This window comes from Telopea speciosissima, chromosome 3, assembly GCF_018873765.1.
Source record: "Telopea speciosissima isolate NSW1024214 ecotype Mountain lineage chromosome 3, Tspe_v1, whole genome shotgun sequence".
Taxonomy (NCBI): domain Eukaryota; kingdom Viridiplantae; phylum Streptophyta; class Magnoliopsida; order Proteales; family Proteaceae; genus Telopea; species Telopea speciosissima.
The window spans coordinates 67,660,179-67,732,267 of NC_057918.1; the positions used below are offsets into that span (position 1 = coordinate 67,660,179).

At 39.0% G+C, this 72,089-nt stretch overlaps 6 protein-coding genes across 7 annotated transcripts; 5 read left to right on the forward strand and 1 right to left on the reverse strand.

Annotated features, from left to right (window-relative positions):
• Positions 1-16,872: 16,872 nt before the first annotated feature.
• LOC122655451 (MDIS1-interacting receptor like kinase 2-like) lies at positions 16,873-19,266 on the forward strand. Its single transcript, XM_043849648.1, has 3 exons — positions 16,873-16,877; positions 17,009-17,703; positions 18,842-19,266. Exons 1-3 carry the CDS (start codon positions 16,873-16,875, stop codon positions 19,183-19,185), a joined length of 1,044 nt encoding a protein of 347 aa, XP_043705583.1. The 3' UTR covers positions 19,186-19,266.
• Positions 19,267-26,773: 7,507 nt separating this feature from the next.
• LOC122655452 (MDIS1-interacting receptor like kinase 2-like) lies at positions 26,774-27,517 on the forward strand. Its single transcript, XM_043849649.1, has one exon. It carries the CDS (start codon positions 26,774-26,776, stop codon positions 27,515-27,517), a length of 744 nt encoding a protein of 247 aa, XP_043705584.1.
• A 216-nt stretch (positions 27,518-27,733) lies between these two features.
• On the forward strand, positions 27,734-31,083 carry LOC122655454 (MDIS1-interacting receptor like kinase 2-like). Its single transcript, XM_043849650.1, has 2 exons — positions 27,734-28,817; positions 30,665-31,083. Exons 1-2 carry the CDS (start codon positions 27,734-27,736, stop codon positions 31,000-31,002), a joined length of 1,422 nt encoding a protein of 473 aa, XP_043705585.1. The 3' UTR covers positions 31,003-31,083.
• Positions 31,084-32,308: 1,225 nt separating this feature from the next.
• On the forward strand, positions 32,309-34,039 carry LOC122655455 (probable leucine-rich repeat receptor-like protein kinase At1g35710). Its single transcript, XM_043849651.1, has one exon. It carries the CDS (start codon positions 32,309-32,311, stop codon positions 34,037-34,039), a length of 1,731 nt encoding a protein of 576 aa, XP_043705586.1.
• On the reverse strand, positions 32,428-52,481 carry LOC122653486 (zinc finger CCCH domain-containing protein 1-like). Of its 2 annotated transcripts, none has more exons than XM_043847335.1 (3): positions 51,558-52,481; positions 43,067-43,174; positions 32,428-32,438 (listed from the first exon to the last, which is right to left on the reverse strand). In XM_043847335.1, exons 1-2 carry the CDS (start codon positions 52,437-52,439, stop codon positions 43,070-43,072), a joined length of 987 nt encoding a protein of 328 aa, XP_043703270.1. In that variant the 5' UTR covers positions 52,440-52,481; the 3' UTR covers positions 32,428-32,438; positions 43,067-43,069. The 2 variants fall into 2 exon arrangements, with proteins under 2 accessions (XP_043703270.1, XP_043703269.1); XM_043847334.1 differs by lacking the exon at positions 32,428-32,438 and adding an exon at positions 37,095-37,167.
• A 12,583-nt stretch (positions 52,482-65,064) lies between these two features.
• Positions 65,065-69,539, forward strand: LOC122656843. Its single transcript, XM_043851508.1, has 2 exons — positions 65,065-65,427; positions 69,410-69,539. Exons 1-2 carry the CDS (start codon positions 65,106-65,108, stop codon positions 69,430-69,432), a joined length of 345 nt encoding a protein of 114 aa, XP_043707443.1. The 5' UTR covers positions 65,065-65,105; the 3' UTR covers positions 69,433-69,539.
• Positions 69,540-72,089: the final 2,550 nt, after the last annotated feature.

Here is a 72,089-nt window from a genome sequence, read left to right on the forward strand (position 1 = left end):
GCCGCACCCACGGCAGATGATGTTTTAGTCACACCTATAACTCAGGACATCCGACCTGCTTCTATCCCTAAGTATAGAGACAAGGGTGTTACCCCCAATGGTTTTTCCAGCACCCACTGGTAATCAGCAGTATGTCCAGATGGAACTGCACAACTCAATAAAAACAATTGGGCTTATACAAATGCCCTACAATGAAATCCACATAGCATAGGTCTATGGCAGTGTAACCTAGCTAGCATATGCAATGAAAATACAGTATATCAAACACAACAAGCAATAAAGTGTAGAAAATCTCACAACCATGCACTGTCTCTGATCACTGATGTCCGGTGATGGAGTCTAGCAACTCTGGTGGCTCACAGGAATTTTCAATTTCTCCCAATTTGATGGAGAATTGGAATCTTCAAGTGTGCTCTGTCACTGGAGTCCTGGAGTGGTTACTGGCAGTGTGGGAAACCACTGTTTTCTTCCTTTTCTTTCTTTTCCTTTCTTTTCCTTTCTTTTCTTTTCTCTTATTTTCCTTTCCTTTTTCTCTTTCTTTTCTTTTCTTTTCCCCTTTCCTTTCTTCTTTGTTTCCTCCACCAAATCTGAGATGGGGCTTGAGATGAGGCTTCAAACTTCTTTTTCTTCTCTTCTTCTTTCTTTCTTTCTTCCTTCCTTCATTCTTCTTCCTTTCTCCTTCTTGTTTCTTCTTCCTTTTCTCTTTTCCCTCTTCCTTCTTGGCTGCAACCACCTAAAGAAGTTTTGGTTCTATGATTTTAGAATATCAATGGCATCAAAGAAGGGCTGGAGACATGAGATAGAGAGGGAGACTCAAATCATAGATGCATACAACACCTCTTAGGGCTTAGGGCTGCAATCCCTTTTTTTTCTTCTTCCTTCTTTCTTTTTTCCTCTTCTTTTCCTTCTCCCTTTTTCTTCTATATTTCTCTCCACCGTTCTGTAGCTTCTTTTTCACTTAGAGAAGAAGAAGAACCATTTGTCTCTTCTTTGTACAAAAGATCAAGTAAAAGACTAAATAACCCTTTTTAGATGGGCCAATGGAATTTACATAAAAAGAATCTTCAATCAAGCATTGATTAAAATACTTCTCTTAAGGTAGAGAGAGATTGGCACAGTTTCCAAAGTGCTTTTAGAAGAACCAATCAAAAGCTTTTAAATGGAATCAAAGATTTTTTGAAAAGCTTTTTAACTCATCCATTCACAACCTTCACGTGGGAGAGTAATGATTTCCTTTTTTTTAAAATCTCTTCAACTTTGATAATTTCAAAAAGAGCCTCTCTAACCTCACTTATTTATGTCATCATAGACATTAATTAAATTTATTTGCATTTAAACCTCTGTGACCAAAAAGTGATCTTAAGCTGCTGGCCGAGAGCAAAATTTGAAATCCAACTTTTCAGATTTGCTTCTAATTTGCGCATCCAAACGGAAAAAATCATAACTCCCTCATTTGAAGTCGGATTGATGAACCGTTTAAACCGATGGAAAGAGAACTCGACAAACTAAAATATTCATGTAGAATACTCCACCCATTTCTGTCAATATACCCTCCAAAAATACCGACGAACACGCTGCTAGTGCGGAAACCTATAAAATCAACATTCTTAATGCACCTAGCCTTCACCCAAGGCTGTATAAGGCATCCAAACACTGCAATGAACAATCTCATGCTGCCACATAATCCCCGGATGTTCCAATATCATTGCCAACATGCCACGACACTATCAAATGACCAAAATACCCTTGGATGACTCCCAAACACTATGGGACCTCTATATACACTACCATACCCTTGTAATGATATCACTGCCGTAGTGAACACTGTAAGAACTACTAGGGATGGTGAGGACACAATCCAGTCACTGCCTGCACTGCCATAAGCATGTCTACTCAACTAGAATGCTGCTTGACTGGCCTGAGCGTTGTAACTGCACCAAGATGCATTGTGTTGACCACAACAACACACATGCACTGTGTTGACAACAATGACAACTAACACACAGTCACTGCCATCTGCACTGTGTGTTCAACAATCATATGGTCTTTACACAAGCGTCTAGGCCAATGGGACCATGGGGGAGCACGCTTGGGTATCTACCTGAGGTAGAGGTGTCAACTCAAGGTGCATTGTGAGAGGGGAGTGGGAAACACCACCAAGTAGAGATCTTTTTCCCTTAATTAAATTATGCAAAAAAAAAAAAAAAAAATAGCTATCTTGGTCGTGTGGCCTACACTCCCAAACACAATCCCCTGAAATGACCGCTTCACCTGCCTGTAAAATGAAAAATCCCCGTCAAGGACCCTGCGCATCCCCTCATTGGCCCTGTGCTGGTGCAGGGGCCACGTGACTGGGCAGCATTCCCTTATAAGGCTCTGTTTGCTTCCAAGGGAAATTAAAAAGGAGAGTGAAAATTTTCAAACTTAAAAATGAAATGTAACTTTAATTGATAAGCATAATGATGATGCTTTTCAATGTAATTCTTATTTTATTTTTCAAATCCAAGCAAAGTCAAGTGAATATTGCTAATTAAATATGAAATAATTTGAAGTTATTAATATAATTATGTGGGATAAAATTGGGCCAGTTTAGGTTTAGATTTGAACCAATTGTGGATCAATTCAATTTAAAACAAAAAAAAAAAAAACAGATTTTCTATTTGTGAAATGATTCGTTTTGCATCTGTATAACCCCTCTTTGTTCATCTTGTCACTTGGGGTGAGGGCCAAAAATACCTTATTTCCCAAGGGCAATGAGACAATGTGATACAAATGGAAGACCACTCTATTGAGATTAATCTAAGACATGGCAGTTGATGGACCACTTGCCCCTACGCAACAAATGGATGAGGTTAAGTGTAGACTAGTAGTAGTAGTAGTAGTACTAGTAGTAGTAGTAGGAGAATTTTGTATTATTTCTAGACATACCTAGTGTTGGATTTTATTTTATTTATTTATGATCCTTTATTATGGATTGGGAGAAAAAGAATATTATGACAACCCTTTTTAATCTAGAAAAGACTTGGTTGAGTTGAATGAACTCTAAAATTTCCAAGAGCATGGACACGCGCAAAGCCTCGACTTGATGACCCAAGAATTTGATAAGTGGAACTTTATTGATGGCTGAATGGATAGAAGAAAGACTCAAAGCTCTGAGTCTTAAAAAAGAAAGAGGACCCACAAAGGGGAAAACAGAAAAGCTGATTCTTATCTCAAGTTTGGTTTTATAAGGGAAGGTGGGTGGGTGGCAAGAGCTTTGGTGATTTTAAACTGGAATCACAAAACAGAGTGAATCACGTTGGGGACACACAAAAATAGGACCCTGATCTTCTACGGCCTTTGCCTGGAGCAGCTTTGTCTGGCGCAGATAGTGTCGCGCACAAAATAACCATCTTACCCCGCTTGGGCAAGGCACCAGGCAGGGGTAAGCGGCCATTTCGTGTGCGACATTGTTCAGCGTCAGACAGGCCGCTCCAGCAAGCAGCCGTAGAAGATCTCGATTGACAAAAATAATTGGATAAAGAAATTTGTGTGGGAAGACCTTGTTGACTCTTGTCTCAATTTGCCTTGTAGGAGGGGTAAGAGACCTTGTAGGAGGTGTGCCCACTCCCACACCCAAGCTGAGTGGTGTGAGGGTGGTGAGTGTAGCTGCACACACCTCAGTGTGCCTCTCTTTCCAAACTCTCTGACCAACTGCCTTGGTTTTCTGTCTGGGCTTCTTCTCAGAAGCTCTCCTGCTCTGCTACCTATCTCTCTGTTCAGTCACTACTCTGTATCTCTGTCTGTGCCTCTGTCTCTGTTCAACCGAACCAACTGACCTCTCTGTTGCCTGCCCAACTGATGGTCTACTCTCTCTGAAGCCTGCCTGAACAACTGCTGAACTAACATCTGTCTTCTGTCTCCAGACTCTGTCCACAACTGTCCTGGCCCTCTGTCTGGTCTGTCTAGTTGATGCCTATGTCCTCGGTGTGCCTCTGACTCTCCATATACTACACAAGGCCATCTGAGACTGGTCACTAGACTGTGATCGATCTTTGTCTCTTTCTCTCTCTTCTTTGTCTACTCATCTCTTTGCCTCCTAGAACCTCTTCTAGGTTTCACTGGTTCTGGAGTATAAATAATCTCTCTGCTGCTGAGCAAGATGAGGGGAGAGAACTGTCCTACAGTGCTTGCCCCAATGTCCAAGCTGGTGACATCTGAGACACTCCACTGACTGTCTGCCTAGTGGTGCTATGGGAGTCCTCCCTCCATAGCTAGTGGATCCTACTCTCTGAGTGCACTCTGCACTCCTGTGTCCATACCCACTGCACCTGTGACAATACCCATGAAAATGTGACTGTCTCACTAGGGGCTGCACAGGCCAGCTGGGTGGTACTCTATGCCAACTGTAGGAACCATCTGCCTACGATAAGAAAATCTCTTGAACTGCCCTTGACTAATCTCTAATATAGTCTGCTATATCTCCATGTGCCACCATGTCCGCCTGCCTCTGTGGCCTCTACCTCCGAACTCTGTACCTCTCTCTCTGTGTCTACTTTGGGTGGTACCTCGATCTGCCTACGTTAAGGACTACCTCCACCATTGTGCCTGGTGTCTTTGGAGGTCTCATCTGCACGTGCCTCGATCTCTCTGTCTCTGTCTCCTCTGAGCTCTCTGTTGTGTCCTCCTACAGGCTGTGCTAGTGCTCAGTCTCTGTGGCCTGCTCAAGTCTGTCTCTGTAGCTCTCCTAGATGACTCACCTTGCTCTGTAATAGAATCAGAACTAATGATGGGTGGTCTCTGACAATCTACAGACTGAGCTAGCTATCTATCAATATCTACAACCACAGATGGGATGGATGTCTGACTTCTATGAAGCTCATGCAACTGTGTCTGCAATGCTATGACCTCTGCCTGAAGTCCTCTACATCTCTCCTCAAGCTAACTATCACACAACTCAACTCTGTATCTTTGCTTCATCTCATTAATGATCTCGGATGGCTGTCTTTGTCGGACTACACGGTGTCATGTAGTACACACATCTACTACTCTCAAGCTTTGCCAACTGTGACCTCACAGCTGTAGTCTCCACCTGCAAACTGTTGTACATATCATCCCTCCTGATGACCTGAGCCTCTAGCTCCTTAACTATAACTGAGGACTCTCTCAGCTGTGCTCTCAAGACTAGATGGTCTCTCTGGCATCTGTGAGATCTCTGGAGATCTCCTGGTGTCTATCCCTCTCCAGTCTCAACTCACTGAGATCAGATGTTAGCTCTCCTCTCCAGTCAATCTCTGCATCATCTACCTCATCATCAGACTCCTCATGTGAACTCTGAACCGCCATGTGAACTCTCTCATCAGAAACCATACATACTGGCCTATCCACCTCTGCCTCCGAATGAAGAGAAGAACACTCTCCTGATGATCTACTACTTGCCTCTGATGCTGACTCATCTCCATATAAACTCTGTAATCTCTCCCACATGGCTTTGGCTGACCTACAAGCACTGACTCTAGCTCTGATGTTGTCACTCAATCCATCTACTATAAGAGCTTTGGCTTTGGAATCAAATTTCATTTGTTTCTTTGACTTTCCACAGCCATTCTTGACAACCTGATGCACATCATAACCTCCTTCAGCTCCAATATATGAGTCCATCCTACATCTCCAGAAAATATAATCTACACCATAGAAGATAGGTGCTCCAGAATCAGAAAATCTGGGATGTCCAAGGCTATCAACTCCTGCCATCACAACCAAGATCACCCTAAGTTGCTGAAGCTAACTGCAGGGACCTTGCTTTGATACCAATTGTTGAACAGTGATGGCCACTGAGAGGGGGGGTGAATCAGTGGACTCTAAAAATCTTTTCCCTCAACAGTTTCACTCCTAGTTCACCTGTTGAGATCTTTAACACTTACCACAACCACCCACACAGTCTTCTCAAAAGACACACAGGCACATAATCACACTCTAAAAGCAATCTTGACTCAGTCTCATACAACCACAGCCATCGATACATGCTGCCAAGAGCTAAACAAAGTGTCGCTAAGAGCTGCTATGTCAACGTTGGAGATCCCTTACTCAAGCACATTGACTCAATCACAACTGGAGGATCTGAATACAAGCCACAAAATCATAAACACACCCCAGCCAGACTCAAAGGCTCTACCAGGTGTGTACACCCATCCTACAAAAATGCACTTCTAACCAAAGCAAGCAAGCATCCACAACACAGAGAAATACGTGCTTCGGCAAGTTGCCTACATGCACGGAGTAATGGTCACTTGGACCTCAGCATCTACTCATCACTAATTTTCCCAACATAAAACTGAGAGGCCGCACCCACGGCAGATGATGTTTTAGTCACACCTATGACTCAGGACATCCGACCTGCTTCTATCCCTAAGTATAGAGACAAGGGTGTTATCCCCAATAGTTTTTCCAAAGACCCACCGGTAATCAAGATCGTGTCCGGATGCAATCGCACAACTCAATAAAAACAATTGGGCTTATACAAATGCCCTACAATGAAATCCACATAGCATAGGTCTATGGCAGTGTAACCTAGCTAGCATATGCAATGAAAATACAGTATATCAAACACAACAAGCAATAAAGTGTAGAAAATCTCATAACCATGCACTGTCTCTGATCACTGATGTCCGGTGATGGAGTCTGGCAACTCTGGTGGCTCACAGAAATTTTCAATTTCTCCTAATTTGATGGAGAACTGGAATCTTCAAGTGTGCTCTGTCACTGGAGTCCTGGAGTGGTTACTGGCAGTGTGGGAAACCACTGTTTTCTTCCTTTTCTTTCTTTTCCTTTCTTTTCCTTTCCTTTCTTTTCTCTTATTTTCCTTTCCTTTTTCTCTTTCTTTTCTTTTCTTTTCCCCTTTCCTTTCTTCTTTGTTTCCTCCACCAAATCTGAGATGGGGCTTGAGATGAGGCTTCAAACTTCTTTTTCTTCTCTGCTTCTTTCTTTCTTTCTTCCTTCCTTCATTCTTCTTCCTTTCTCCTTCTTGTTTCTTCTTCCTTTTCTCTTTTCCCTCTTCCTTCTTGGCTGCAACCACCTAAAGAAGTTTTGGTTCTATGATTTTAGAATATCAATGGCATCAAGGAAGGGCTGGAGACATGAGATAGAGAGGGAGACTCAAATCATAGATGCATACAACACCTCTTAGGGCTTAGGGCTGCAATCCCTTTTTTTTTCTTCTACCTTCTTTCTTTTTTCCTCTTCTTTTCCTTCTCCCTTTTTCTTCTATATTTCTCTCCACCGTTCTGTAGCTTCTTTTTCACTTAGAGAAGAAGAAGAACCATTTCTCTCTTCTTTGTACAAAAGATCAAATAAAAGACTAAATAACCCTTTTTAGATGGGCCAATGGAATTTACATAAAAAGAATCTTCAATCAAGCATTGATTAAAATACTTCTCTTAAGGTAGAGAGAGATTGGCACAGTTTCCAAAGTGCTTTTAGAAGAACCAATCAAAAGCTTTTAAATGGAATCAAAGATTTTTTGAAAAGCTTTTTAACTCATCCATTCACAACCTTCACGTGGGAGAGTAATGATTTCCTTTTTTTTTAAATCTCTGCAACTTTGATAATTTCAAAAAGAGCCTCTCTAACCTCACTTATTTATGTCATCATAGACATTAATTAAATTTATTTGCATTTAAACCTCTGTGACCAAAAAGTGATCTTAAGCTGCTGGCCGAGAGCAAAATTTGAAATCCAACTTTTTAGATTTGCTTCTAATTTGCGCATCCAAACGGAAAAAATCATAACTCCCTCATTTGAAGTCGGATTGATGAACCGTTTAAACCGATAGAAAGACGACTCGACAAAATAAAATATTCATGTAGAATACTCCACCCATTTCTGTCAATATACCCTCCAAAAATACTGACAAACATGCTGCTAGTGCGGAAACCTATAAAATCAACATTCTTAATGCACCTAGCCTTCACCCAAGGCTGTATAAGGCATCCAAACACTGCAATGAACAATCTCATGCTGCCACATAATCCCCGGATGTTCCAATATCATTGCCAACATGCCACGACACTATCAAATGACCAAAATACCCTTGGATGACTCCCAAACACTATGGGACCTCTTATACACTACCATACCCTTGTAATGATATCACGCCGTAGTGAACCTGTAAGAACTACTAGGGATGGTGATGACACAATCCATCCTTTGCCGCACCGCCATAAGCATGTCTACTCAACTAGAATCTTTGCTTGGCGCCTCGAGCGTTGTAAGCGCACCAAGATGCATTGTGTTGACCACAACAACACACATGCACCGTGTGTTGACAACAATGACAACCAACACACGATCACGCCATCTGCGCTTTGTGTGTTCAACAATCACATGGTCTTTACACAAGCGTCTAGGCCAATGGGGCCATGGGGGAGCACGCTTGGGTATCTACCTGGGGTAGAGGTGTCAACTCAAGGTGCCTTGTGAGAGGGGAGTGGGAAACACCACCAAGTAGAGATCTTTTTCCCTTAATTAAATTATGCAAAAAAAAAAAAAAAATAGCTATCTTGGTCGTGTGGCCTACACTCCCAAACACAATCCCCTGAAATGACCGCTTCACCTGCCTGTAAAATGAAAAATCCCCGTCAAGGACCCTGCGCATCCCCTCATTGGCCCTGTGCTGGTGCAGGGGCCACGTGACTGGGCAGCATTCCCTTATAAGGCTCTGTTTGCTTCCAAGGGAAATCAAAAAGGAGAGTGAAAATTTTCAAACTTAAAAATGAAATGTAACTTTAATTGATAAGCATAATGATGATGCTTTTCAATGTAATTCTTATTTTATTTTTCAAATCCAAGCAAAGTCAAGTGAATATTGCTAATTAAATATGAAATAATTTGAAGTTATTAATATAATTATGTGGGATAAAATTGGGCCAGTTTAGGTTTAGATTTGATCCAATTGTGGATCAATTCAATTTAAAACAAAAAAAAAAAAAAAAAAAAAAAAAAAAAAAAAACAGATTTTCTATTTGTGAAATGATTCGTTTTGCATCTGTATAACCCCTCTTTGTTCATCTTGTCACTTGGGGTGAGGGCCAAAAATACCTTATTTCCCAAGGGCAATGAGACAATGTGATACAAATGGAAGACCACCCTATTGAGATTAATCTAAGACATGGCAGTTGAAGGACCACTTGCCCCTACGCAACAAATGGATGAGGTTAAGTGTAGATTAGTAGTAGTAGTAGTAGTAGGAGAATTTTGTATTATTACTAGACATACCTAGTGTTAGATTTTATTTTATTTATTTATGATCCTTTATTATGGATTGGGAGAAAAAGAATATTATGACAACCCTTTTTAATCTAGAAAAGACTTGGTTGAGTTGAATGAACTCTAAAATTTCCAAGAGCATGGACACGCGCAAAGCCTCGACTTGATGACCCAAGAATTTGATAAGTGGAACTTTATTGATGGCTGAATGGATAGAAGAAAGACTCAAAGCTCTCAGTCTTAAAAAAGAAAGAGGACCCACAAAGGGGAAAACAGAAAAGCTGATTCTTATCTCAAGTTTGGTTTTATAAGGGAAGGTGGGTGGGTGGCAAGAGCTTTGGTGATTTTAAACTGGAATCACAAAACAGAGTGAATCACGTTGGGGACACACAAAAATAGGACCCTGATCTTCTACGGCCTGCTGCCTGGAGCAGCTTGTCTGGCGCAGATAGTGTCGCGCACAAAATAACCATCTTACCCCGCTTGGGCAAGGCACCAGGCAGGGGGTAAGCGGCCATTTCGTGTGCGACATTGTCTGCGTCAGACAGGCCGCTCCAGGCAGCAGGCCGTAGAAGATCTCGATTGACAAAAATAATTGGATAAAGAAATTTGTGTGGGAAGACCTTGTTGACTCTTGTCTCAATTTGCCTTGTAGGAGGGGTAAGAGAGCTTGATGACTTTGACTCAGAGTGACTGAGTTTTTAGATCAGGAATTAATTAAAAACATGGAATTAGAATTTGGATTGGACTCGGCCATTTTGATCTGGGAGTGGATCGATATCAGTTTGGATCAATTATAAAATCGATGTTTTAATGTTTTAACCTTAGTTTCATTTGAAAATCTGGGGATAACATGTAATATATCACAAATTTCTAATCATTAAAAATATAATTGTAGTATACTGTCATAACATAATCGGTTCGAAATTACTGGTTTACCTATTTATTTAAAACCAGATCGAATCAACCTTTTTTTTAACAATATTCAAAATCAAAATTAAGACGATTATTTATGATCCGATTTGGTTCAGTTTAAAGTTTCTACACAAAATGATTGAATAGAAAAATAAAAAATATATATGAAGTCTTATCTCAAATTGCCTTGTGGGAAGGACAAGAGACTTCGATGACTTTGACTCAAAGAATAACTGAGCTTTGAGACCATGGTTTAAAAAGCGAATCATGGAATTAGAAATTCGGATCGAACTCAACCGTTTTGATCAAGAATCAAACAAGTTAAATCAGCTGAAATCAAAATTGAACGATTCAATCCGGATTCTTGAAAGTGGAAAATCAAACCAAACTTTGGGAGAGGTGAACAGAGAGGGACTAATTAATAGATCGATCAAACGCGTGGTCAGGAAATTAAGGAAAATCAATTATCTCTTTTTTTTTTTTTTGGTAGGAAGGAAAATCAATTATCAAAACAGCAGTTCCGTGTGGGCGGGCTCATATCTGGTATGTGGAAACTTTATAGCTTAATTTCTTCATTTCGTAATAAAAGGTGACACCCATGCATGAATCATGATATTGAATTAACAAAGTAATCAGAATCCAAAGCTTTTTGATAATATTTATTTATTTATTTATAGGAGCAATGGAAGGGAATTTAATATTAAGGATAGAATTTATTTAGAAACCAGCCAAATAATCAGAATCCAATTCTTCTCTTCTCCGATCCCATGGCGTCGTCGTCCTTCATTAAGTTTGTATTGAAAATAGTTGTTGTCTGGGTTTTTTTGATCACCATTAATGTAAGCCCTGCTATTACAATAGCAGGAAGAGCATCAGAGTCAACAGAAGAAGCTAAGGCTCTACTCAACTGGAAAGCCATTGGTTTCAACTTTCCTGATTCCTGGAATGCAAATGATACAAGCCCCTGTAAGTGGAAGGGAATAACTTGCAACACAGCGAGAAGAGTAATATATAGCTTTAGACCCATCAGAATCCTTGGTAGATGCTAAGCTCGACAGATTGAATTTCTCCTCTTTTCAATATCTACTTCGTCTCGAACTCAGTTGGAATGCTGGACACAACGCTGGTACGCATTCCAAAGGAATTTGGGGAACTATTCCAGTCGACATCGGTATGCTTTCCAAACTTACCCATCTCTTCCTTTCTTACAATACTATCAATGGCTCAATACCTCGAGAAATAGGAAACCTCAAAAATCTCAATCACTTGGACCTCTTTGGCAATATAATCACCGGCTCGATACCTCGAGAGATAGGAAACCTCAAAAATCTCAATCAGTTGGACCTCTCTTACAATAGGATCAATGTCTCGATTCCTCGAGAGATGGGAAACCTCAAAAATCTCAATCACTTGGACCTAGGAGGTAACAAGTTTTATGGTTCAATACCTACACAGATATTGAATTTGGAAAATCTAAAAGGGTTGCTACTGGGAAGTAACGTGCTTTCTGGTTCAATACCCACACAGATTGGGAATTTGAGAAATCTAACTGTGTTAGACCTAAGTAACAATGAGTTTACCGGTTCAATCCCAATGGAAATTGGAGATTTGGGTCAGCTAACGGTACTTGATCTTTCTCACAACAAGCTAAATGGTCCAATACCTACACAGATGAGGAAACTCAATTTGAACATCATGGCTTTGGACTTACGCTACAATGAATTGGAGGGTCTTATTCCGGATGAAATAGCTTTGAAAACTAAACCAGGTTCATGGAATCATAATAATAAAGGTTTGTGTAGTCATTATTGGAATCTCCCATGCAGAGGTAGCAAGAAAAGGCTTAAGATTCTCATTATTATATCTCTTTCTGACATCATCATACTTGTTGCATTTGTAATTGTTACTGTCCGGTTCCTCTTTAGACAAAAGTTAATCAATTCCATCATTGAGACAATAAGATATTGAATGCTGTTGGTTGGGATATATCCGTTGGAATATATCCGTTGAGGTTTATTCTTTAAGAAGGAATATGACCGTTGTGAAGTGTTTTTGTATTTAAGAGTTTGGGTGTATGAGTTTTGTGGTATGAATGAAACTTCAGTGTTCTGTCCGTGGATGTAGGTGTTTCACTGAACCACGTTAAATCGTCCGTGTCTCCTCGCATTGCTATATCGATCCAATTCTACATGGTATCAGAGCAGTATCTATAAATCACTGGAATTTCCTCCTGCAACTGAGTCACTTCTGCTGAAGAATTATTTATTCATTTGTGCTTCTAACTGCAAAACGTTGAAGGAGGTATTCAGAATTTTTCAAATTCAAAAATCAGGTTCTTACGTTGAAGGAGCTATTCAGAATTTTTTTTTTTCAAATTCAAAGGTCAAGTTCTTTGTTAATGACCTGGGAACTCACTTCCCATTTATTAATTTATTGGAACTCACCTCTAACGTGTCTTGACTTTCTTGACAGCTGCACTCTTGAGCTCCTTCTTTCTTTTACTTCTTTATGTTTGGAACTAACACTATAATAGAGAACTCTCCTTTGGTGCAAGAGACAAAGATTGTCCTTCCACCAAGTTGTTTTTCTGGAACGAGTTCAAGAGCGTGGAACTGGGACGAGCTCTTTTTCAATTTTGCCTCAGTTTTTTCTTTCAAATGGCCGATTCTTCCGGACATGAAACCAATACAGGTATCAAGCTCACCTCTATTCTTTTGAATGGCTTGAATTATCTACCATGGTCACGGGCAGCTTCCTTGGCCTTATGTGGTCGAGGTAAAATTGGTTATGTTAATGGAAAAATAGCTCCTGTTGCTACCAACGATCCCAAGTTTGATGATTGGCAAGCAAATGATCAAATGATCATGTCTTGGATTCTAAATTCCATGGAACCTACTGTGTCTGAAATCTTCATATGTGCTGACAATGCTAAAGTTTTATGGGATTCAATAAAATCCATGTATGGTCAGCAAAATAATGCCTCTAGGATTTTTCAAATAAAACAAGAAATATCCCTGATTACACAAGGTGATATGTCCTTTATTGATCTCTTTGGCCTGTTAAAACGAAAATGGGAAGAACTGCGTATTTATCGCCCTCCCACAACAGATTTAAAGGTTTTACAGACTCAAGAAGAGCATGATAAAATCTTTCAACTGCTTGCATGTCTTAAACTAGAGTATGAACAACTTCGCAGTCAGATTCTTATGAGTACTGAGTTTCCCACTCTTGAAAATGTCTGTGCTATTATTCAACAAGAAGAAATCCGGAAACAAGTTATGAATCTCCCTTCTCGTATCTCCGATAGTGCTCATGAAAACAGTGCTTTAATTGCCAATACTGGGGTAACCGAACACAAACAAGGAAATGAAAGGAGAAATTTCAATAGTTCAAGAGGCCGAGGAAGAGGTCGTGGGAACCGACCCCTCTTCAAATGTGATCATTGCAAAGGAACGGGGCATACCAAAGACAGATGTTGGGTCTTGCATCTGCATCTTTGACCTGTACGGATCAATGAAGAAAAAAATATGACTCAAACTGCAGCATGTAACACCACAAGTTCGGTTGAGCTTCTGACTCAACTTCTGCAACGGCTTACCCAGCAGCCATCGGCTAGCAATCCCACCAGTGTTCCTTCCATAGCCTCTCATTCCTCATTAGCTAGTGAAAATGGTACACCTTATGCTCATTTTACTTCAAATAATTCTAATTCATGGGTTGTCGATTCAGGAGCCACAGACCACATGACAGGCAATAGTAATTGCATTTCACAACTTGAGAAAATTCCCTCAAAACAATTTGTGACTGTGGCTAATGGATCTATTATCCCTATTCAAGGAAAAGGGTACACTAAAATTTTTTCTTCTGACACAGAAGCATTATTTCTACCATCCTTTCCTTCAAATTTGTTATCTGTTAGTAAGCTTACTAACTCCTTGAATTGCAATGTTATTTTCTCTCCAAATAAGGTCATTTTTCAGGACCGGATCACGGGGAGGAAGATTGGTGACGGATACCTTCAACATGGCCTATACCTCTTGGAACAACCCACTCATGCTCTTCAGGCTAGACCAAAAGAGCAAAAAGATTGCAAGCTTTGGCATCTTCAAACTAGACATCCTTCAGATAAAATCTTGAACCTTTTATTTCCTTTAAATGGTTTTAATTCTCATAGTTGTGACATTTGCCGTTTTGCTAAACAAACTAAACTTCCCTTTACTCAATCTTTTCATAAATCGGATGCCTTGTTTGACCTAGTACATTCTGACTTATGGGGACTCGCCCCGGTAGAATCACGAGATGGGTTTAAATACTTTATTACCTTCATTGATGATAAATCTCGTGCTACCTGGATTTATTTGCTAAAACATAAATCTGAAGCCTTGATCATTTTCAAGGAATTTACTTGTATGATCCTTAACCAATTTAGTGCTCACATAAAGGTTCTTCGAACTGATAATGGTACTGAATATATCAATCATCTTTTTAGTGACTACACAAAAGAAAAATGAATTATACATCAAACCACTTGTGTTGGGACTCCCCAGCAAAATGGTATTGCAGAAAGAAAAAATCGTCATTTGCTTGAAGTCACCCGATCCCTCCTATTTCAAAGAAATATGCCAAAAGAATATTGGTCTGATGCTGTGTTAACTGCATGCCATTTAATCAATAGGATACCCAGTCATGTTCTAACTTACAAATCTCCAATGGAGATCTTGGGAAAAACATGTAATTTAGAACATCTTCGTGTTTTTGGGTGTTGATACAAGTGCTATGACCCTCTTCGTCATACGTTATATATTTCTCATCATGTTCATTTTGTGGAAAATGACTCCTACTTTAAGGATCCTTACAGTAGGAGTCAGGGGGAGAATCTAAATGACCTTAACTATGATCTTACTCCTTTGCCTATTGTTGCACAAGAGCATATACAAGAGCATAGTCATCTTGACACCATTGAGGTCAATCCTCCTCAAGAAACCCAGGAGAACTCCGAAACTCAAGAAGTTCGTCGGTCAACCCGTATTTCTAGACCTCTCTCTAGACTTCAAGATTTCTACACGTATCACACAGTCTCCTTTCCCATTCAAGACTATGTTGGGTACAACCAAATTTCCTCTGATCATGTTGCTTTCCTTACCACCATTGAGAGTAATAAGGAGCCTACTAAGTTTTCTGAGGCCAATTCTCATCCCAAGTGGAGGACAGCAATGCAAGAAGAGCTTCAAGCTTTAGATAAAAATAAAACATGGAAAATTGTAAAAATTCCCAAAGGAAAGAAGACTGTGGGATGCAAGTGGGTCTATAAAATTAAATATAACAGTGATGGTACCATAGAAAGGTACAAGGCTAGGCTTGTTGCTAAAGGCTTCACTCAAACATATGGAGTGGATTACAAGGAAACCTTCGCTCCAGTAGCGAAAATGAATACTATTAGGGTCCTAATGTCCATAGCTGTGAACAATGGATGGCCCTTAATGCAAATGGATGTGAAAAATGCCTTTTTACATGGGGACCTAGAGGAAGAGGTCTATATGGAGCTTCCTCCAGGACACCCCCAAGAGCTCAGATCGGATATTGTTTGTAAATTGAAAAAGGCTATATATGGGCTTAAACAATCGCCTAGAGCCTGGTATGCTAAATTAAGCTTGGCCCTAACAAGTAATGGATTTAAAAGAAGTGCTGCTGATTCATCCATGTTTTCAAAAAGAAGTTCTTCAGGAATCACAGTTGTCCTAATCTATGTTGACGACATTGTTGTCACTGGAAATGATGAAAATAGCATTTCAAATCTAAAAATGTACTTGAGAAAGAAGTTCGATATCAAAGATCTTGGAAAAATGAAGTATTTCCTTGGAATTGAAGTTGCTTATTCCAAAAAGGGTCTCTTCATTTCTCAAAGAAAATATGTTCTTGACTTATTAAAAGAAACAGGAAAATTAGGAGTTAAACCTATTTGTACTCCTATTGATCACCAATCCAAAAATAGAATGAATGATGGTGATCCCCTTGAAGATATTGGTCAGTTTCAAAGGTTAGTTGGAAGATTAATTTACCTTACAATCACTAGACCTGATATTGCCTATGCGGTTGGTCTTGTAAGTCAATACATGCATACTCCAAAAAAGGGTCACATGGAAGCTGTAAACAGAATTTTGAGTTTCCTAAAATCCTCTCCTGGAAGGGGGATTTGGATGAAGAAAAACAATCATAACAATATCCTTGGATACTCAGATGCTGACTGGGCCGGAAATCCAACTGATAGAAAGTCTACTACAGGATTTTGTACTTTCGTAGGAGGAAATCTTGTCACCTGGAAAAGCAAAAAACAAAACGTGATGGCTCGATCTAGTGCAGAAGCCGAATACCGTTCAATGGCATCTACAACCAGTGAATTGATATGGCTAAAATATCTCCTTCAAGATCTCGGCATGGAGCCAAAGACTCCGATTAAATTATTTTGTGATAACCAAGCTGCAATGCACATCGCCTCAAATCCTGTCTTCCATGAACGAACCAAGCACATAGAAGTCGACTGTCATTTCATCCGGGAAAAAGTTCAGAACAAGATTATTGAAACTTCCTATGTTCTAAGTGCAACTCAGCTGGCGGACATATTTACCAAAGCTACATCAAAAGATCACTTTTATTCCATTTTAGCCAAGTTGGGCTCTATTGATATCTTCGCCCCAACTTGAGGGGGAGTATTAAATGCTGTTGGTTGGGATATATCCGTTGGGATATATCCGTTGAGGTTTATTCCTTAAGAAGGAATATGACCGTTGTGAAGTGTTTTTGTATTTAAGAGTTTGGGTGTATGAGTTTTGTGGTATGAATGAAACTTCAGTGTTCTGTCCGTGGATGTAGGTGTTTCACCGAACCACGTTAAATCGTCCGTGTCTCCTCGCATTGCTATATCGATCCAATTCTACATAAGAGCACAACAAAATGGAGATATATTTTTCATATGGAACTACGACGGGACAATTGCATATAATGACATCATGGAAGCTACAGAAGAATTTGACATCAAATATTGCATTGGCACTGGAGGTTATGGGAGCGTTTACATAGCAAAGCTACCTACAGGGAACGTAGTAGCTGTGAAAAAACTTCATCGCCAAGAAGCTGAGGAGAAAGCCTTTGAGAAGAACTTCACTAATGAGATACATGTATTAACAAGAATAAGGCAACGGAACATTGTGAAACTGTATGGGTTTTGCTCCCATCCAAGGTGTAATTTCTTAATTTATGAATACATAGATATGGGAAGCTTAGCTTATGTTCTTGGAAATGAAGCAGAAACCGTAGAATTGGATTGGAAGAAATGTATAAATGTCATCAAAGGGGTTGCTCATGCTTTGTCTTACATGCATCATGATTGCACACCACCATTAATTCATCGGGACATATCGAGCAACAATATCTTGTTGGATGCAGATCTCGAGCCTCATGTCACTGATTTTGGAACTTCTAGATTTCAAAATCCTGATTCATCCAATCGCACTATAATTGCAGGCACATATGGATATATTGCTCCAGGTAAGTTACCAATTATTCCTCCTTTATCCATGCTTATAATTCTAAGCACATTGATAACATTTGAACCATTCAATCGTTTTTACCCCAAAAAATTCAATTATTTACCAGATGAAGCCTAGAATTAATTCTTTAATAGCTGCAACCTAACTTTAGTTTCATAGAGTTATGGGCCAAAAAATTCAATTATTTTCAATGGTTACCCACTTTACCCCAAGCCTTAAATTCAATATCGTATAATGTGCTCAAGCACATACTAGCTGCTCTACCTTGGTAAACTCTCATTCCTCATTCCAATAATATAGCGGTCTTGGTAAGTAGGATGGTTCGCAAGTCACCAACAAAAAGAATAAGTGATCCCTTTAGAAATTAACAATATACTTTTTACAAAAAGATTTTAACAGTGGAAACCCTTGTAATAGCATAAGTCTTTAGCAATAAACAGGTCAATCAACCTTCCCGGCCCCATAAAGAAATACTACAGAATATAAAAACAAAAAGGTAAATTACACTTCACCCCTCTTGTTTTTAAACGAAACTTAGATCACCCCCTGATTTTTGAAAAAAAAACTCAAATCACCCCTTCTACTATAATGGTGTTAGTCTGTTGTTAGTAATTGATGTGAAAGGATTATTTTACCTTGTACTAAAACATTAGAATTAAATTAAATTTACAATACTACCCTTCCATCATCTTCAATATTGGTCAAGGGTAGTTTAGGGATTTAAATTTAGTTGGCTGACATCATCACTTAACAGCATAAAATAACTAACGGTAGGGACTAATTTGACATATTGGAGTCTAAATCAGGAGGTGATTTGAGTTTTTTCAAAAAACAGGGGGTGATCTGAGTTTCGTTTGAAAATCAGGGGGTGACATGTAATTTACTCAAAACAAAAAGAAATCTACAATCAACCAAACAAGATTACCAAGAAATTGCTCTAGTATTTTCATTTCTTTACTAAAAATACTTGCTATTGTTGTCAAATATTACCTATTTCTTGAATTAGTAATCTGAATGTTGCCATAAGATTATATGAAGACTCTAAATTCATTTTTTTTTCTTACTTTTTCGCCCCCCCCCCCATTTTCAGAGCTTGCTTATACAATGGTTGTGCCCCCCCCCCCCCCCACTTTCAGAGCTTGCTTATACAATGGTTGTGACGGAAAAATGCGATGTTTATAGCTTTGGGGTAGGGGTATTGGCAATAGAGATAATTATGGGAAACCATCCGGGTGAACTCATCTCTTCATTATCCTTTCCAAATGCAAAAGACATTATACTAAAGGATGTGTTAGACTCGCGTCTTCCACCACCAACACAATTGGTAGCAGAAAATCTGAGTTTCTCAATGATGCTTGGAATTGCATGCTTGCACACCAATCCAAAATCTCGTCCAACTATGCAATACGTGTCTCAGGAACTAGGAAGTCCTACGAACCCTGATGGCATCCCTTTTGCACAAATTCATTGTGGCAATTAGGCACATCAAAATAAATTCAAATCCATAAAGTTTCTTGTAAGTGGATCATAGATTGCTAAGGTGTTTTCATGATGTATTTAAAGTATTGTTGTTTTTGTCTTAAATTGAATAATTTTTTTTTGGTACTCCTATGTTGAACTTTTAAGCACGTTGTTTCTAGAATTTAAAAAAAAAAAAAACAAAAACAAAAAATAAAGCATGAAACTTGTTCTTTAGAATGAATTATGGTTTACTATAAATATTATGTTATCATAAAATCTGGTTAGCAAATAGTTATTTTATCCCTTGCCAAAAAACATGATCATTCTCGAATCGCAAATATTTGGTTAAACAAATTCTACACAGAAATATTCTCAGTCTGTCCCTTAAAGAAAGTAAACTCTTTCTTTCTCTTTATCTTCCCCCATATTGGTTGGATTATGAATTAACTAATTAAGTTGTCTCTTATTTGTTTAGGTCGATGGTTAATTCGGATAATCTCTTTCTGACTTTACCCTTTCCCTTCTGGTTTTTGCTCAATTTTTTTTTTATTTTTTTATTTTTTTATTTTGTAAATATCTGAAACAAAAAGTGAATCATAGAGCCTAAGGGAGGATGATTCCGGCCATTTGGAGTTTCAAATGGTCAGTGTTTTCTGATGCAGTCGAACTTAATGACCGGCACATTTCTTGGAAAGGCAGAAATTATCAGGGGTGTGCCACAATGTGCAACCGGGTGACGTTCCTTTTCTCTTATTTTATTTATTAAATTTTTTCAGGGGGATTGGGAGAAAGAGAATATTATGATTTATGAACTAAAACATTATCCAATTTTGAAAAGGCTTGATTCCAAGACCCTGGGCACAAGCAAAGGTCTTGACTTTGATGATTCAAGAATTTGCAAATTGAAACTTAATTGATGGCATGAGCAAAAAGACCCAAAGTTGTTGGTAGAAGTGTTGGACAAGTGTGTGTCCATCAAATTCGGTTCGGTCCGGTTCAACCGGGTGCACCTTTGTATTGAACATTTATACATTTTAGTTTAATATTATCACATGCGATATAAACTTTTTGAGCATTATGTGTCCGTAAGTTTTATTTAAAATGGTAGTCACAACTAGGGTTTGGGGTGGGCACCCTTATCATATGGTCGTCGCATTGGGTATGCCTAGACATGTGATGTTAGGGTACGAATGCGAGTGCTCACATGTTTGATGTGTGTATTGGTGAAGAATCTACTTTGTCGATTCCCTCATGTATTACTGCCAGATGTAGGAAGGGATAAACATATGTCACCGATACCCTATGCCTGAGGGAACCCTATCATTGCAAAGTGTGATCGCATTCTTTGGTTCATCAATGACTGAGACTCAAACGAGTCAAAGCTGATGTTCTGGGAATGCGTGAACACTTTGTGAGTGAAGGAGTTATCCAACATGGTCACCACTGCCCAATTGGGGAACACCAAGATTGAGACTGTCTGTGTATGGTCGAATCGGAATCTGGATCCAGTGTCGTTTTGAAAATGGTTTTGCAAAAATTTATTTTACATAAAATGATACATTATTTATATATATTTGAACAAAGTGTTTAATCGAATTTCGCGGGACCCGATCAGATGCACAGACTTTCTTATATGGATATGTACTATGGATTGGGGTTTGGTAGTACATGTGTACATGCCCTAGATTTCATAATGATGGTGTTGATTAGTGGGGGGGTTGTATATGATAAATAGTTATCATATAGGGAATTATTTGAAATTTGCTAATTTAATTGACTCTTTATTTAATTAATGATTTTGGTGCTAATTGTAATTATCCATTAATAATTAAATAAAGTAGTTAATTAGCACATTCCCTATTAGATTCTGCTTCTTCACCTAGTAAAGGATTTTGAGATAGACAGAAAGAGCCAATCAAGAGAAATATCAGGAGAGAGAGAGTCAGACTCTCACTGGGATTATATTAAATCCTATTAGGATTTAATTTAATATTTATTTTTTTTATTTAAAAGGAGACCAAAACGTGGGAGAGACTAGGCTTCCATGTTTTTCAAAGCCACCCCCTCTCCACGTTTTTGGCTTTCTCTTCTCTCTCTCTTGTGTTTCTTCTTCTTGCTCTCTAGTTCTTGAGCGCTAGGGTTTTAGAAACCCAGATCTAGTTCGAGATACGTTGGGATTGGCTTGGAGAACCTTGGTAGCACCAGTTAAGGTTCAGATATGTCTGCTCGAAGTGCTTCTTGGAGGAAGAACCACTATCTATTGGAGGAGTAACACTTGAGGCTCACCAGGTTAGCAGTTCTTGAATAATTTCTTTTTGTTTTAATTATTTAATGTTCATGGGATGCGAAAGAAACTCGAATCGACCATTTCCACTGCGCATTCGAGTTAGGGATGGATCCCCCTTGCCATGTGATGGACTAGGGATGAGTTTCTTCGTCCCTACTGTGATAATAAATTTTATGGGACACATGAAGGAAGGAGAAACCCTAACAGGAATACACCAGGGTTCCCATGGGCAACCATGGGAAGCCCTAAAAATTAAATTGGTCATCCATGGGACACCATGGACTAACCCAGGGCGTGCAAAACCCAGAGGATAAATATCTTGGCCTCCCTAGGGAACCATGGTTTGATCCCTGGACCGTTGTTTGACCAACAAAATCAGTTTGGATCAACTACAAAATAGGTGTGTTAATGTTCTAATTAGGGATGTAAACGGATCGGATTCAGTACGGATAGTGCTATATTTGCATCTGCATCCGATCAGCTTTCGGACAGATTCGAATAGTGCAAAATGGATACGAACAAGGATACAGATAATGCTAAACGGATACGGACACGAATACGGGCATGGATACATATCAGATATTTTATCCGTTTACATGTAAATATAGATTTTCGGATACCGATAGCTTATCCGTATCCATATCCGTTTAGCTTTCGGATGGATTCAGATAGTGCTACACAGATACGGACACAGATACAAAAACGGATTTTGACTATTCATTTACATCTTGTTGTAGCCGGGTAGGTTATAAACAAATTAACTCTTAATGAAAAATGGCTTTTTCATCTTGAATCGTTCCGATATGGCCCGAGCTCAGTCCAAGAATATGAGGGTTGGTGTTAACCATATAAAACCCATAGGGTCTAACCCGGACCAGACCAAAGGGGCCAGGTAGGCTAGCCCATTGCTCAGTACTTGCGCAATTAAGGCCAACCTTTTCCTTAGGTGGTGCACCCTACCTTTCATTGTTTTTTTTTTTTGTTTTTTTTGAACCGAAGACGAATTTTGTTAAAAGAAATCAAAGTAGGAGAAATTCCCACCTCGAGTCAAAGGAGAAACAAGAAAACGAGGGGGAGAACCCCAGCAAACCTTTGTAAGAGTGAAAAATAGATTTTTAATATGAATATTAAATGTTAATTTCATGGACCTATTAGTAAATTGCTTTCTATTAATGTATGTAATTAAATTAAGTGCAAGAGATTTTTATCAAAAAAAAATTAAGGGCAAGAGATTGATGTCTAGTTATGTGACGCATGCACTAGCATGTAGGCCAATGAAAACATACGTAGGGACATCAGCAAAGATGTCATTTTTTATTTCCATACGTGGTAGGATGGTACTTTCATGAGCCCTTGTGTCTATGTCCAAAGCCACGCGACTAAGATGGACTTAATGATCGAGGTGGCTAAATGGTCTTCAAATTTTGTCGCCACATCATACCACACATGGGCTTATTGGAATGTTTTGATATCGTCCAAGCTTGATTCTAATCTTCCAACTTGTGAACCTTGCTTGACGATTTCATTGACTTGCCTAGGCTTACCTTCCATGCAATTTCTAATTGACCATTCAAATTTAGACTGTTTCATCATCAAGCACAAGTTTCTAATCACTAACAATATAATCGTAATATAGGATTTGGGGCTGAACAGGGTCGGGTTGGGCCGGGCTTTGTAGAACCCTAGCCCAACCCCAAGTCCCCTTAGCTGGGCCCAAGCCTGACCCAACCCTGACTCAGGGCCAGAAAAATCCAACCCGGGCCCGCCCTCAGGGTCGGGCCGGGCCGACCCTAATTGGCCCTGATCATGGGGAGGGGGAAAGAAAAGCATGGGTTGAAATGAGCTGGGAAGAACTTATTAATTTTACATAAAATAACAATATAATAAATTATATTATAACACTTATTGTCTTCATATATAGTATATTATATAAAAAAATGTGGGTGAAATTTAAAGTTCATAATGTATAAATTATATCAATATATATTTTATAGTATAACTTAAATCAGGGTCGGGCCGGGCCAGGCCAAGCTTAGCTCGAGGCCTCAACCCTAACCCGACCCGACCCTAACTCAGGGCCAGAAGTTTCCAGCCCTGACCCGCCCTCAGGGCCAAATATCTCAGCCCAGACCCTGTTCGGGCTCAGGGTGGGTTCGGGCCGGCAGGGCCATACTTGCACCCCTAATAGGATTTCAACATATTCGGTTTGAAATTAATGGTTTACGGGTTTAAAATCAAATCGAATCAACCAATTTTTTTTATAAATATTCAAAACCAAACCAAGACAATTGATCCGGTTTGGGTTGGATTTTATCATTTTCAATTCGAATTACTAGTCAGTTCAAAGTTGATACCTTCTTGTTGTCTTCAGATCCTGGGATGGATCCGTAGGACCTAAACTTGGGCCCGATTGTTGAAGGTGATTCTTTTTTTTCGGTAGAAATGTTGAAGGTGATTCCACTAGTGTTGAATTGTTGTTTGTTAAAGTGGGTTTGGGCCATATAAAAAAGCTTTAATTAAAGGGTAAGAGATCTCTACTTGGTCGCATGGGCTTTACACAAGTGTCTAGGCCAATGGGGGAGCACGCTTGGGTATCTACCCAGGGATAGAGGCGTCATCTCAAGGTGCCTTATGAGAGGGTAGTGGGAAACACCACTAAGTAGAGATTTTTTTTCCTTATTTAAATTATGGGGGAAAAAAACCTATCTTGGTCGCGTGGCCTACACTCCCAAACACAATCCCCTGAAATGACTGCTTCACCTCCCTATAAAATGTAAAATCCCCATCAAGGCCCCCACACATACCTTCATTTGCCCCATGCTAGTGCAGGGGCCACGTGACTGGGCATCATTCCCTTATAAGGCTCTGTTTGCTTCCAAGGGAAATTAAAAAGAAGGAAAGTGAAAATTTTCATTGCTAATTAAATACGAAATGATTTGGAGTTATTAATATAATTATGTGGAATAATGATTACATAAGTTTCTTTTTTAGGTTTACCCTTCCCTTTAATTTCCCTAATCAATCAAACAAAGTCTAAATCATTGTGGAATCCTCAGCCAATGATATGAAAGGGATTAGATGTTATGATTCAGAACCATGATATTAATAAGATCAGATTAAATATAACGCTGGCAGAGATTTGAATAATAAACAACCGGTTTAGTAACCTAGAAATAGGGAATCTCGAAGAATTAGTGTAACTCATATCTCAGTAAAAACACTTTCAATGACTAAAAATATATACATGGGAGAAAGATAGAATGTCACTTGATCGTGCATTGTGGTGTGTCCATATGCTAGCTTAGACACAAGGGGTATACGAAATGATCGACACACTCCCCGAAAAGGCAAAAATTATTAGGGGTACGGTGTGCCACAATATGCAACGGGGTGGCGATCCTTTTCTCTTATTTTATTTATTAAACATTTTTGAGGGGATTGGGAGAAAGAGAAAATTATGATTCATGAACCAAAACCTTATTCAATTTTGAAAAGGCTTGATTCCAAGACCCTGGGCACGTTCAAAGGTCTTGAATTTGATGATCCAAGAATTTGAAAATTAAAACTTTATCGATGGCATGAGCAGAAAGACCCAAAGTTATTTTAAAAAGATTTTCTATTTGTGAAATGATTCGTTTGGAATTTGTATAACCCCTCTTTGTTCATCTTGTCACTTGGGGTGGGGGCCAAAAAGACCTTTTCTCCCAATGGTAATGAGACAATGTGATACAAATGGAAGGCCACCCTATTGAGATTAATCTAAGAAGTAGTTGTTGATGGATCATTTGTCCCTAGGCAACAAATGGATGAGGTTTAGTGTAGAGTAGTAGTAATAGTAGTAGGAGAATTTTGTAATTTTTCTAGACATATCTAGTGTTAGATTTTCCTCAGCTAAAAGTGGGCCAAGGGCCTTGATTTTATTTTATGGGTATTTTATTATATTTTATTTATGATCCCTTATTATGGATTGGGAGAAAGAGAATATTATGATAACCCTTTTTAATCTAGAAAAGGCGTGGTTGAGTTGAATGAACTCTAAAATTTCCAAAAGCATGGACAACGGGCATGATCCAAGAATTTGATAATTGAAACTTTATTGATGGAATGGATAGAAGAAAGACTCAAAGCTCTCAATATTAAACTGAAAAAAGACCCACAAAGTGGAAATTAAAAATAATTGGATAAAGAAATATGTGTAGGAATACCTTGTTGATTCTTGTCTCAATTTGCCTCATGGGAGGGGCAAGAGAGCTTGATGACTTTAACTCAAAGAGTGATTAAGTTCTTAGATCTAGGTTTCAAAACATGGAATTAGAATTTGGATCGGACTCGGCCATTTTGATCTGGGATTGGATCAAAATAAGTTTGGATCAATTACAAAATCGATGTTTTAATGTTTTACCTTTAGTTTTGTTTTAAAATCAGGGGGTAACGTGTAATGTATCCTAAATTTTTTCATCAATAAACGTAAGTTTCTAATCATTAAAAATATAATTGTAATGTACTATTGTAACATAATCGGTTCGAAATTAATGGTTTACCTATTTAAAACCAAATCGAATCAACCACTTTTTTTACAATATTCAATATCAAAATTAAGACGATTATTTATGATTTCCGATTTGCTTAAGTTCAAAGTTTCTACACAAAATGATTGAATAGAAAAATAAAAAATATATGTGGAAAGACCTTGTTGATTATGAAGTCTTATCTCAACTTGCCTTGTAGGAAGGGTAAGAGATTTTGATGACTTTAACTCAAAGAGTGATTGAGCTTTGAGAACGCGGTTTAGTCTCACAACGGGTGCGTGGGTGTGGTGTGTATTGTGTATATCCGTCATTTCATGACCTTAAAAGTTAATTAACCTTTTGAGATTGATGAATAACTTGTGTGATTACCCTTTCATAAAATAAAAATGGTTTAAAAAAATTCTTGAAATTATAAATTCGGATCGAACTCGACCGTTTTGATCGAGGATATTTTTTTTTGGATAAGAAGTAATTAATAGATCGATCAAACGCGTGGTCAGGAAATTAAGGAAAATCATCAAACCAACAAAAATCTCTATCAATTATCAAGACAGTAGTTCCGTGTGGGCTCCATCGGTCGGTGGAAAGTTTTTAGCTTTCTTTCTTCATTTCGTAATCAAAGGTGACACATGCACGATGTTGATTTGACAAATAATCAGAATCCAATTAAAGCTTTTTGATATTATTTATTTATTTATAAGATGAGCAATGGAAAGGAATGGAATTAAGCATAGAATTTATTTAGAAACCAGCCAAATAATCAGAATCCAATTCTTCTCTTCTCCAATCCCATGGCGTCGTCCTTCATTACATTTGTATTGAAAATAGTTGTTGTCTGGGTTTCTTTGATCACCATTAATGTAAGCCCTGCTATTACATTAACAGAAGAAGCCAAGGCTCTTCTCGACTGGAAGGCTAGTGGTCTCTACTTTCCTGAATCTTGGAATGCAAATGATACAAGCCCTAGTAAGTGGAAGGGGATAACTTGCAACACAGCGGGAAGACTAACAATGTTAGATTTGTCACATTCCGTCATATATGCTGAGCTCAACAGATTGAATTTCTCCTCTTTCCAATTTCTAGTTCGTCTTGATCTCAGTTGGAATGATGGAGACTACTATGGAATTTGGGGAACCATACCAGACAACATCGGTATGCTTTCCAAACTTACCCATCTCTACTTATCTTACAATAGAATCACTGGATCAATACCTCGAGAGATAGGAAACCTCAAAAATCTCAATCACTTGGACCTCTTTCACAATATGATCAATGGCTCAATACCTCGAGAGATAGAAAACCTCAAAAATCTCAATCAATTGGACTTCTTTCACAATAACCTCACTGGCTCAATACCTCAAGAGATAGTAAACCTAAAATATCTCAATCAGTTGGACCTCTCTCACAATATGATCAATGGCTCAATACCTCCAGAAATAGGAAACCTCAAAAATCTCAATCAATTGGACCTCTCTCACAATAGGATCAATGGCTCAATACCTCCAGAGATAGGGAAACCTCAAAAATCTCAATAAGTTGGACCTCTCTCAAAATAGTATCAATGGCCCGATACCTCCAGAGATAGAAAACCTCAAAAGTCTCAATTGGTTGTACCTCTTTAGCAATATGATCAATGTGGCTCAATTCCTCCAGAGATAGGAAAGCTTAAAAATCTCAATGAACTGGACTTAAGAGGTAACAAGCTTTCTAGTTCAATACCTACATAGATATTGAATCTGGAAAATCTAAAAATGTTGCAACTGGGAAGTAACATGTTTTCTGGACCAATACCTACACAGATTGGGAATTTGAGAAATCTAAATGAGTTAGATCTAAGTCACAATAAGTTTACTAGTTCAATCCCTACGGAAATTGGAGATTTGGGTCAGCTAACGGTACTTGATCTTTCGCACAAGAAGCTAAATGGTCCAATACCTACACAAATGAGTAAACTCAATTTAACCTTCATGGATTTGGATTTGCGCTACAATGAGTTGGAGGGTCTTATTCCGGATGAAATAGCTTTGAAAACTCGACCAGATTCATGGAATAATAATGAAGGTTTGTGTAGTCATTATTGGAACCTCCCATGCAGAGGTAGCAAGAAAAGGCTTAAGATTCTCATTATTATATCTCTTTCTGGCATCATCATACTTGTTGCATTTGTAATTGTTACTGTCCGGTTCCTCTTTAGACAAAAGTTAATTAATTCCATCATTGAGACAACAAGAGCCCAACAAAATGGAGATATATTTTCCATATGGAACTACAACGGGACAATTGCATATAATGATATCATGGAAGCTACGGAAGAATTTGACATTAGATATTGCATTGGCACCGGAGGCTATGGGAGTGTTTACATAGCAAAGCTACCTACAGGGAAAGTAGTAGCTGTGAAAAAGCTTCATCGACTAGAAGCTGAAGAGAAAGTCTTTGAGAAAAGCTTCACCAATGAGATACATGTATTAACAAGAATAAGGCATCGGAACATTGTGAAACTGTATGGGTTTTGCTCCCATCCAAGGTGTAATTTCTTAGTTTACGAATACATAGAAAGGGGAAGCTTAGCTTATGTTCTTGGAAATGAAGCAGAAGCCGTGGAATTGGATTGGAAGAAACGTATAAATGTCATCAAAGGGGTCGCTCATGCTTTGTCTTACATGCATCATGATTGCACACCACCATTAATTCATCGGGACATATCGAACAACAATGTCCTGTTGGATGCAGATCTCGAGCCTCATGTCACTGACTTTGGAACTTCTAGATTTCAAAATCCTGATTCATCCAACCATACTATACTTGCAGGCACATATGGATATATTGCTCCAGGTAAGGTACCATATATTCTTCCTTTATCCATGCTTATTACTCTAAGAATATTGATAAAATTTGAACCATTCAATCGTTTTTACCCCCAAAAAATTCAATTATTTACCAGATGAATTAATTGTTTAATAACTACAACCTAACTTTAGTTTCATAGAGTTATGGGCCAAGAAATCTTGTTGGGCTTTAGGAATCATTTCAGTCAGGTTTAAGTGTCCACAATGGCTTTAAACTTTATAACATATACAGGCCGATAGTAGTAATGTAATGAGAGAAAAGTCTTCTTTTGGGTATTGGATGTATCGTTAGGTTGAAAAATGCTCCTTATCCGCGCTTAATGCGCCAAATTAATTCGATAAATCCCAGTTTTGTTTTTTTCTCTAGAGTTCCGCAGCCCAATAGGCGTTACGGCCGTGTGCCTCAAAATCTGAAAGAATATCCCGGAGTTTCATCTGTTTTTTTTATTTTATTTTATCTACCTGATTTTCATTACTTTTCTAGTATTTTTATTTTTAAGTAAATTATTTATAATGTCATGGTTCGATTGGTAACCTGACCCCTACCGAGATTTTCGGGACGAGAGTTGGGCCGGGTTTTAGACCACTAGAGCATATCATGGTCTCAACTCAAATTCAAGCTTAGGCCCATCTGAAATAATTCAACTTCCCAGCCCAAATATCCACTTATCTTCAAGTAATTTTTTTTTTTTTAACTAAAGATCAACGAAGTGTGTATTAAAATATAGGAATAATTACAAGATCAGAAGTCCCCAAAACAAAAAATCCATAGAAAAACCAAAACAAATCCTCTTCGCCAGGTAAACTTAGAGGAGCAAAAGAGATTAAATTAGTTTTATGATTTTCAAAGGTTACCCACTTACCCCAAGCCTTAAATTCAATATCTTATGATGTGCTCAAGCACATACTGGCTGCTCTACCTTGGTAAATTCTCATTCCAGCCTCATTTACATTCCAATAACATAGCAGTCTTGGTAGATAGGATGGTTCACAAGTCACCAACAAATAGAAGAAGTGATCCCTTTAGAAATTAACACTATACTTTTTACAAAAAGATTTGAACAGTGGAAACCCTTGTAATAGTGTAAGTCTTTAGTAATAAACAGGTTAATCAACCTTCCCCGCCCCATATAAAGAAATACAACAGAAAATAAAAATAAAAACAAAAGGCTAAGTTACACTTCATCCCCCTCGTTTTTAAACGAAACTCAGATCACCCCCTGATTTTTGAAAAAAACTCAAATCACCCCTTCTACAGTAATGGTGTTAGTCTGCTGTTAGTTATTTGGTGTGAAAGGACTATTTTACCCTGGTACTAAAACATTAGAATTAAATTTACAATACTACCCTTCATCTTCAATATTGGTCAAGAGTAGTTTAGGGATTTAAATTTATGTAACTGGTTGACATCATCACTTAATTGCATAAAAAAACTAACAGTAGGGACTAATTTGTCATATTGAGGTCTAAACTAGGAGGTGATTTGAGTTTCTTCAAAAAACTAGGGTTGATCTGAGTTTCGTTTGAAAATCAGGGGGTGACATGTAATTTATCCAAAACAAAAAGAAATCTACAAACAACCAAACAAGATTACCAAGAAATTGCTCCCCCTTCCCCCCTCTTGAATTTCTTATCCCTCTAGTTGATTGATGTTGGCTCTAGTCTCCTTTCATGTTAGAATTTTCATTTCTCTACTAAAAAAACTTGCTATTGTTGTCATATATTACCTATTTCTTGAATTAGTAATCTGAATGTTGTTATAAGATTATATGAAGATTCTAAATTCTTTTTTTTTTTCTTACTTTTCGCCTCCCCTCCCCCCCCAACTTTCAGAGCTTGCTTATACAATGGTTGTGACAGAAAAATGCGATGTTTATAGCTTTGGGGTATTGGCAATAGAGATAATTATGGGAAAGCATCCAGGCGAACTCATCTCTTCATTATCCTTTCCAAATGCAAAAGACATTATACTAAAGGAAGTGTTAGACTCGCGTCTTCCACCACTAACACAATTGGTAGCACAAGATCTGACTTTCTCAATGATGCTTGGAATTGCATGCTTGCACACCAATTCAAAATCTCGTCCAACTATGCAATACGTATCTCAGGAACTAGGAAGTCCTATGAACCCTGATGGCATCCCTTTTGCACAAATTCATTGTGGCAATTAGGCATCTCGAAATAAAATCAAATCCAAAAAGTTTCTTGGAAGTGGATGGTAGATTGCTAAGGTGTTTTCATGATGTATTTAAAGTATTGTTGTTTCTATCTTAAATTGAACTTTTAAGCACGTTGTTTCTAGAATTTTTTTAAAAAAAAATGCATGGAACTTGTACTTTAGAATGGATTATGGTTTACTATAAATATTATGTTATCATAAAATCTGGTTAACAAATAGTTATTTTATCCCTTGCCAACAAACAAGATCATTCTTGAATCCGAAATATTTGATTAAACAAATTCTAGACGTACAGAAATATTCTTAGTCTGTCCCTTAAGCTCTATGCAATTGCCTCATGCCCCTCAGCACATAATATTTTTCTAATTATAACCATTACCTTGGATCAAAACTTCAATAAATGTAAGTTTTACCATCATATTGGTTTTGCTTGGATTTGGCTGAACTGTACATGTGAGTATAGGACATTGGGATCAATCTATCCACAATTTCTGTTCCATTCCATGTATTAGAATTCCCACATTTTTGGTAAAGGAATTCCCACATTACAATTATATAAAGGCATGCAGATCTATTATCGGGTTCGGGTTAATCAAACATTAAATTAACTAATAAAATACTTATAATACCTCTAAAAATCTCTATACCTCTCTGCTGTTAAAATGCTTGATGTTAAAACAGCAGTTCCGTGTAGGCTCCATCTGGCACGTGAAAACTTTATAGCTTTCTTCATTTCGTAATAAAAGGTGACACTTGACAAATAATCAGAATCCAATTAAAACTTTTTGATATTATTTATTTATTTATAGCAGCAATGGAAGGGAATTAATTAAGGATAGAATTTATTTAGAAGCCAAATAATCATAATCCAATTCTTCTCTTCTCCGATCCCATGTCGTCGTCCTTCATTACATTTGTATTGAAAATAGTTGTTGTCTGGGTGTCTTTCTTCACCATTAATGTAAACCCTGCAACAACAATAGCATCTGAATCATCATCATCATCATCATCATCATCATCATCATCACCAGAAGAAGAAGTGAAGGCTCTATTCATCTGGAAGGTTAGTGGTGACTACTTTCCTGAATCCTGGAATGGAAATGATAGAAGCCAATGTGAGTGGAAGGGGATAACTTGCAACACACCGGGAAGAGTAACAGTGTTAGACCTAACACATTTGCTAAGCTCGACAAATTGAATTTATCCTCTTTCCAATTTCTAGTTCGTCTAGATCTCAGTTGGAATGATAGAGACTACTATGGAATTTGGGGTGGGGAACCATCCCAGACCACATCGGTATGCTTTCCAAACTTACACATCTCTCTCTCACACACAATAAACTCACTGGCTCAATACCTCGAGAGATAGCAAACCTCAAAAATCTCAATCAGTTGGACCTCTCTCACAATAAGATCATTGGCTCATTACCTCGAGAGATAGCAAACCTCAAAAATCTCAATCAGTTGGACCTCTCTTACAATTTGATCACTGGCTCAATACCTCGAGAGATAGGAAACCTCAAAAATCTCAATCAGTTGGACCTCTCTGAGAATAGTGTTGATGGCTCGATACCTCCAGAGATAGGAAACCTCAAAAATCTCAATGGGTTGTACCTCTTTAACAATATGATCAATGGCGCAATTCCTCCAGAGATAGGAAACCTCAAAAATCTCAATCAGTTGGACCTCTCTCACAATAAGATCATTGGCTCAATACCTCGAGAGATAGGAAACCTCAAAAATCTCAATCCGTTGGACCTCTCTTACAATTTGACCACTGGCTCAATACCTCGAGAGATAGGAAACCTAAAAAATCTCAATCAGTTGGACCTCTCTGAGAATAGTGTTGATGGCTCGATACCTCTAGGAAACCTCAAAAATCTCAATGAGTTAGATCTAAGTGACAATAAGTTTACTGGTTCAATCCCTACGGAAATTGGAGATTTGGGTCACCTAACGGTACTTGATCTTTCGCACAACAAGCTAAATGGTCCAATACCTACACAGATGAGGAAACTCAATTTAACCTTCATGGATTTGGACTTGTGCTACAATGAATTGAAGGGTCTTCTTCCAGATGAAATAGCTTTGAAAACTCGACCAGATTCATGGAATAATAATGAAGGTTTGTGTAGTCATTATTGGAATCCCCCATGCAAAGGTAGCAAGAACAGGCTTAAAGTCAAGGTTCCCATTATTTTATCTATTTCTGGTATCATCATACTTGTTGCATTTGTAATTGTTATTGTCTGGTTCGTCTTCAGACAAAAGTCGATGAATTTTATTATTAATACAACAAGAGCCCAACAAAATGGAGATATATTTTCCATATGGAACTATGACGGGACAATTGCATATAATGATATCATGGAAGCTACGGAAGAATTTGACATTAGATATTGCATTGGCACCGGAGGCTATGGGAGCGTTTACATAGTAAAGCTACCTACAGGGAAAGTAGTAGCTGTGAAAAAGCTTCATCGCCTAGAAGCTGAAGAGAAAGTCTTTGAGAAGAGCTTCACCAATGAGATACATGTATTAACAAGAATAAGGCATCAGAACATCGTGAAACTTTATGGATTTTGCTCCCATCCAAGGTGTAATTTCTTAGTTTACGAATACATAGAAAGGGGAAGCTTAGCTTTTGTTCTTGGAAATGAAGCAGAAGCCGTGGAATTGGATTGGAAGAAACGAATAAATGTCATCAAAGGGATTGCTCATGTTTTGTCTTACATGCAGCATGATTGCACACCACCATTAATTCATCGGGACATATCGAGCAACAATGTCCTATTGGATGCAGATCTCGAGCCTCATGTCGCTGACTTTGGAACTTCTAGATTTCAAAATCCTAATTCATCCAACCGCACTATACTTGCAGGCACATATGGATATATTGCTCCAAGTAAATTACCATATATTCCTCCTTTATCCATGCTTATAATTCTAAGAACATTGATAACATTTGAACCATTCAATCGTTTTTATCCCAAAAAATTCAAATATTTACCAGATGAAGCCTGGAATTAATTCTTTAATACCTGCAACCTAACTTTAGTTTCATAGAGTTATGGGCCAAGAAATCTTGTACGAGCGTACTTGGTATATTAGTTTAAACAAAATTATGGTTGATTAAAGTCCCAACTCAAATTCAAGGTTAGGCCCATCTGAAATAATTCAACTTCTCAGTCCAAATATCTACTTAGGCTCTGTTTGGTTGCAAGGGGAATTAAAGGGAAGGGAAGGGAAATTTTTCAAACTTAAAAAAAAAACTTTTGTAATCATTACCACATGTGATTGTATAAACTACTTAAATTTCTTATCATATCTAGTAAAGATACATTTTACATGTAATATTTATTTCACATTTTAAACCAAAACGAAATAGATACAAAGTAAAGTGAAATTTAATAACCAAATATGGAATGATTTGGAGTTAGATATATTGTCACAAGGTGTCACATGGGATAATAATTAAAAAAGTTCCTTTTTTAAATATGAAAATTTCACTTCCCTTCCCTCTATTTTCCCTTGCAACCAAACGGAGCCTTAGCTTCAAGTATGCCCATCTGAAATTTAGTTTTATGATTTTCAATGGTTATCCACTTTACCCCAAGCCTTAAATTCAATATCTTATGATGTGCTCAAGCACATACTAGCTGCTCTACCTTGGTAAACTCTCATTCCCATAACATAGCGGTCTTGGTAAGTAGGATGGTTCACAAGTCACCAACAAAAAGAAAAAATGATCCCTTTAAAAATTAACACTATACTTTTTACAAAAAGATTTTAACAGTGGAAACCCTTGTAATAGTATAAGTTTTTAGCAATAAACAGGTCAATCAACCTTCCCAGCCCCATAAAGAAATACAACAGAAAATAAAAAACAACAGGGTAAATTACACTTCACCCCTCTCATTTTCAAACGAAACTCAGATCACCCCCTGATTTTTGAAAAAAAACTCAAATCACCCTTTCTATAGTAATGGTGTTAGTCTACTGTTAGTTATTGGTGTGAAAGGATTATTTTATCCTTGTACTAAAACATTAGAATTAAATTTACAATATTACCCTTCCTTCATCTTCAATATTGGTCAAGGGTAGTTTAGGGATTTAAATTTATTTAACTTGCTGACATCATCACTTAACAGCAGAAAAAAACTAACGGTAGAAACTAATTTGACATATTGGGGTCTAAACCAGGAGGTGATTTGAGTTTTTTCAAAAAACAAGGGGTGATCTGAATTTCGTTTGAAAACCAGGGGGTGACGTGTAATTTACCCAAAACAAAAAGAAATCTACAAACAACCAAACAAGATCCCCCCCCCCCCCCCCCCTTGAATTTCTTATCCCTCTAGTTGATTGATGTTGGCTCTGCAGTCTCCTTTTCATGTTAGCATTTTCATGTCGTTATTAAAAAAACTTCTTCTTGTTGTCAAATATTACCTATTTCTTGAATTAGTAATCTAAATGTTGTCAAGATTATATGAAGACTCTAAATTCATTTGTTTTTCTTACTTTTCGCCCCACCCCCACTTTCAAAGCTTGCTTATACAATGGTTGTGACAGAAAAATGCGATGTTTATAGCTTTGGGATATTGGCAATAGAGATCATTATGGGAAAGCATCCGGCCGAACTCATCTCTTCATTATCCTTTCCAAATGCAAAAGACATTATATTAAAGGATGTATTAGACTCGCGTCTTCCACCACCAACACAATTGGTAGCACAACATCGGACTTTCTTGATGATGCTTGGAATTGCATACTTGCACACCAATCCAAAATCTCGTCCAACTATGCAATACATGTCTCAGGAACTAGGAAGTCCTATGAACCCTGATGGCATCCCTTTTGCACAAATTTATTGTGGCAATTAGGCACCTTGAAATAAAATCAAATCCAGAAAGTTTCTTGGAAGTGGATCATAGATTGCTAAGGTGTTTTCATGATGTATTGAAAGTATTGTTGTTTCTGTCTTGGATTGAGTTTTTTTTTTTTTTTTTTTTGGCTACTCCTATGTTGAACTTTTAAGCACGTTGTTTCTAGAATTTAAAAATAAATAAACAAATCCATGAAACTTGTTCTTTAGAATGAATTATGGTTTACTATAACTATTATTTTATCATAAAATCTGGTTATACAAATAGTTATTTTATCCCTTGGAAAATACATGATCATTCTCGAATCGGAAATATTTGGTTAAACAAATTCTAGACAGAAATATTTTCAGTCTATCCCTTAAGCTCTATGCAATTGCCTCAGGTCCCTCAGCACGTAATATTTTCCTAATTATAACCATTATCTTGGATCAAAACCTCAATAAATATAAGCTTTACCATCATATTGGTTTTGCTTGGATTTGGCTGAACTGTAAATGTGAGTATAGGACCTTGGGATCAATCCATCCACAATTTCTGCTCCATTCCATGTATTAGAATTCCCACATTTTTGGTGAAGGAATTCCCACATGACAATTATATAAAGGCGTGCAGATCTACTATCGGGTTAATCAAAAATTAAATTAACTAATAGAATACTTATACTACCTCTAAAAATCTCTATACATCTCTGCTTTCAAAATGCCAAATGAAAGAACTTGTATTGTTTTCCTTGAGTTCCAGTCTAATCCTCCCTTAAACCATTATTATAAGAAATATATTTAAACTCCAAATAAACTACTATCCATACAGGAATTAGGGACCCATCCATCCTACCTTTACAGTGCCTTGGTTACCTAGAAGGGAGAATCTTGTTGTCACCAAAATTGATTACAAGAAGATTATAATCTTATTTTTTTGAGCCTCAATTCTCCAGCTGGACCAACCTCTCTACCTTTGAGCTTGATTACAATCTGCTCCAGGGGGAAATCCCTCCTATTATAGGTAAGTTGAACAACCTCAACATTCCCTCCCTCTTTGGCAATAGTATCAATGGCTCAATACTCTCAAGAAATTGGAAACTTGAAAAAACTCGATCGGTTTAGACTCAAGCTACAACATGTCCACCAATCAAATACCTTCAGAAATGGGGAACATGGAAAGTTCTGCTGGAACTGAGTTACATCATGCTCACTGGTTTAATACTTGTAGGCGTAGGGAACATAAAGAACCTGAACCAGCTGGACCCAAGTAACAACATGCTCACTGGTCCAATACCTGCAAGAGTTCCCAAATGAAAAATCTGAAACCAATTGAAATAAAACAAAAACATGATAATTACTGGCTCAATCTGATGTAGATCCTAGCCTCCTTGAATTGAAGAAGCCACCCCAAACCTAGGGTTTTAGTAGGAGCCCTAGTTTAGTTTAGTTGAGTTTATTTCCATACTTAGTCTTATTTTTGTGTTTTTAATTGAACCGGATTAAATTGATTGCATCCAATTGGTTCAATTGGTCTAATTTAAGTGAAGTGATCCTATTGGCTAAGAGGTCCTTATATCCTATTGGCTACTAGGGAATCTTCCTTTATTTTAAGTGAAGTGATCCTACTGGCTAAGAGGATCTTATATCCTATTGGCTAGTAGGGAATCTTCTTTATTTTAAGTAATTTAAGTTGTTTTTAAGTCATTAGGACTCTTTTTTAAGTCTATTTCAGTTTCCTAGTCAGTTTAAGTTAGCTAATAGGTTAAGGATTGGGTTAGGCCATTCCTTTTTTAGTGTCTAAGTCTATTTTTGAGTCTTCTATATAAGTTTGTAAGGGAGGCCAGCATGGGACACGAATTTAATGAATGAAAAGGTTTTTGTTTGCTGTCATAGCTGCTGCTCTACTCTGTTGAGTGAACCTTGTGAGTAATATCAAGGTTGTCTTGTGTGTAATATCAAGGTGAAGGGATTGGTGGATCTCCCATCGACTCCTTGCATCTTGTAGATCGGGAGGTCATCTTAAATCATTCAAGCTGCTGCCATTACAGTGAGTTGAGTCTACTTTATTTTAACCTTCTTCTACATAAGCCTGATCTACAGTTTTCCCCTTCATCAAACCCTAGTTCTCCATTAAACCTGCATTCCTACCTCTACTAGGATTCCCCCATAACTCTAGATTTAGGCTTCACCCTCAAACCCTACTTCCAGCCCACATTCCCTATATCACTCCCCACACTTGACCTCAACCCTAGCCTTTAGTATTCACTCTAACCCCTATATTCCCCCACTCCATTAAACCCTAAAACCTGCAACTCAAATTCTGCCTCCAACTGCAGAATTTTAAAACCTCTTCAAACCCTAACTTCTTTACATCATTAGGATCCCCAAAACCTGCATATTAAAACCCTATAAGCCCCTTTCCTAAAATCTGCCCCTAAACCCTAGATCTTGCAAACAGTCCATTTTCACAAGGCCTCTAACCCGAAACCCTAGATTTCCAACCTTATCCAAATCAATCCAAACCTACACTAATAGACTCATAAAAACCTGCATATCATTACCAAATAAAATCCTAATTCCTAATCCTAATTTCTGCCCTAGTCAACCTAATCTGCCCATTCGGTCACTCTATTACACAACCTGGTCCTAAGTGTGACTTATTCCACCTAGGCTACATTACAATCCTTATGGGAATCGAAGATATGAAACAGTTGGCACTACTTAATCTCAGCCACAACAAGCTAAAGGGTTCAATACCTGAACATATTGGGAGACAATTTCTATTGCATGGACATGGATTAGTCCAACAATGATTTGGAAGGTCTTGCTCCATATAAGATGGCATCGGAAGCTCCAACAGAGTCACTTAGTAATAACATAATTTTATGTGGTAACAATAGCAATTAACAGGGTATGCCACCATGTAGAATTACCAAAAGTGGCGAGAAAAGGCATAAACTCAAGATCTCCATCTTTGCATCATACTTCCTGCAATTGCAACCATTACTCTCCATTTATTAATGTATAATATGACATGATTATATTGCTTGTCTCATTTATTTTTTTAATTACCTAAGGATTTGCATATTTTGCTTTAGTTGTTTGAGTGAAAGTATATGCTTATTACAAAACGCTGCTTAGCATCCCAAATTTGTCACAGTACCAACTCAAGTCTAAGCTACGATACATCCCAAATTATATTTTACCATGGCAACTAAGAAGCATCAATATACAGTTAGATCCATGAAATCCAATGCAAGTCAATCTTGTATTATTAACTTATTTTTCCAGATAATATTTATCTAAAGAATTTGGGTTTTCTCACTTTCTTAAATTGGATCATCAGCATGTGCATGTTCTTATTGCATGAATACATGATAAGTACTTCAAAATGGATTGAGTTTCTTACAGTGCAGCCATTTATTTATTTGATTACTTCCCCCCTCCCCCACCCCCTTTTTTTTTTGTTTGAGTGGGCTTACTCCATGTATTTTTTTTCGGGTGAATAAATAAGTCATTACCAAGGAGAAAGAGAACAAGGGCCCCAAAACAGTGAAGAGAGAATATACAAAGAGAACAAAAAACAAAACCAGCCTAGCCGTCAAAGGGGAGGGGTAGAGGCCTGAAGCAAAGACAAAGGCAGGCCCCAGGAGACAACAATAAGCCTGTTCCTTGGCGAGTCCGTTACAGTTTTTGGGGAAAGGAGGGATATTTTGGAGCTAACATCAAAGGAGATGGCCTTCCAAATCTTGTCCAAGGATCAGGAGTTGGAGGTCCATCTGTCGAGATTGTGCTCCATCCAAATATGGTTGACAGTAACACCAAATGCAAGCTTACCAACAACATCAGAAATAGAATTACCAGAATATGTCATATCTACCCAGATCTATTCTCTTTGAAGAGGAAGAAATCTCCTATCCTTGGCCAACATTTTCCCATGACTTTTTTTCAAACTGAGGAGCAGCAGGGGCAGGCGAAAAAGAGGTAATCGACATCTATGAATCCATTCCAACATAAACAAGAAGGGGAAATGGAGAGCTGACTATGAATGAGAAAGGACTGAGTGGGAGGCAGTTATAAGGGCCCTCCAAATGGTGAAGCTGTGCGGAGGGATGCAACCTTTGAATCACACAATCTTGTGCCAACTGCCAAGGGGACAGAGGACCATGAGCTCTAACGAAGTCCCAAGCAGAGAAGCTGAAGAGGTCGTTGGAGGAAGGAAGCCAAACAATCAAATCAACACTATCTCAAGGTCCGAGAGGGAGGAGAGGCAAGGCATTCCAGATTGCAGCCATAACAGGAGAGGAATGAGATGGAGGGGCCGCCCAAACTCCTTGACAAATAATGGAAGCGACTAAGGCTAGTCTCTCAATGCCAGAGTAGATGACCCTTGCACACACCCCCCACCTCCCTACTATGATCCACCCCCCTCTGCAACTCCCGCCCCACTCCCTCTCCACAACCCCACCCCTCTTGCAAATGCCCACATCACCCCCTCCCTCGGTTTGTAAACCCCGTCCCATCACTCTCTGCAACTCCTTCCCCAACCCTAAAAACAAAAGAGAGTGAGTCCAGAAAGATGTGATTCAACACGAAGGGGGATAAAAAATGGAGCTTCTCTACTCCTCTCCTCACCTTTCAAATCCCTATTGAAAGAGGAGAACAAATTCCCGGAATTGCAGAACTATCCCATAATTTCTAGAAACCACTTGTCAGTCTATTTCGTTTTCGGAGGACCAGAGGCCAGTCCCAGTCGATTATCAGTTTTAAGCTCTATACCCCTAAAACTAGAATTCTAGACAAGTGACACTGTCAAAGCTGTCTACGAGGAGCTATGGGTTGTTGCATGTCTCTGTATACGATCTTTCACCAAATTCAAACAATGTCACAACATTGAGGTGAGGTAATCGTGTCTCTTCATATAAATTTTCTCCGCTTATGTTCTTTTATCTGGCCTTTTGGTCTAACCGCTTTTTGAAGCATCAGATTTTGGGATGGAAGTAATTTCTTGGTGCCCTAGCTATGTCAGTGGGAAGAAGGGATGAGCAGTCGCTGGATTTACAAGAGGGAGTGGGGTTGCAAAGAGGGGGTGAAGTTGCGGAAAGGGAGCTGGGGTTGCGAGAGGGGGTGGGGGTGGGATTTCCAGAGGGGGCGGGTCACAGTAGAAGGGAAGCACGGGGGGTGCAGGGTGTGGACTGCGAGGAAGACGGTTGGGTAAGTGGGAGTTGGGAAGGGTGGGGAGTTGTAGGGAGAGGGGATGGGGAGTTGCAGAGGGGGTTGGGGGCAGGGTCAAGGAGAGGGAGGTGTGGGCAGGGAAGATGAGGACAGAAGTGGGCTGCTGGAAGGGGGTTGTGTGAGGGGAGGGGACCAGGGGTATTTCAAGGATTTTGAATTATAGGAGAGAAAGAGAGGAGGAAGTTTGATTTTCTTGGGGTAATCAGAATAGAAGTTTGGGGTAGGGGAGTTTAAGTAAATATATGGCAAGTACAGTAGAGTCATAGAAATTGATCTGATTTCTAACTCTTAGAAATTTCTCTATTTATGGAAAGCTCTCAAAAAATTAAAAAAACACACTTAAAAAACATCTACTTAGGGCATTAGAGTCTAAAGAATCATTTAAAGTTTTAAATTTGTATATCTGCCTTTTAAGAGGCTTCTCTTGTGCTTATTTTTATTCATTCTCATCTTCTTGTTGTGGGAGATTTGGTGTCTCCATAATGTAACCACAAAAGGTGATTGTGAGGTCTGATTGCCACCAGAAGGAAATGGAGAGATATTAGAAAGCCAAAAGACAGAGTCCCCTTTGCATGTGATTGTTTCATCCTCAAAAAGAAACCCATCGCTAATATTTGAACCCAATTCACCCCCTCTAGGATTACTAGGCTATCACAATAGCAGAGGGAAGATGCCATACACATTTTCCTTCTTTTATTTGAGGTTTCTTGATTTTTCACGAACTTTCATGATCTCTTTTCGACAAGCTTCCTTCTCTTGGAGACTTTGTTTTCTAATATTTTTTTTTTTAACTGAGATTTTTACCTTCTAATCTTGCTCTGAATCATCAGTGGTTTATCCTCAAAATATTTTCCCAAATAATGTTGGCTAATTTTGATTAGTATGTAATATGTACAAGGATAATGCTGCCTCAATTGATCAGCTTACCTTATTGTTGGGTAATTATAGATCACATTACTTCAACCTTTGGCTGAGGTGAAGAGAAGAATAGTGATGATAAGTACAAAAAATTAGTTTTTTTACCTTGCTTGATATACCAAAGCCAAGCAGTGGATATTACCTAAGTCCCCTTGTCAGGCCTTTAACTTGACTTGTTATTGGCACGTTTGGCCAATCTGATCAATTGATCAGAAAGGATGGAATTCAAGTTGATTGTAAGGAAATGACAGTCGTCAAAGATTGACCGTGACTTACCATTGACTGTGGGAGACCAACCGCAGCTTACCATCGATCATCAATCACTGACTGTCATGGATCGGCTATTGCTTACCACCAATCGTCGGAGACTGATCATGGCTGACCAATGATTAGATAGAAGTTAAGTAAACCCAGACCTGCATATAAGCTTGCAATTCAAGAGCAGACCAGATATCAAGGGGAGGACAAGATCAAGCAATTCATAGCAGACAAGCTTGCTAGAGAGGGATCCTCCAGGGTTCAGTTTTTCAGTTACATATGGGGACCCACCAAGTCATGTAGTTCAGTTGATGAGATGGTGCCTTTCATAGTTGTTGATTTGGTTGTTCTGGTATGGCCCCCCGGTTGTATTATAATTTCTTTCTGATTTCTAATGAAATTCTTATTATTAGAAAATAAATTCATGCACAAAAAAGTAAAAGGAAGAGTAACTCCACCGCTAATCTCTATCAATACAAATATAAAGCACTTTTTTGTTGAAAAAGTAACAAGAAATAGTGATGATTATGATCATAAATGAACATGTGCACTACATTGAGAGTGCAGTAACGCCATAGATTTATAATAATAAGAATAAGATATCAGCAAAAATAAGAGTTTTTTCTGATTCTGGATAAGAAAATCCGAATTTCCTATGCACTCAAAGCTACTAAATCCCATAGAATTCACGGTCAGAGAACATCCAAATAATCTCTCCAGTTAACACTTGCATGTCAATAAGAACATAGTCAAGGGATGGGAACCCAAAAAAAAATACTGACCCATCATTTCCCCTCTGCTGCCATCTTTTTCCGGATCTCATGAGCCGTGTTGAAGATCCCTAGAGTAGGAGTGTTGCACACAAAGCACTTCTTGTTCCTAGAATGATGCTGTGGACCAGATGATGGCAAAATAGAGTTAAATTTTAGCATAGGAGATTAAATATTTGACTAAGCTTTTCATTGAAAATAAAATGTTTCATAGGAACAACAAAATTCCTAAGCTAAGTTATATGGTTACAGGTGCAAGTCCGGTTCTACAAGTCCGATCAGCTCAACCATTTAATATTAGAATATGGTGACTTAACTAAATGGACCTAAAAAATAGGTGTGGGTACATGAAAATATCATACAGACCAAATATATCCAATTTTTAAGTAAGCAAGCAGGTTGATAGCCTAGATGCATTCATTATTGATATCCATAAACAACAACAAAAACTTAAATAAATCAATTACACAGTTTACAGTTTATACTGTGTGCAGATGCAAATTGTTGAACGGTGTAATGTGAGGGGGAGAGTTTCTGATTAAGTCGAGAGTTATGTTAACTTGTTAAGTAGTCGTTATTAGCTTTAACTTGTCTTTATTTGTAATTTGACTTGTAGTGGAATTCTTAATAGATTATAAATGTGGGCCTAGGCCACGATAGGACTCATTCTGAATCTTAACGTGGCTCTAGGGTTCTGCCTCTTCTCTTCTCTCTTTTTCTTCAACCTCCCTTCTTCTTCTTCCTCCTCCTCTTTCTCTCGTAGGTACCGGTATACAGGTTTTTTTAGTGTTACATGGTATCAAAAATTGCCTAACTAGTTCCTACTCCTTTATTCTCTGTTTTGAAAATCCTTGCAAGGTTCTCCTTTGTGGTTTGCAGCAACCTACGCTGCCATACATTTTCTATGGAAGCCTAATTTTAAATACATGAAAATAATATAAACTAGTGTTTCCTCCATATATGTTCATCAAATCTATCAACCATATGAAGACTATTACTTGCAGCAGTAAGTCCTTGGTGTTTCCAACTTCACCAGGTTTGATTTTTCTGAAGATTATTGCTGATCACAACCTGGTGATACCCTGTTTTTTGGTTTTCCGCGTAGAATCGAAATTTGCAATTACTGAAGATCTATCCATTAGATCTTCCTGATATTTTGGGGCATTGAAGGCCCCTCTGGTGAGGTCTTTCAACCTAGGTTTGATGCTGATCCAATCCTCTGATTTGTTGTGCATTCAAATTCTCCCAAAACTGGGTTTATATTTTCAGATTCTAGTCTTTGGGTTCCTAAATCCTGACGCTAGCCACTGGATCATTATTCGCTTGTGGGGTTTTGGTATTCTATTGGCCTACAGTCTCCAATCACAATTGTAGCCCACCCAAGGAGTTAACTTTTTGTTCAATTGGGCTTCCATATCTGACACGAGTTGAAGTGTTTATTGTTGGAACTGCTGCTGGTCATTCATCCTTGTATATTTATCGACCTTTGTGCTGCTGTGACTGTTGATGTGTGGTGCCTTCATTGAGATATTGCTGCAGATCACTCTTTTATATACAAAATGGGTGATACAAAACTTCCAACGTGGACTCTCTCAATGTCCAGATTACTTCTATCAAGTTTAAAGGTGCGTCCAACTATCTTCTCGGGGCACAGGGGGTTAGAGTTTATATCACTGCCAAAAGGAAGATGGACTACCTGACTACGTAATGCAAAAGTCGACCTCGAACCAGTGAGAAAACCAGCAGGAGATCGATTGCAGCAGAATCAATACAATGAAAGGAACAGCAGCAGGGTTCAAGACTGAGGTCTAGTGGGCTCCTTTGGGACATGAAGCAGTCCTCCAAGTATCACTCTGATTGGGAGGAAGAGTGCTGAGATCAAGACATTCGAATCAGCAGCAGTGACTAAGGAACTGATGCAGCCACAAGTGAGGAAAGTGGCCTTCTTTGCCTCTGAACAGCAACAGCAGATTCAGTTGTTTTTTTAGGATGCTCTCTAGATCTTCACAGATGTAGTAGCAGGTTGCAGCACTTGATTGCAGTCACATAACAGCAGGAACAGTAGGGAATCAAATAAGAGAAGTAGTAGAGGATAGGAGAAGAAGAAAGAAGTGGATAAGGAGATTCGGCTCTCACCAGCCAGGCTCTCTCGGCCCTAGGATTTTGGCTCTCTCAGCCAGGCCCTCTGCCCTTCAAGCTTCACAATAAAACTTGAGAATAACCATGCTTGCAGCAGGAAAATAACTTTTATTCAACTTGATAAGTCGTCCCCTTGGCTTCTAAAAGCCTTACATATAAATAGGTAGCAATGACTTGCTCCTCAAGTTACAAAAATTAAAAAGTTTTAACTTTGACAAGTCCTAAAATTGGGAACTATAAAAATAGAAACAAGAAAATAGCAAGTCTCTTATAAGGCTGAGACTTGGATTACAAGCAATGGAACTAAAATAGAAACTAACTGAAATAGAAACTTCTAAATAAAATCTAAGCAACTAAAATAGAAACTCTAATTTAGAAACTAAGAAAATAGAAACTTAAGAACAGAATATTCCACCAATCCAGTACCTAATCTTCACTCCAGCAGTCCATATCACCCCCAAATCACGGTTCAACTCATGGTACTGTTTGCATGAACAGTAATTCGTGAACAATATTTTCTGACTTTTATTTTGTCCTCCTCTTAAAAAAAACTCGCCCCCTCTTAGAAAAAATTCGTCCTCGAATTTTGTAGAATGTTAGGGTGATTTTAGTTAGTCATATTTTGAGTCTGCTTTTCTTTATTATTTCACCTTCTAGTCAATTTAGGTTACCTTATTAGTTAAGGATTGGATTAGGCCTTTGCTTTTTAGTGTCCATGTCTATTTTTGAATCTTCTATATAAGTATGCAAGGCATAGTTGTCAAGGCGTCGCCTAGGCGGCGCTTAGGCGTCCTGGCGGTATTTTATGGGCTAGGCAGTGCTACGCTTTCCATGAGTCAAGGATGGCGGTCACTCTGACCATATAGGCGTCGCCAAGGCGGTCAAAGCGACGCCTTGGTGTGCCATATGGGCTGAGCAACCGCCATCCATGACTCTGGTTATTTTATTTTTATTTTTTCATGTTCTGTTTTTTTATTCTTTTTGCTTGCTTTGTACACTGCTACATGGGCTTATTTAATTTTAAAATATTAAATACTTAAAAGTTAAAAATCTATCTAAAAGTATAAACGAAAAAGTGAAAACCTAAATTTACTCTAAAGCCTTCGTCTCCTTCAACTCTTCAAGTCTTCACCTCCTCCAGTTCCGGCAAGCGGCAACATCAACTCGAGTCTTCATCTCCTCCAGTTCCGGCAAGCGGCAACAAAGACTCAACTCATCTTCTCTTCTAGTTCCGGTAAGTCTCTAGTCTCTACTCCCCTAATCTTCTTCTTCTTCTACTTCTCTAATCTTTGTAACTCTGTTTTCCCTTTTTTGTTTTTGTTTTTTTTTATTTTATCGACCGCTGGCTGCTACTGCTTCCCCCAACACAGCATCTCTACTCTTCCGGTTCCACTTCCGCCAACTGAAACGTGACTCTTCTGGCAAGGTAAGCCCCTAGTTCCCTACTCTTCTTCTCTGTTTGAGTGTTTTGCCTGCTGCTCTTTTTTTTTTAAACGCCTGCTGCTTCTCTCTCTCTTTTTTTTACTTTTTATGTTAACGCATGTTACAGGCCCTGCTTCTCTGTTTTTTTATTTTATTTTGATGCCTGCTAGTCTGCTACAGCCTGCTGCATCTCTCTCTCTGTTCTTTTTTTTTTTTCTAATGTTAACTCCATTGTTACAGCCTGCTTCTCTGTTATTTTTTTTCTATTTTAACCCCTGCTAGTCTGCTACAGCCTGCTGCTTCTCTCTCTTTGATGCTTCAATTAATCAATTCTGCTTCTTAGTTCTTAGTTCTTACCTCCTTCTTCTTCTCTGTACTCTAGTTTGTAGTGGCTTAAATTTTATTTTTATTGATATAAGGTATGATATGTATTGAGTGTTTGGGGGGGGGGGTGGGGAGGGGAAAACTAACACTAGAGTGGCTAGACCGTCTTTACCGCTTAGGCGGCCGCTTTACCGCCTAAGCACTTAGACAGGTCTCAACCGCCTTGGACCGCCATGCCGCCGTGACAACTATGATGCAAGGGAGGCCATCATGGTACACAAATTTGCTTAATGAAATATTGGTTTTAGCCTTTGTGAAAATCCTGAGACAGGATGGGTGACATGCCCAGGCTGGAGATAGCCAACCCCAACCTTCCCCCATCCCCATCCATCAATCACCATTCAAACTCCAGTTCTGCCCTAGCCGATCTCTTGAAGATACATACTCAGCTGCTGGAAATTCTTTGCAAGGGTCAAGAATACTTTCAGACAAGAAGTAAGTGCATCATCCCAACCCAAACCCTTCTTCTTCTAATCCTCTAAACTAAACCCTAGCATCTCCTCCATCTCTAAACATCATTCCCATAACCCAAATTCTGCCCAGACCAAACCAACCAGCAGAAACAGGACAAACTTGGACTGAACCGCCCTCTCACCCTTGGGAAAACCTGATCCAAGCCCCTGCCCTAAACTCCCATCCTAAACCTTAGATTCCCCCATTATTCTCTTTTCAAAAACCCAGAAAACCTAAACCTAACCTGTTGTCCATTCAAGTTTACATACCTAACTCCATCAAAACATCTCAGGACCTTCACTGGAAAACTCCCCTGCATCAACTTACCCTAATTCTATCAAACCCTAACCCTAACACTTTCAACCATTTTAACCTAATCAAACTACCATTCAAGTTAGATCCTGGTTGTCTGGCTTCTAGTTGGTCTCCTACCAATCTAGAACTACATTAGATATCGACTCAAAATACCCTAACCCATACCCTTCCCACAGCAACCCTCTCTCTCCCATCTCCCGTTGAAACCCTACACCACTCCATCCTATCAACTTCCACTGAAACCCCCTCCACTTCAGCCAAACCCCTTCAATTTTCACTGAAAATCACCCCACCCTTTCGACTAAAAAATAAACTCATTGTTGATTCCATGGTTCGAGAACTCGCCTCGCCGAGTTTCTCGGTTTCGTGAGATCCCGAGACGAGATGCCATACGCATTCTAAAATTACACTTTCTCGGCGAGATCTCGGTATTGTCTCGGTACAAATTTTTTCCAGTTTTTTTTTAGTTTTAAAAGTTCAATATCTCGTCGAGATCTCGAGATCTCGGTATCGGGTTAGAACATGGTTTTTTACCAGTTTTAATTGCCCATTTGACCCATGTGCCCATTTTTATTAAAAGAGGGCAATGGACAGAACTCGAAAATCTCAATAGTTCTGTCCATAGCTCTCTAAACAAAGGGGAAAACACTCAAACAGCTCTCTCCCTCAAATTTCTTCCTCTTTCTTTCAAATCTTGGGTGGATTGCATTGTTTGAAGTGAGATTCAAGTGCTAAAGTGGAGATTCAACTCCAACAGTCCAAGAATCATCACCTATTTGTAGGATTCCAAAATAAAACTCATATTTGGACTTGTTTTTTGGCAAATCTGGGCATGCCATTGTGTTTAAATGGCCTGAAATAGGCTGGATACCAAGTTTCAAACCCAAAATATGTGTAAAACCCACCGAGTTGGGGGTCCGAGTCAAAAAAAAAAAAATGCGCAACTCGCCGAGATCTCGGCTAGACTCGGTTTCTGGCTTGGCCGAGATGCCACCGAGACCCGAGTCTTAGAACCTTGGTTGATTCCAACGATAGCCCCCACCGCCTCCTTTCCCTCTATGAATCGATTGGCCAAACCCCCTCTGCAAGATTAGACCAAGTGAACAAAAAAAAATAGTGAAGAAGAGAATTGAAGTGAGAGCGAGAGAAGTGCGAACCAAAAAAAGAAAAAAAGAGATGTAGGAATCATATCAAGTTCCATCGTTGTCGCAGTCGGAGCCATCGTTGAGGTCAAAGTTAATGTTGTTCAACATCACCACCTCTTCCGTCAAAGTTGCCGAGTACTATTCGAACTCGAACCCCTCTTTCCACCATCGCAACATATACCATCGAAGGCTCCATTCCATCACTGTTATCTAGAGAAACAGACTCAGACTCCTCAAGTCTTCCACTATATACGACAAGTATCTTTTAACACATCCTATTTCCTATATTACCCCCCACTTATTCATTATTCCATCTAGTTCTTTTACCTTTCTATTTCCAATATTACCCCTATATTTTTCTTTCATTCTGGTCTAACCTTCTTTTTACACTTAACTTCCAAGATTAGGGGTCTCCATTATACGTTAAATCCTGGTTGTTTTTCTATTTGAGCTCCAATATTACGCCACTGCCATTCTTTTATAGAGTTCAAGTTATTTACTGTTTTGATATTCAACCTTTGTCTTTGAGTGTTTTCTTGTTTAGCCTAACCATGGTAGCCAATAGTGAAATTCTTCAACAATTTAATTCTTATAAGGCTGAAACCGATGCAAAATTTAATAATCTCACTACCGCTGTCAATTCCATTAAGGCAATGATGGAATCTATGCAAGCTTCTATGAATCAACTGAAAGCTTCTGATAAAGGAAAGAGTCCCATGCTATCTGAGGATTCTTCCCACTCCATCCCGTAGGACAAATTGGATCAAACACCGATTCCTTCAGCCTTGATCAAGCACAAGACAAATCTTTAATGGATAAGAAGAGAAGAGCAGCAAAAAGCTTTTCATTAAGTCAAAATCCACGTTTGTTTGTCCCCCCCTAACAACCTTATATAAAAGACTCAAAAATTGACTCCTACACTAAAAAGGAAAGGCCTAACCCAATCTTTAAAACCAAATAAAACTCCTACACTGAAATACTGAAGGAAATAGACTCAAAACATGGCTGGACTTATAGAGTCCTAATCCAGCCCAATTTACATTGGTTAAAAGCAAATAAAAGAAAACTACTAAAGTCACTTAAATTGAACCACTAGTTGGACCAGCTTGGACCCGGTTCAATTTAAAAACAAAAGACTTTAAAAATAAAACTAGGTATGGAAACTAAACTAATCCCGTATACAACCTTATTACCCATAGTTTAGGCCCATAAAAGTGGCCTATTACATTGAAAACCCATGGGATCAAAGGCCCAACATGCATACAACCCAACCCTAGACTTATTCCTAAGCAAAGAAGCCGAGTTTGATGATAAATCTGCATCACAACCCTAATTCATTAGCTTGCTGTTAGGAATGTTACCTACTTCCCTGTTGCTGAAAGTAATCAACTATTGTACTGTTTCAGTATCAGTGATCTAGTATTGGTTAGGTTGTTAGTGACCTAGTCGGCTAGTCCTACATTAACAAGGGGAATTTTAAGAGAACATTTCAATGGTTTCTTCCATCTACAGCAATTGTTAAGGTTGTAACCACTCGCATGCAAGATAACTAGATTTTTTTTTCCATTATTTTTTAAAAAAGAAAAAATTGTAAATCTTTCTGCTCACTGTCCTTTCTGATCCCCATTGGTTTTCCATTTAACTGGATTGTTTCCATATTCAAAAAAAAAATTTGTAAATCTTTCTACTAATGGTCCTTTCTGCTCTCAATTGGTTTCACTTTTTTTTCTAGAGCAAACTTGAGAATTTCATCAATTTCAAAGGATATTTCAATCTGCCATATTTACTTACACTAGAACCCTAATCAAAAAAGCAGTGAAGGTTATTATGGAAACTAAAGTATTTCTCAACAATCAACCAGGACTTATTTGATCCTAGAGAACTCAAACATATTCAAGGTCCAAAAGACTGAAGTTTAGTAGTTAATCCCCAGAAAAAATATTAAACTTCAGAGTCCAATGTCCACAGAGCAGCAAATAATTTCAGAAAACTCAACCAAAACACTACAAGTCAGCAGAATGTCTAGAATTTCCACAGGTATGGCAGCCCACTTAATTTCATGTTCGACAGACCTGGTTTAGGGTTATTCGACAGGTGAGCATTTTCAAAAACAAAATACTGGAGAACCCCAATTCCAATTTGAAATTTAATTTAAAAAACTTGCAACCACGATTCAGAATTCATCTATCATTTGATTGAAATGCTAGGATCAGAAATTTGTAACAGATTAAAGTAAGGAACCACCAGATCATGCAATGTAGCAAATATGCCACTTCTCTGTGGAAACAGGAACCTGTGCTGCTGGCCCAATCATTGAAGAGTTAATTGTTCTACCTAGATCAATGGATGAAGAAACCACCTTGAAGTTTAGAACAGAAAGTTTACAAAATTTTATTGTTTAAATCATTAACCCTATAACCGTTATAGGCAGATACTGAACCCTTAATTCTAACAAGTAGTTGAAGACTGATTCAGCTTGATTCACCTTCTTACAATGAACTAACTTCCTGACAATGATGAAACAGTTCAGGTGATCAAGTTTGTCTGAGTATGAGGAATCCAACCACCATTTCTACCAATTGAAAGCATTAATTGAATTTAAAAAAATAAAAAGAAAATAAGGAAATTAGAGGAATAAAACTTGCCTTCAAAGCACAATGCTCGCAGAAATAATGCTTGCACTTAGTGACTACAGGATCCACAAATGGCTGCCTACAAATGAAACATGCAAATGGCAATGCGTCGTCCTCATCTTCACTCAAATCTCCTCCTCCTTCATCGTCTGTGCCATCCCCTCCCATAGCTAAATTCCTTTTCCTTTCCTTCTCAGCTTCTTCCCATTCTTTCTCCATCTGCCATCCCGACTTATAATCTCCTCTATCATGCATAAACTTACATGCATCTCCAAAGCCACAATAACCAGTCTCCTTGTAATCCTTACAAATATCTGGTTGATAATCAAACCTTGTTGAAGACCTAATATGAGCCGACGCCCTAAGAGGGCCATGAGCTCCGCTAGCCTTCTCTCCAGAGACAGTTTGTTCTCTTCGGAAGCCAGCCTTGTAATCAGTATATCCATGAATACCTTTATACAACTTCTCATCCCCAGAAGGTTTGGATTTCCCCTTAAGAGCTTCTTCTGCTTGCTTAAGAACTTTCTCTCGGAGTGCTCGAGCATCTTTTGAGAACTCAGTCTCAATTTCTAAGGTTGCTGTAGCCCGACTATCATTTTGAACTTGAATTTCCTTTGAAGACTCAAACTGGAAGATAGGAGCATCATGCTCTTTCTTTGATTCACCAGATAGTGATCGCTTTGAAGACTCAGTCGAGAAGTGGAGTTTATTGTCAACCTTTGGAATCTTCTTTTGCTGCTTGATCAAACTCTCACCTTTCAAATTTTCTTCTTCATCGCCATCATCATTTATCATTCTCTTTCTGATGTTTTTGTTTTTCGAGGGTTTTCTGAAGAAACTGCAGACTTGTTCAGACGATTGAGGTTGAGGTTGAAGTTCACCAGGATCCGCCATTATCACAGATGGGACAGAAATACTGAAACTGAAAGAAAATGACATCAATGAGTATCAGAAGTCACATTTACTGATGGTACCAGGGCAGAATTTGCATAATCAAAGATGACTTAAATATCAGTACAAGAAATGGGAAAATCTACAGAAAATTTTAAAAAATATATTAAGATTCTGCATACAATTAGAATTTCTTGTAACTGCTTACAATGTTTGAAATTACTAAAAATTCAGAATGTTGACGATCTCTAAATTATTTATAATTTGTATGAGTTATTTACATTTCTGATAACTAATTCAAAGTTATTAGAATACAAGAATTTTAGAAGGAATATTCTTTTTCTAAATCACAGACATAAATTTTTACAATAAGAAAAGAAAATCTACTAGTATGTTTTAGACATAACAGAACAGGATCAAAGAAAAATAATACGGCCTTCCTTGCTAAAGACCTAAAAAGTAGCTCCCTACTACCACCGTACCATGTTCCAGATTCCACAAAACAGATAGAAAGAAACACAATCAGACCTACTGGAATAGCAAGCGGTTTACATATTATGAACATCATCTTGAGTAAACAGCAAGGAAAAAAATCCCCCGAAATCCGTTCCTCCCGATGCATTTGAGACAATCTTTAAAATATAAAGTATTTGTGTTGTAATATGGGTACAAAAGTATTTTTTGTCATATTTATCTCTTAGGGGTATTCTTGTACATGAACCTATTTTAGAACTATAAAGTCACAAGCCATTATTCTCAATTCCATCATGGTATCAGAGCGGGGATCAACATTGGGATCCAAACCCTAATCCCAAAACCCAAGCACTTACCACCTCTGAACGCCGCTAGCCTCCAGCACCAGTGCCGCCGCCTCCTCTCTTCAGCGTCACCTCCCCTCCTCGGGGCCTCTCTCTCTCTCTCTCTCGGTTTCACCTACCGCACTTGTCGCCTACTTCTGGCGCTTCCCTACCCTCGGCACTCCTTTCTTCCCACCCCCTCGATGGTGATTTCTTCCACCGAGGGATTCTTTTGGGTGAATCCATGAGCTTTTGAGCAATCTCTCTTTTTTTCAGAGATCTATGTTTATGTTTCCAGAAATGTGATTTGCCAGCTTTGGTTATGCTCTTTGTTTTTTAGAGCTTTTTGTTCGAGTCTTTGACCAACAACTATGTCGAGCATGACCACCGATGTGACTTCTCCAGACACTTCTAGTGATCACGCCTTTCCTTCGTTCCCTGCTTGTTCCATTAAATTGGATGGGAACAATTAGTTGATGTGGTCTTGTTCTTACTTCCTTTCTATAGCTTCCCATGGCTTTTCAGGCTATCTTACAGGGGATGCTACGAAGCTTGTTGATGCTGGTCATCATCAAGGTACTAAAACTCAGGTCTCGGTACCAACTCGACTCTTGGAAAAACTGAGACGAGTCGAGATCTCACCGAGTTGGTGCATTTTTTTTTCAACTCGAAGCCTCAACTTTGGGTCAACCCGAGATCTGGACCCAAGATCCGAGATCTCGCCGAGATATGTCGTGTTTTGTCCAATCAGGTAAGGTATTTAAGTGGTAGGTGAGTTAAAATAATGGGTCAAAACCGAGATCCAACCGAGATCCGAGATCTCGCCGAGATATTGCACTTTTGAGACTCGTAGGCAGTCTCGTCTCGGCTTGTTCAAAAACCGAGAAACTCGGCGAGATCTCGCGAGTTCTTGAACTATGGTCATCCTCAAAACAAATGGAATTCGGATAACTATCTGGTGATGTCCTACCTTATCAATCCCATCAACCCACATATTGCACGGGGTTATCTCTTACTAGATTATCTGAAAAACAGCCAAAGATACCTACTCTCAAGTGGGCAATGATGCCTAGGTCTGTGAGCTCCAGAAGAAGATCCATGTTACGAAATAGAAAGAGATGACATTATCCTAGTATTTTTCTAAGCTGTGAGGTATGTGAAAAGAGTTAGGACTATTATGAGGATTTCTCTACTTCTTGCACTACCAATGCTCTGAAGTTCACCAAACGGGATACAAGCTTCATGTGTACGTATTCCTGGCAGGCCTTAATATTGAGTTTGATCAGATTCGGGCTCATATTCAAAGTCGTGATCCTTTTCCAACCCTAGAGTAGATGTATGCTATGGTTCAATCTGAGGGCAGCCGTACTGCGATGTTGCAACCTGCTTCTTATGATCGTTCTGCCCTTTTTTCGGGGTCAAGAGCCCCTTCCCATGGAGGGACTTACAGTCCTAGAGATCGTTCTAGTTCTGACAAGGGACCAATTAAATGTGAATACTGCGGGAAGGAATGCCACACCAAAGTATTTTGTTGGAAGCTCCAAGGTAGGCCTGCAAATGGCAAAGGTAGTGGACGAGGTTTTGGTTCGGTTCAGGCACACCAAACCGAGACAACTGATGCTTTCTCCCACAGGAGTCTCTCTCTCTCTCTCTCTCTCATGACTTAGCTCCGCCGTCTCCTTCCTTTGCCCAGTTCCTCTTTCCCCATCAGCGTCTATGGCTACCTCCCTGCCAATCTCTTCTAACTCCAACTTTGCCCACACAGGTATTTCTATCGGTGGTCATTGTGCCTCTATTGCATCCAATCCTTGGATTATAGACTCAAGGTCCACCGATCATATGACTAGTTCTTCTCATTCCTTTTTTGAGTATTTTCCTGGTTCAGATAAGGGTAAAGTCAAGAGTTGCTGATGGATCGCTCTCTACTATTTCCGGGAAGGGATCTGTCAAATGCTCTCCTTTATTCTCTTTATCCTCTGTTTTGTATGTTCCCAATTTCACTACCAATTTCCTTTCCATTAGTAGTCTTACTAGGGATTTACATTGATTGTAAAGTAACCTTCTTTTCCTTCCCATTGCATTTTATAGGACTTGGTAACGTGGAAAACGATTGGTAGTGGTAGAGTGGTAAATGGCTTATACTTGCTTGATTCTGCAACATCATCTCCTTCAGCATTGACAACGCAAGCTCCTCCTGGTTCCTCTGAAATTGCCTTAGCCGATTTATATAAGTGGCATCATCGTTTGGGTCACCCTCCTCTTGGGACTTTAGCCAAGATTTTCCTTGATTTATTAAAAAGTGTAATCCGAACCAATTTTTTTGTGATGCTTGCATTTTTGCCAAGCAGACTCGTTTGGTTTATCCCCCCCCCCTTTCTAATAAAATTAGTTTGGTAGCTTTTCATTTAATTCATTCTGATGTATGGGGCCCGCCCGATGTGTGTCTATTACTAGGTATCGGTGGTTTGTCACATTTATTGATTGTCATTCGAGAGTTACTTGGATTTATTTATTGCGACAAAAGAGTGAGGCTTTCCGCTGCTTCCAGCTCTTCCATCAAATGGTTAAAACCCAGTTTGATGCAAAGATCAAGATCCTTCGCATGGATAATGGGAGATAATAAATTGATGGGTCTTTTCAATCGTATCTAGTGATAATAGAATCATTCATCAGACAAGTTGTGTTGACACCCACGCTCAAAATGGTGTGGCCAAACGCAAGAATCGGCATTTATTGGAGGTAGCTCATTATTTGATGTTTCAAATGAACAGCCTTGCACCTTAATGGAGAGAGGCTGTCCTCACGATTGCGTATCTCATAAATCGGATGCATTCTCGTGTTTTAAACTCTCGCTGCCCCTTGGAGTTGCATTTGGGATCGCTTACTTTCATTCTGCCCCCGAAGGATTTTGGCTGTGTGCTTTGCTCGTAATCATCACCAGCATGGCTTGATCCTCGTGGCATCCGTTGTATTTTTCTTGGCTATTTGGCGACTTGAAAAAGGTATAAATGCTATCATCCCCCCTCTCGCCATCTATTTGTCTCTATGTACATGCTGTTCCATGAGAATGAGGCTTATTTTCCCACTACTGCACCTCTTCAAGGGAAGTCCTTGGGAAGATGTGCTTCTAAATGCTCCAATGCCAGATTTGGGTACCGAAAGAAGATACTGATATAGTTTCGGCCCAGGGGAGCCCATAGCTTCTGTCTAAGAAAAGTCCACAGTTCCATTAAAGATTTTTGTTTGCTCCAAGTCCAAGCGACAGCAAGATGAAGCCACCACTACCACTATACCACTCCAATTGTCACCTCCTGATCCATGTCTTCTACACAGCTTTCATCGGGTGAGTCTACTCCTCCTTGTATTCCTATTTTTGACCCTACACTTGATTTACCCATTGCCATTCGTAAATCTGTTAGAACTTACACTTAAGACCCTATTTCAAATGTGGTCTATTAGGAGTCTCTTTCACCGTCTTTTTATATTTTGGTTTCTTCCTTGTCATCTACTTCTATTCCTAAGCACTAGCAGGAAGCTTTGGCCGATCCAAAATGGAAGGCTGCTATGGTGGAAGAGATGAGGGTATTTGGGAAAAATGAGACATGGGACTTAGTCATTCTTCCTCCGAGGAAGAAACTTGTGGGATGCAAGTGGGTGCTTATTGTGAAATAGGAGATGGATAGCTCAATTAACAGATACAAGGCTCAATTGGTTGCCAAGAGCTTCACCCAGACCTTTGGCACAGACTACCAGCAGACATTTGCACTAATGGCCGAGCTAAATACTATTCGAGTATTTTTTTTTCGTGTGCAGTCAACTTGGGATGGGATTTACAGCAACTAAATGTGAAGAATGCATTTCTTCATGGGGAACTTGAAAAGGGGGGTGTACATGGACGTCCCACCTGGCTTCTCTAGTCAGAAAACCCATGGTAAAGTATGCAAATTAAAATGAGCGCTATATGGGCTGAAGCAATCTCCTCGAGCATGGTTTGGGCGTTTTCATAAAGCCATGATGTTTGTAGGTTAGAGAGTAATGTTGATCATACTATGCTCATCAAGAAGAATGGTGAGCTGATTACTGTCCTCATTGTTTATGTTGATGACGTCGTGGTTACAAGAAGTGACATTGATGAAATAACCCTAGTCCTAGCATGAACCTAAGTATACCCTAGGACCCCACCTTCACCCTGTTTGATCTAATCACCATAGGATTGAGTTCTTGTGCGGCGAGGCTCACCGAGAGACTAATCGGAACCCGGCATTCAATTGAACAACCAAGTCCTTGACAAGGTGAGTGGGATAAGCATTGAAATCTTTTGGTGTGTTTCTTTTTAATTGCTTTCATGCAAGGTTCGAAAACTCGGGTCTCGGAGCCATCTCGGCCCAGCAAAAAACCGAGTTGGGCCGAGATCTCGGCGAGTTTGTGCATTTTTTTTTCTGACTCGAAAGCCCATCTCGGTGGGTTTTAGACCTCTTTTGGGTCTGAAAATCGGTATACAGCCTATTTTAGGCCATTTAAACACAATGGCATTATTAGATTTTGCAAAAACAAAGTCCAAATAGGAGTTTCAGTTAGTGGGAAAGCAGGACAGACACTCACTTATTCTAGAAACCAAGACAGACACAAGACAACAGTCTTATTTATGCCTAAATAACTCCTTCAATATAAATCAGATTTAAGCAATCTTGGACTTGTTGGAAAGCTTTCAAAACATAGCTTTCCAACAAGTCCAAGATTGCTAAAATCTGATTTATATTGAAAGAGTTATGCACTGGTCAAACTTAATTCGGTGTGCGCGAATGCTGTCAAAATCGCTCTGAATGGAAATAATTTTTTGGACATCAAAACAAATGAATATTTTACCGCATTTTTGGTTTTTAGCAATGTTTTACCATAATAAGATTTATGGAATTTTTAGATTTGAGAAAAACCACATGTGTATGCGACGCAGCAGAGGCTGTCACCCGCCACTCTTGATTTCTTCCCGACTTCTTCCTTATTTCTTCGATTTCTTCTTCCCTTCGATTTCTTCTTTCCTCTTATTTCTTGATTTCTTCTTCATTCTTCTTCTTCTTCCTCTTCGATTAGAATTTTCTTCTAAAAGTTGAAAAAAAAAAAGTAATCATTAAACATTAAAATAGAAAAAAAAAAAACATGACATGCAGGCGAGTCAGTACTCACTTGATGGGGTGAAACTATCAATAGAAAGTTGAAAATTTTCAAAATTCAGTTTTGTTCTTGAACTAGGGGATTGATTTTTTTCCTTTTGGAATTTGATTTTTTAACTATTTTTATTGGATTCAAATGAGGGGGGTATTTGCTTATTTATGAATAATATCTTAAGTAAATGAAATACAAATACAAAAGCATTTACTTAAATAATATTAGGCATAAATAAGTGTCTGTCTTCTCTGTCTTGGTTCCTGGCATAGATAGGTATCTGTAAACCAAGAATTTCCAGCAAGATCTCGCACTCATATAAAGGACCTACATGAGCATTTTCCTATGTCAAACCAAGATCTCAGAGAGATCTCACCGAAATCTCGGATCTTAGAGAGATCTCCGCGAGATCTCGGAGAGATATTGACATTTTAAGTTTCGTAGGCCATCTCGACTCGGGAAATTGGAAAACCGAGAATCTCGGCGAGATCTCACGAGATTTCGAACTATGCTTTCATGCATGCCATGCATGCATGTGATGGCATGCATGTGTGATTGACATTCTTTTATGTTATATTGTTTAGAAATCTAAATGATATATTCTTTTATTCTTACTTTGTTATGTGGAATTGTTGAAGGATACTGCCTAGATGTTCTTATGTGTTGGCATACGTGCTATCATTGTGCTAGATTAGATGTCGTAGTCGGCTTGGAGATGAGGAGTATGATGGCCCGTTGTATAGGATGCGGAGGCACCACTCAACTCATGCTATGTCATATAGATGTAAGAGGTTAGGGATAACACATACCCGTAAGCTACGACCCTTACCAACAGGGGTTTAGGTGTTGGGTAATCAAAGCTCCCTACTGTCTGAGGAGTTGTCATCTGCCCAAGGCAGGGTTGACTTTGGTTATCGGGGTCTGCCAACGAATGGTATGTGATGCCATGACCTAAGCAGGCTCCAGGGCAACAATTGAGGTTTCAACACAGTGATAACAGGAAGAAGCCATGTGTGTTTCCCTAGTTGTTGTTGTAGCATCAACTTAGACACTTAGGCATTGATGATAGGTGGATGAAAAGTTAAAATTAAATCTCATGCATGTAGGATCAATTGAATTGCAACTGCTTGTGTGATTTATTTCACTCATTAGGCTCAATGGAGCTCACCCCCGTGGAATTCCTCCTTTAGATGATCATGCAGGTGGATATAACGTTGTTGGGGAGGATTATTACGAGCCGAGAGCTGATGGTGAAGGTGTTTATGCTGATCTGGACCCCGAGGGGCATGGTCCCGATTGTGCATGTGATTACTGTGTTTCATCCTGAGTGACTTGATGGGTCGAGAACCTTTTCTTTTTTATGTTTTTATAACATTCTTTTTGGTAGATAGGGATCTACTGTAAATATCTGTAAAGTTCTAACTACAGTTCTAGTGGGTTATGTATGGGATGTAACCAAAGATGTGGGGAAAACAAACTGTAAACACCAATAAATACAATCTTTTTGAGGAAATATTAGTCTGCCGTTGTACTCTATTTATCTTACTATCTCTCTATTATTGGCGCGTGGCTTGTGAAGTGTATTTACTGCTTCTAAGATCCTGAAGGTGCTTGGATACTACGGGTATCCGGGTCACTTACCGGACCCTTCCAGGAATCAGGTCTGGGGTGTGACAAGGAGAGTGGCAAAGGAGATGCAACGACAGACTATAGAGGCAGACTTGCAGTAGGAGATTGCCAGGTTGGGATGGGGAGTGATGTGGAACCCAAGTTGGAAAGACCTTATTGGATTCGCTTACGGGCCCACAATTAAGGTGAACTTGTAAATATATCAAATCCTAATAAGGAAATCTTAAAGGGTCATTAAGGTAAACTAGAGGAAAGGACGGAATAGGGAATTAGAATTAAAGAAGGGAGATGGACTTGGAAAAAAAAAAAATAAGGGGCAACACTTGATTAATTGAATAGGGAAGGAAAATATGGGAAGTACAAAATACAGTCACCAACCCCTCTGCCTTCTCTCCCTCCCTTATCTCTTCCCCCCTGTTTAGCAAGTAGCAGGCAGAGTTTGGTGAGCTTAATTGTCCTTCTTTTGACACTTCCCAAATCAGGCTTCTTCTTAATTCTCGTCAGTCCTCCCATCTCCTTGAGAGAGAGAGAGTCTCGAAATCTGGCTTAAGATCGAGGCGGATCGAGAGTATAGACATGGTGAGGAAGAAAATTAGAGAATACAATTTGAAGAGGCTTCTCAAGGAGAACTTAAAGAGACTTGCTGAGCTCTAACTCAAGATCTGTTTTATTTTTATTATTATATGAATGCAAGTATCCAAATGTCAAAGCAACTATATTATCAAGCACCCATTTCAAATTCCACAATCCATTCTAAATTTCAAAATCCAATCACCATATACCCAAGAAGCATATCAACTTCCATGATGCATATTCAAGTAAACAAGATATTCAAAATCTGTTGCAAATTCAAACACATAAAAAAAGAGACACTGAAACTCTAAAAATATCATCCAACATCATACAAGAAGCATTGGAGTTGCAAGTCATTGTCTGATTCAGGGTGACTGAAGGCTGAACTGTATTGTTGTTGATAAATTAAATAGTTTTAATTGTCGATAATGTTATCCCATATTCCTCGGTGTTCCTTTTTGCAGGGCTTATGTTTAGCTGCAGTCTCCCATCTATACTGTTGAACAATCTTAACAGCAAATTGCAGTCAACTGTAAATCAATAGAATTAATCAGTTGATCATAGTCTTTAAAAAATCGTGGTAACCAAGTGTTTATTATTATAAAGAGCATCTGGCATGCCTTTTTTGGGGCTTCAAATGAACTTTCTACAAAGGTTTTTGTACACCATTCTGTCTAGGGCTATGTACAGGAAGGTTTTTGTTGAGGTGAAATCCCCTAAACCCACATCTAACAGTCATTTGTGAGCTTTAATGCTGTCAATAAATTGAGTTTCATTCACCCACAAATCACACCATGATTGGGATTAAACTGACCAAATGTTATAGGGTTTGGCTTGTATTCCAAGCTTTCAGTAACGTCCATCTGTGGAAACGAAAACAGGAAGTAGAGGAAGACACAAACACACACACACACACAGGGAGTTTACCTCCGGATTTATCGAACTGTCGTCGAAAGGGAAGGGGTGAGGGTGACCGGTGACTTGCCGTTCAGGATCAGGCCTTGATGTCGAAGGCTCTGGCTTTCTTCTGTCTTGAAGATGGAAGAATAGAAGATTAGAAGCAGACTAAAGACTGTAACCCGTTGTCCAATGCAAAATAGCGATTTTAGAGGGGGGCAAGTATGTAATTCCGATATCCAAAACGCGTATTATATGCATTTAATATATACAGTAGCCAAATGTATGTGTCCGGTAGTTCGTATTCAAGTGGAGTTCGGTACTTGCACTACCATTGTATCCAGAGAGTTTGGGAACGCAATAAAACAGGTAAAGATACGTACGGCAATTAAACGGACCAAACAGCAATAATAATTTTCAAAAATTCGGTGTAATAAAACGTGTCCAGAAATGATAAGGTACGTGTTTGAAACGATCATTCTATAAACAAAAATATAGAACATTTATTCACTATGTAACAGAGATGTACACCACCTAATAAACAAAATAATAGAATTTAAAGAATGAATATATCAAAGGAAGCCTCACAACTGAATAAAAGCATAGAAAATTTTCAGAGTAGAATAAGAATTCAAAACATGAGAACAGTAAAAAAGAGGAATTTGTTTTGAGAACGGAAAAAAGGAAGAAAAGAAAATATACAAAATAGCAATATAGATAAATTTCAGAGAACAAGAAAGAGAGGCACTGACCTGAGCCGAATCACATACCCGTGTGCGAGTGGGGAGCACTCTGTAATCTGCAACTATTCCAGATGCCCTGACAAGAAAAACGAAAGAAGGTTAAGCGAATATGAAATTATAAACAATGAACTTGGAACCTATTCATTTGATTTCACGTGCCTCCTCGCATAGGAAATCAAAACACTGAATTTTAAAAACGTATCCAAAGTAAAACAAATATTGCTTTTACCTCAGAAGTGGAGAAGATGAAGGGGCCACTGCAAGGCTGTCGGAGTCAATTCCTCCCTGATTGGGGTTGCTACAAAGCTGGAGTTGATTCCTCTTCAACTTTAGGCCTCTAAATTCACAATCGGAGACGGAGAAGAGGAAGGGGACGGTAGATCGAGAATATGAAAAAGGGTTTTAGTTTAAGAGGAGGAAGGGGGAAATAATCGGGGTTTAGGGCCAGAATTGATAATTTGGTACTTCGGCGGTGAGGTTGCATTAAAATAACGGATAACTCAGGGTTAGCGCCGTGGCGCTGATAATTTCCCTTTGTTTTTAAGGAGAATTTTAATAGGGGATGGGAAAGGCCCGATCCCGGAAGGGGATGAATTTTTTTCTCCCTCATGTCCGTTGCCCAGACACGATCGTGTTGTTCCCTTACATGGGGGTGCATAATGACAACTTAACCTCGTCGAATTTTTATCCTCTGTTGTCCACTGTCCGGACAGCAGAGTGTTGTCCCCTCACATGGGCGTGAAATGACGACTTAACCATCCCTCGGGCAGGGTGATTAAGACGTCATTTTACGCCCATGTGAAGGGACAACATTCTACTGTAGAAGATAACGATTCGACCTCGTCTGAGCAGTGTGTTCGGGCAGGGGGTAGATTGTCATTTTGTGCCCCCATGTGCGGGGACAGCACAGTCTTGTCTGTGCAGTGAACAGGAGAGAGGATAACGTTTCAGAAGGGGATAACCCAAAAAATTATCGCCTCCAGTACTGGGGGCACTGCTATGCGCATCGTGCGGCGCAGCAGCGCCCATGTGTGCACAGTGGGCCCCACCATGCGCACATGGGCACTGCTGCACCGCATGATGCGCACAACAACGCCCCCCAGTATTGGGGGTGATAAAGATCCGGATAGCCCCAAGGTAGTTTGAAGTCATGATCTCTTATTTTAATTTTCCTTTGTTTTTTCTTTGCGAAGCAGTTTTCTGTACGGGAGTGTGGCCTACGCCAGCACTTCCATGTGTCTATCTCTCTCCTCCTTAAAACAAGGGGGCCGAGGTGTTTTTTCACATGGGGAGGAGAGAGAGACTCATGGGAGTGCTGGCGTAGGCCACACTCCCGGACAGAGAACTTTTTCTCTCTTTCTTTTTAAAAACCACAAACATACAATATGTATACACGTGTATATGCATATAATACACATATTATATGCATAAAATACAAATAGCTTGTTTTTTCAAACATTGAGGCCAAAAATGTCCAATACGTATTATATCAGCCGAACCGCTGGTACCGATGGGACCGATACCGATTTCCATACCATGAGTTTAAGCCTTGTTCCCAATGTCATGATGACTTAGATTCCAATTGAATGTTGTTGACACGGCATAACGGACCATAGTTTTGCACCAAAATATGGGAAAGATAAGCATGCACCACCTTTGTACAAATTCTTTTATACTTTTTGTTAGAAAAACTGGTATAAAAAGGAAGATGACAGAAAGATGGCCTGAGTCGAACGAGGTCGTTCTGTCCTTAAGACAGTATTTGCACCCTCCTATATCTGTAAAGGGTTGCTACAAACCTTACTGATTGCAGAATCAGTAAACTCTTGAAGCTATCAGAGAAGTTTTGTTATATCTGACTGAGAGAATTCGTGGCCCATTTATAGGCCCACAGGGCCTGTTCGGATGGGTCACACCCATTGGCTCATGTGGCTTGATCTGACAAGTCATGACTATTGGGCTGGGCTTTCATGGCTGTACGTGTGGGCTGCAACCATTGGGCTCAACGTTGAACCAATGGTTGCACCCCCCCTTTGATTAGCCACCGTTGATCCCGAAAAGATTAAGGCAACATAGCGCATGTGCGAAGTGCAAAGTGCGCCATCAAAGCGCCACATTGCGCCTCACGCACGCGCACGCATATACGTACGCGCTCGAACGATCACCGTCCTCACTCGCAAGTGCACCGTACAACCCTTTCCAAACATAACATATGATAATAACACACAATCATATATAAGCCAAGGGAAACATTTCTCCGTAACCGATGTGGGACTAAATATCACATCTATTATTTGGAAAAATTCCAACACTTTTTAAATTTTGAACAACGTCTTCTTCCACCCATAGAGGACGGTTCACCCACCATCTTAGGGTTCACAAACCCCTCCTAGGGTTTTTGTATGGTCCAAAATATCCTCTAGAAACCTATTCCTGCCATTTCACATCCATCGGTGAATGGGATCCCATTCACTGTAGGTGGAGGGAAACCTGGTTTTTTTTTTGTAAAGTCCTTTATACCCCTCTCACATGATAAATAGTGAAGACGTGGAGTTCATTCTAACACCCACTTTTATTCAGATCATGTAGGTTCATAAAGATGATACCATTTTCCAATCCTTCATTGGTGAACGTGCATATTCCTTCTTACAATGTCCTTGTAGAAGACTCACTCCTAAAAATATATACTTAAAAATCTTTTGGGAATGGAACCATTAATAAGGTGTAATGGCAACGTGGGACCCAATGGGTGTCCATATATACACACAAAGGAGCCATGGCTGAAGAATAATCTCTACTGACTAAGAGAGGGTGGGAATTGGGAAAGAAGAAGAGGAAGCAAAGCGTTCTGAGAGAGAGAGAGAGAGATGGCAATTTCTAACATTAGTTGGTTAGCCTTGGCATCCATATTCATGGCCGGAGTTCTGATCTCCGGCAAGAGTGTCTCGTCCCAGGGATGCGGACTTGATATTCCTGGTTTAGTATACACATGCTTGCCGATCATTCAAAGGCCTGTGGTGGAGAAGGTAACGAAGTCTCAATGGTGCTGTAATGTTGTGAAGAAGGTGGAAATCCCATGCGTCTGCAAGTATATCACCAAGAAATTAGAGGAGCAGTTCAGCATGGATAAAGCAGTATATGTTGCGGAGCAGTGCGGAGTGACTCTTCCCCTTGGAATGATATGTGGAAGTAAGATTCAATCCCTTTGTCTCTACCCAAATATTTTGTTACCAAAAAGATTTTTTGGTTGGATCCACCATGATTCTCTCTTGCTTCACATCTTTATTTGTTTCATATGGAAGATTGATGTGACAATTCTGATACTTAGATAACTAAAGATCGAATGGTGTAATTTGGCTACGTGTCAAATTTCAAATCAAAATTCGAGCATTTACCTTCTCATATATATCAAATGCATCCACTATCTAATTAGTTCTCCCTTAATTAGACAAAATTTCTTCAATGATCATTTTGTCATGTGGTAAACTCCTTTGGGCTGAAACATTATATGTGATAAGAGACTTATATGCCAACTTGATCACCGAATTTCAGCCTTATACAACTTCACATGAAGAAAAAAATATAGGTTAACCAGGGATTCCTTCATGGTTGTGAATCCTATTTTGTATTTTTTTTGGTAATGAAAATTTCATTCAAATAAAAAGCATGAAATACACAAGGTTTGGGTAAGATGTATCCAAAACTAAGGAATGGGAAATGACCAATCTGTTGTACATGCAATTGACAGGGTCTCCTAGGCTAGGGTATGGGCACGCCTAACAGTAACCCTAGAGAAAAAACTGTAAACACAGCAACCAACACCACTCAACACATGATACATGTCCTTATGAGTAGGGATGGGCATGGGACCCAACAAGTTGACCCACAACCTGTCTGGTCCCCACTTTCCCCGATGCCAGCCTGGTAAACAGAACCCATTGTATTATGGCCAATTGTCGGTTGCGGCGTTGTTAGAGAGCCAGTTGTGGGTGGTGGATTCTTTGAGCAAAACCAGCATGAGCCCAAACGCCTCCCAACTCCGGTGTCCGGTGTTGATCAGTGAAGGGGTCGATCACTAAGGTACCCTTGCTGCCAGCACCGATGACGCAAAAGCCACTACGAATGACGGTGAGGTTCTGGCTCCAGACTCGTGGAGCTTTCATCTGGTTCCAAGCGAGATGCACGCAGACAAGTTGGAATGATCGGAATACTGGGGAGGTGGAGGAGGAGGCATTGGTTTTGAGGTTGGGGCGGAGGATGACGTCGATTGAGATGCAGTTCTTAATACCGGCATCAGCAGCGGACAAACCCCCACCAACACAGATTCCGTTCCCCTTGCCTATGAAATCTCCATCGCCTCTCACCAAGGAAAAATTGCTAAGGACCGACATTAGAGCCAAAAGCAAAACAGATCCGCAATGAGACGAGAAGAAGAAGGAGATCAAGTTCTAGTTAGAGTGAGATCTAAGGTGACGCAAGTTAAAGAAGGAGAAGAAAAGGAAAGAGAAGAGAAAGGGAAAGAAGGGAAAATAGGAAGAGGAAAAACACGCCACTGGAGGAGGAGGATTTCACGCCACTGTGGCTGAGAAAGGATCACGCCATAGGGACGGAAAAGCTACATCATGAACCAGAGGGCATGCGATAGTCGGTTAATCCTATTTTGTTGATCATTGGCAACTAGAGATTGAAAAAAAATACATATATACCTTTTAAATGATTACCAAAAAACAATTATACCTTTTAAATATAATCTTTATTTTACTTTTTTGGCTCCTCATTGGAAATGAAATAAAGGGAAGGAAAGTAAAATTAAATCTAAAAAAGAAAAAAAAAATTGTAATCATTATCTAATATTATTGTATCATTAACTCAAATTATCTCAAATTTGGTACTAATATTTTTCTTTATTGTGCATTCAAATCGTTTTCTGTTATGTTTCTCACATCATTATCTAGTCATGTATTAAATTATAGACGGGTCTAATTTGTTAGTATGTTATTATAGTGATTGCAAAATTGTTTAAAAAAATCAATTTTTTGCAAAGTTGTTTGAAAAAATCAATTTGTTGTGAAATTGTTTGAACAATAATGAAGTCAAAAAATTGAAAAAAAAAAGGCAATAATCTCATAGATAGTGGGTCAACGGTTGAGATGAAGCATCAAATTTAACATGTAACCTATCTAAGGAATTCCTTATTTATCCAACAATCAGAAGATCATCTTGTCCATGTGGTGAAAAAGTAGCGGCGGGTGTATAGATATGATTCGTACCACATGCATGTAGGAACTTTTACGTATTTTTATTTTTTTTTTGGGGGGGGGGGTAAATATCCATCATTGAACACAAAGAAAGGAAAACTATGATAAAAACAAAAAATAGACATGGAATTATTATCATAATAAAAATAAGGGGCAGAGTAATACTTTTGCGCACTCCTATGTTTGGGCATAGGAGCCACACAATCTAGTAGCGTTTTTTTCCCCTCAAAATAAAGTAATGGATAATTAGTAATTTCATACAGGTTGACCATAGAGAAAACAGTGAAATGCTTTCATTACCCCAAATTCCAAATAATATTAATAAGGGTAAATTACATGACCCCCCCTGAAAATCAAACGATACTCCATTCACCCCCTGTTTTTTTTTAAATACTCACCCGTCCCCCTGTATTAGAGTCATATATAACAACTTCGTCCCTACCGTTAGTTTTATACGATTAAGTTATGAAGTCAGCAAGTTAAATATTTTTAAATCCCTAAAACTACCCTTGACCAGTGTTGAGTAACTTTTTTACCCTTTATCTTAAAATCTCAAAATCAATCCTCTTCTCACATGACCTGCAACATGTACGATTGGTCTTATTTATTTATTTTTAAATTAAAACAAGGAATCATAGAGGAAATATTCCCTCTCCTTCCCCAAATCGCTAAATCGAGGATGGAGAAAACCCATTTAGGGTTTTAACAACCACCACCGCCGTCTCTTGCAGCGATCGAACCAAAGGCCACCAACTCAAACACGGCAACGACCGTCAGGGTCCGACAGCCATAACCCCGGCATCAGATGTTGGTGAAACCCAAACAAACAAAAAAAGCCCGAAATCCCTTTTTCTCTGTTCGGTGAAGAAAGCCTAGGGTTCAAAGATCAAACTGCCGCCCCTTGCGGCAGTTGAATAAGAGGGTCGGGGGCCTGTGAAGATACTGTCGAACTACCATCCTGCTCCTGTGACCATGACCCACTCTCAGGTACGGGTAAAACTCAGCGGTGGCCGGTGGCCCCCAAAAAAAATTTATTGATTTTGCAGGTTTTGAGAGTTGATTCCAGCCATGAAAACGATTGGTGAACGGTCCCGGAGCTCTCGTGAAGCTCCATTAGCAGTCCAACCTCCGTGCGGTGACTGATTTGCCTCGGATGGGGGTTGCAGCTATGGTTTCAGTCATGGTTGTGGCGGTGGCAATAGGAAGAAGGAGAAGAAGAGCAGCATAAGCAGAGAGGGTATCTAAAGCTTTTTTTTCTACAAATGTTGGGTACCTCAATTGTCATTGTTTATCTTATTTTAGTTGAGGTTAAAATTGTTTTTTCAATTTTTGGATTGTTTTAAGTTAACACTGTTACTCTGGAGGGAGTCGAGTGAGTATTTTCAAATAAGAGGGGTTGAGTTGAGTATTGTTTAAATTTTAGGGGTGTCATGTAATTTACCCTAATAAAAATAATGTCATTTCGGAAGATGATAAAATGATTTTCAGGTCTATTATGAGAAAAACAAAAATCAAATAAGAGCATCTTACAATTATAGAATTTCTTAACAAAGCAATAAGAATGTTGCCATCATACATCTCAAAGTAGGATCACGATCCTCTGTTGTCGACTGACCGCGCGGCCATCGTGCAGCCTTGCACAGGCAGGGGCAAAATGATCACCTGTGCCCACCCGGGCAAGGTGCTCAGGCAGTGGGTAGGGTAGTCATTTCGCCCCTGCCTGTGCAAGGCTGCACGCCGGCTCCACGGATAGCGGCAGCAGAGGATCCAAATTGCTCAAAGTAAGGGTATTTTAATAATTCTATAGAGAACAACTAAAGCAAATATATAGTAGAACCATGGATCCATACAAGAACATGCATGTGAAGGACTTTTTTTTTTTTTTTTTCACTCATTATTCTTTCTTTTTATAGGTTACACCATACCAAAGGCATGAAGCTGAGAGAACGGGAGGAACCAAGGCAGTCAGGTGTTTTTGAATTTCGATGTTTTAAGTGACCATTTCTGTTGCCATTTTAACTAGAATAATGCCATTTTGTGGCTGCGTGCAAAAAAAAAGTTATTTTGAAATTCTCTTTAGAAAAAAAAAGAAGGATGTCTGGTTGTGTGCCGCCTGTACTTAAAGACCTAAGGGGTGAAATAACCGTCCGCCTGACAGCGATCCCCTCCCTTCTCCAAAATAGAGACGGTTCTTATCTTATGCATCTAATCTTGACCTTATGATCAATATCCAAGCAACATCTTGGGTGGGACTGGCCTTTTAAATATGGGGACTGCAGGGTTGACACCATGTTGGAAGCCCAACTTCCAAACACAAATGTTGCTTTTATATATTGGTATAATGCAATTATTAACTAATAATATTATAGGAAGTAGTTTTTTGTCCAAGAGTGTGGCCTATGCCAACACTCCCATGTGTCTATCTCTCTCCTCCTCAAAACAAAGGGGTAGAGATGTCATTTCATTTGGAGAGGAGAGAGATAGACTCAAGGGAGTGCTGGTGTAGGTCACACTCCCGGACAAAGTTATTTTTCCCTAATATTAATTGGTTTCCTCTTAGTTCCAAATCCTAATTTTTTTGGACTAGGATCCTCTGCAGTACCGGTGGGGCAGCATGTGTGCCACTTGGCCTCTGCTGTGCCGTCGGATGTGCACTGCCCCGCCGGTACTACAAATGATTTTAATTCTAATTTTTTATAGGGAGGGCTGAAGAACATGCCACAAAGGATATGATCTTAATTCTTTTATTTTTTGGTAGAAACAAAAGAAATAAACTTGATAATCCCAAGTGTACTGAGAGGGGGGTGAATCAATGTCTTCAAGAACTCTTCCAAACTCAATCCCGTAGTTATAACAATCACACACAAAGATTGTCCGGGGCAGTCCCGTAATTACCAATCACACATGCATGCCCACATCGCAACCACTGTGTGGTCAGGTCTACCAGACAATGCATCATTACAGCAAACACACTTCAAGAATATGCAGGAAAAATAACAAACACACAGTACACCAAGTATACGTGGTTCAACCAAGCTGCCTACATCCATGGAGGAATACCCGTAAGAGTTTCATATTTTCTCAAACAATCAATTCGAATTCGACTACTACAATAGCCTAGCTGCTACAACACCTGGTTCTGACTCCACAACAACGAAATATAGGGCTACAACCCCAATCCAATCAAGCCCCAACTTGAATGGTATTACAATATGAATATACAAATTCAAGTACAAGTCCCTCACAATAACACGAACAAACTAGGATTCTTTTAACATGAATCAAACCTTAGATATAAAATAGGACTTATGAAAACAAAAAGATTACTCTCCCTGAGTAATCTCATGACCAACCCACTGCTTGAAGCCTTCCTGGTGTCAAGCACGTTTTCCAATGTTCAAAGCAGCTTCATAGATCGATCAATTAGTGTATTCCGTGCATAGTACCTTCTTCTTTGTGTTTTCTGCCTCTAACAGTAGGTCCAATGGATAAATCTCAAAAAAACACAATATCAAAAAAAATTTCCATCCAATTTAGACTCTAGATGGCCAAGATACGGCCTTCCAAAGTTGGATGCTCTAAAATTGAAAATCAATGGCAAATTCGTAAATAAAAAGATTTTTCATGACAAACCACATGAAACGAGGCAAATATTCTGTTTGCAGCCATCTTTTTTATGACTTCAACATGCTTTACAAAAGCGTGTTTTTGCTTTTACTAAGAGAATATGCCACGGAATATGTTTTTTTTCTTTTATATTACAACCAACCATTTTCCTTGAAATGGAATCTTCTACAAACTTGCTTACACAAGCGATACACTTGATTAAGGCCCCTGCTGATACACCTGAAGATGCTTTTCCATGTATGTGCAGTGTATGGAAATAAATGCACCTACCCAATGAATGAGCTCACATTGGAATCAAGAGTGCACATTATCGTAGATCTGGAATCAAGTGCGATTAAGCACATCCGACAGTCAAAAAGACTCAGTAGTTTTAACAAAACAAAGGAGAACGTATGCTTACAGTATAGCACTTAAAAATAAGCCAAAATTTTTGGCTAAGTATATAAGCTTTTGCCTATTCCAGATTTGCTCTATTTTCGCGCGTCGACACGAAAATATCTGTAACTTTCTCGTTTGACACTGAAATGATGTGAAACCTGTTGCCTTGGAACCGTGACATGACGAACCTTATTTCTCGTGAAGAGAGATTCACCAAAAACTGCAATTATACATTCCAAAAATGGCCTTAAAATCTCTGCTATTGCATGAACCTGTGAAATCATAACTTTTAATAGTATGGAACCTTCACCTGCTGCTTTGCCCCTTTGCCAAACACTATATAAGGACTTAATATGCTGTTAAATGGTGTTCTTCAAGTGTGGGTACCCCTGTAACGCTATCAAATGACCAAAATACCCTTATTACTGTGTAGGTGGCTCTTTGACCATTTCTGCTCTTCCAACTCACCAAATACTACTGCCGCATCACCAATATGGCTAATAAGGTTGCCAACAATGACAACACCACTCCAGCAAACCTCAGTTGACCAATAAAACTGACTACAAAGATTTATACTTTGTAGTGAAT

Coding starts and splice junctions, on each gene's coding strand:
- LOC122656843 (XM_043851508.1), top strand. CDS start 65,106: ATGGCAATTTCTAACATTAGTTGGTTAGCCTTGGCATCCATATTCATG. Junction 65,428..69,409: donor CCTTGGAATGATATGTGGAA/GTAAGATTCAAT, acceptor TTCTTTTTATAG/GTTACACCATACCAAAGGCA.
- LOC122653486 (XM_043847335.1), bottom strand. CDS start 52,439: ATGGCGGATCCTGGTGAACTTCAACCTCAACCTCAATCGTCTGAACAA. Junction 43,175..51,557: donor GCGAGCATTGTGCTTTGAAG/GCAAGTTTTATT, acceptor TCTGGTCCACAG/CATCATTCTAGGAACAAGAA.
- LOC122655454 (XM_043849650.1), top strand. CDS start 27,734: ATGTTGCAACTGGGAAGTAACATGTTTTCTGGACCAATACCTACACAG. Junction 28,818..30,664: donor ATATGGATATATTGCTCCAG/GTAAGGTACCAT, acceptor CCCAACTTTCAG/AGCTTGCTTATACAATGGTT.
- LOC122655451 (XM_043849648.1), top strand. Junction 17,704..18,841: donor ATATGGATATATTGCTCCAG/GTAAGTTACCAA, acceptor CCCCACTTTCAG/AGCTTGCTTATACAATGGTT.
- LOC122655455 (XM_043849651.1), top strand. CDS start 32,309: ATGCTTTCCAAACTTACACATCTCTCTCTCACACACAATAAACTCACT.
- LOC122655452 (XM_043849649.1), top strand. CDS start 26,774: ATGGCGTCGTCCTTCATTACATTTGTATTGAAAATAGTTGTTGTCTGG.